The sequence below is a fragment of the Mustelus asterias genome, chromosome 14, assembly GCF_964213995.1.
Source record: "Mustelus asterias chromosome 14, sMusAst1.hap1.1, whole genome shotgun sequence".
Lineage (NCBI taxonomy): Eukaryota > Metazoa > Chordata > Chondrichthyes > Carcharhiniformes > Triakidae > Mustelus > Mustelus asterias.
In genome coordinates this window covers 61282317-61354405 of record NC_135814.1, presented here as the reverse complement: position 1 = coordinate 61354405, position 72089 = coordinate 61282317, and positions in this window count along the sequence as shown.

Genomic DNA, 72089 nt, shown 5'->3' with positions numbered 1-72089 from the left:
CTGCAGTGCAGAAGGAGGCCATTTTGTCTATTGAGTCTGCACCGACAACAATCCCACCCTGGCACGATCCCTATAACCCCACATATTTACCCTGTTAATCCCCCTGACACTAAGGGGCAAATTTATCATGGCCAATCAACCTAACCCGCACCTCTTTGGACAGGAATAAATGAAATGGTCTGGACTCCTGAAGATATTCAAAAGAAATCCAGCATTTAAGATCATATCTGGAAACTTTGGCACCATCTCCTCTGAGAGGCACTCCATGCCAGGATTTCAGCTTCCTCCTTGGTTCAGAGAAACCATCTTTCATTTGAACTTTTTACCACCATCACCAAATTCCACTATCTACACAATTTATGATGCACTCAGTTTATGGCCACTGTCATGAATAGAAATGTCTTGCCTGGAAGATTGAGAAGTACCACTGCTTCCAATAGCCTCCAGCTGCAACGAACCTGCTGTGATGAAATATATATTACCACCAGATGGATGCAGCTAAAATGTAATTGAAATGTGATTGTGTTAGACAATGTGAAAGCATGTCAACAATGCCAGGGGATGAGCAGATCATATATTTATCTTGTGCACTGAGGAACTGAAAAACATTACCAATTTTAATATAGAAGAAAATGGGAGTAAGTATTACAAGCTACATTTACTTATTTCTTTGTTGAATTTGATTTAGAATCTTTCATCATACCCAGCTATTTTCCTGAACATTAGCACTATGAAATTATTCCCAGGTTCTTTATATTAAACAAAGGTCAAATATAACCAAACTGGTTTTATAGGGCTTGTGCTTGATTGGCACCACATTCACAAACATCCACTCCCTCCACCACTGACGCTCAGTAGCAGCAGTGCGTACTATCTACAGATGCACTGCAGCAATTCACCAAAGATCCTTAGACAACACCTTCCAAACCCACGACCACTTCCATGTAAAAGGACAAGGGCAGCAGATACATGGGAACACCACCACTTGCAAGTTTCCCTCCAAGCCACTCACCATCCTGACTTGGAAATATATTGCTGTTCCTTCACAGTTGCTGGGTCAAATCCTGGAATTCCCTCCCTAATTACGTTGTGGGCCAACCCACAGCACGTGGACTGCAGTGTTTCAAGAAGGCAGCTCAACACCACCTTCTCAAGGGCAACTAGGGATGGGTAATAAATGCAGACCAGCCAGCAATGCCCATGTCCCACAAATGAATAAAAAATACTTCCACCCTCCCATTAGGAAAAGAGGTGTCTAGCAGAGGAAAAACAAAGTGGTGGAATAGAAGTCTGAGTGCAGTGGTCAAGAAGTGGTTGGATAGACTATGCCTGCCCTTGGATAGCCAAGATTCACCTCACGTAATTTTCAAAGTGGTCTGTAAATAGGCATACAGCACATCAATCTTAAACAGGAACTAGGCTGCCTACGAACACAAATCACCATCCAATGCCAGACCATGTTTTATTTACAGGAACTGCTAGAGACGGCTCCAAAAATTACCTGGAACTTTCCTCAGGGAAAATATTGTGGGGCCAGGAGATACCATGAATGTTCGCACATCCATTAGCACAGAAATAATGTGTCCTTCTATCACAATTAAGTACTCCCCTCCCCCGCACATGCATTTTTTACTAATGTTTCCTGGCCTGGTTCACGTGCGGAGCTGTTGTGTTTTCTACCCCTCAGTGTTAACTATCCGCTAACATTCACTGAGCACTTGGCTGCCTGCTCAGATGTTGCTGAAGAGCGGGTCCACTCTGGCAGACTGGACGGTCGCCGAGGCGACTCTGTATAAGGGGCGGCTAAAAGCTGTTGACTTTTTAAAAGAAAAAGTGGAACTGAAAGCTGATCGGATTCCAATTGAGGAGCAAATACAAAATCTGTTTCCACTTTCTAGCAGATGAGGTTATTTGTATTGAAAGGAAGGGATCCTATCCAACACTCTCGCTGTATTTTCTTTTTCAAAACAGTGGTGATACTGGCTGGGCCCCCTCGCGTGGTCATTGTGACAATGTACATATGCATCCACCGTCCCTCACTGAGCTGCCAGTCAAAGTGCTATTGAAAAGCAGTTAAAGTAATGCAGATTGTATACAGTACTCTGATAAATCAAAACTTAAACTATCCTGAATTGGCTTTTTCAGTGTCTCTGTTGTTAAACTCAATCGAACGTTTGTGTTTTTTTTCGGTTCCAAAATGAGGGTGAGGAAGAGTTGGGATAAATTCGCACAATAGTGGCAAATGCTACTATTTACAGACATACAGAAATTAAATGCAATTATGGTTAATTAAGTTTTTGACAAGAGTCTAGCAACTGGACAGCATTTTTTTAAAAATGTAACATTAAAGATAGCGTTTTAATTTCAAGTACAACTCTGTTGGGACTTGGCAATTCTGAGACAGCATCTTGAGATCTTGTATTAAATGGCAATAAAGCCTCTTTGCCATCATCTAGCTTAACCACCATATTAAAATGTGTGTTGTGCATTGCTGCCAATATGTACTCATTTGCTGGTCGATGATGCAGTGTAACATTCTTCTTTAAGGATATTCTAGCATCAAGATTCTTTGTTATCCCAGTTTCTGTACCAACATTTCAGGGCATTACTAAACTCATTACTTGAACTAAAATAATTGCTAATTTTCCATTTGGAGCTTTTGCATCATATGATCACAAAGGGGTTTGGGAATCCTGGCACAAGATACACATATTAAAAGAACAGCCAGGCTTCATTACTAGGAGTAAGGGAAACCCAACTGTTCTCATTTTTAACCACAAAATATATAGCTCCGAATTACAACTCAGAATTCACCACAAGGCAATAAATCAATCCTTAGGGTTGTTCAGATATTTTGAAAAGGCAGTACACAGCCAAGTAATGTTCCATATTACGGAAAAGTGGTTACAGGAAAGAAAAAACAGAACTGAACGTATTGGGGTAGTTTCAGATATGATAGATGTAATAGCCTTTTGCATGTTTAACTGCAATGATTGGGAATACCTCAGGGGATATTGCGTTTAACAACACCACTACATTAGTGTTGTGAAGCAAAAGTGAGAAGTCGTCGCTGCAGCAATTTGAATTGTCTCAAACACTGATTTAAAATGACCAGATATTTTCTTATGATATCAGCTCATCATCTCAGTTGCTCAGTGATAATAGTGTTTGTTACATGAATCATAAGGATTGTAAATCTCACCATGGCTTCTGGTACATCGGTGTCTCTGCCAAAGTCCAAATTGCTTCTATTTAAGTCATCATGTGATATGAATGCAATAAAGTGAATTTGACAGTGGTTTTTATTGTTTGTCTATCCAGTGATGGTGCAGAAAATTTGAGATTCTCTGCAGACTGACTGGGCAATGGATGATACTCCTTCATTGCCCACTTTTCCCATCAATCAGAAAGCTCCTGGGTGATCTGGTGGTGATCCGGGTGTGGAGATATCACCAGGGGTGTGAGAGCACTGGTGAGCAGGTGCAAGGGAATCTGGTGTAGATTGTGGAAGAGTAGGAGACTGAGGCTGGAGCCAGGGACAGGCTGCAGACAGGTGCCATGGTCGTAATGTCACTGAACTAGTCACTGTTTACTATGACTAGTAAGTCTTACTGTGCTTACCCCATTCCAACACCGGCATCTCCATATCACTGAACTAGTCATCCAGAGGCCCAAGCTAATGTTCTGGGGATATGGGTTTAAAGCCCACCATGGCAGCTGTTAGAATTTAAATTCATTCAATAAAATCCGGGATTGAAAGCTAGTCTCTGTAATGGTGATTTTGAAATGATCCTATAGTTCACTAATGCCGTGTAGGGAAGGAAATCTACCTTCCATATCCAATCTGGTCTGCATGTGACTCCAGACTCACAGCAACATGGTTGACTGTTAAATGCACTTTGGCATTGCCTTGTAAGCCAATCAGTTAAAGGGTAATTATGGATGGGAAACTATGCTAGCCTTGCCAGTGAGACTCACATCCTGTGAAAAATATTTTTTAAATTTTGGATACATGGAATGCGATAAGAACATTATTGCCGTATTTCGTACTATATTTTTCACTTCTCTTTCATGTGATGCAGCAAGAAGCAGCTCAGGCATTCAATCTCAATATCTCCACCTCCTGGGCAGTGTTCTTCACAATTGGCATCAATCAGAATCAAGACATACTTGTTATTTTCCAATTAACCTGGCTGGTGAGACTGGTGCATGATCATTTATAGGAGTCAAGTCTCTCATTTTAGCACGGAGGTGACCAAAAAGTTTTCCATCTAGGTGGTACTTAATACTCACACCAGATGGCAGTTGAACTTTGATGAAGTGGTTAGTCACTGTGAGATAGATTGTAACCAGTATGGGGGCTGTTACACAGCCTTGTTTGACACCAGTCCAGATTTTGAAAGTGTCTGTTTCAGATCTCCAACGCAGCCTCAGGAAGGAGGCAAGCAAGAGAATGCATGTCAAGATCTTCTCTGCTATCGACGAGACGGAAATCCCGGACGAGCCCAGAAACCTTTTGGGCGGCGCAGTGGTTAGCACTGTTGCCTCACAGCGCCAGGGACCCGGGTTCGAATTCCAGCTCGGGTCACTGTCCGCATGGAGTTTGCACGTTCTCCCCGTGTTTGCTTGGGTTTCCTCCGGGTGCTCTGGTTTCCTCCCACAGTCCAACAATGTGCGGGTTAGTGAATTGGCCATGCTAAATTGTCCCTTAGTGTCGGGGGGCTAGCTGGGGTAAATGCATAGGGTTTTGGGGATAGGGCTTGGGTGGGATTGTGGTTGGTGCAGACTCGATGGGCTGAATGGCCTCCTTCTGCACTGTAGGTTTCTATGATCTATGATAGTATCCACGGCATGATTTATCTCCCTTCTGGAAGATAATTACACCGTTGCATACCTGAAGTTGGGGCAGGGTGCGGGCAGTCGGGACAGGGTGGTGGTATGTGGTGTTCTTTTTCTTCAATCTCTAGGATGAGGGAATGGAGTCTTGATGTGAGCAGTAACCCAGCAACTTTGAAAACCATCACTGAAATATTGTCGGGGCCGCAGGCTTTGTTGTTTTTCAACCCTTTGATTGTTTGATGCAAACAATGTGATAATGACCCAAGACCCTTGTGATGTTGAATGAGGGATAAATAGTGATCAGGACATCAGAAATTTTAATTCCCCTGCTCTACTTGAAGGAATACCATTGGATCATTTACATTATTCTGAGCAGGCAGACGAGGCATTTGTTTAGACCATAAGACCATTAGATATAAGAGCAAAATTAGGCCATTCAGCCCATCAAGTCTGCTCTGCCATCTGATTGTGGTTGATATGTTCCTCAACCCCATTCTCCTGCCTTTTCCTATCAAGAACCTAACTATCTCTGTCTTAAATACAATCAATGACTTGGTATTCACAGCCTTTTGGGGCAATGAATTCCACAAATTCACCACCCTCTGGCTGAAAAATTCCTCTTCATCCCTTTACTCTAAGGCTGTAAATTCGGATCCGAGTGTCTCCTACTAATGGAAACATCTTCTCCACGACCACTCTCTCCAGGCCTTTCAAAATTCTGTAAGTTTCAATGAGATCCCCTCTCATTCACCTAAACTCCATTGAGTTCGGACCTAGAGTCCTCAAATGCTCCTCAAACGTCAAGCCTTTCATTCCTGAGATCATTCTCTTAAACCGCCTCTGGACCCTCTCCAAGGCCAGCACGTCCTTCCTTAGATACGGGCCCAAAATTGTTCACAATATTCCAAATGTTTAATGTCCGTTGTTTAATGTCTCATCTGAAACGATGGCACCTCTGACAATCCAGCTCTTCCTCAATGCTGTGCTATAGTTTGAGCTTTGATTTTTGTCCTAAAGACCTGGATTGGGATTTTGAGGTGTTATAATTATGAGGATTACAAGATTGTTATCTTTTGGAGCTGTGGATTTAATTTAAGGTAAAAATGAAAGGAGCCATGTGACCCAAAGTCTCCCTGACTATATTCCGAGTGATTTGATTTTTAAAGATCAAAGGAAGAATTGGGTTGTGTTGCTGGAGAGATGGTGTCACTGTGAGGTATTGTTATGACTGAGATGGGAAGAGTGAACAGTCTGCCTCTCGTTCCACTACTCCACAGGCCACAACATATGTTTATGTGATTTTGCCAGCCAGCTATTTGGCAAAATACATGTTTTACCTATTAATCACAGACTGTTCACTCAATGCCCAGGTTTCTTCAGTAAACAACAAAATTATTAGTTTATTATATTATAAAACCAAACTTGTCACATAAAATGACAAAGCTTATTAACAGACAGTGTGAAATAGGGAAGTATAATGATTACTCTTTCTAATTACCCTATCTCTCTCTCTCTCTCACACACACACACACGCACATCAAAAAAATCATTAAAATGAAACAGAAGGTTTCTGCCAAATAGTTAAAAGTCAATGGTTCAGTGGAACAGGATAGATATAGAATACTTTAAAATGGTATCCTGGTTATGTGGTTGATTGCAGTGTATCTATGTGCAAAACAAAAATTCTTCCAGAATGTTCTTAGTCCATGAAGATGAACCATTTTCTGTGATTAAAACATGTATGACAGTATTCACAACCTGGAGACAATGGCAACTGTCTCTGAGTTCATAATGGGTAGACCCTTACGCCAGAATTCTACTGCCCAGCCCGCCACGGCATTGGAACAGGCGAGAGGTGGACAATGGAAATATCCATTGACCTCGGGCAGGAATTTTCGGTCTTGGTTTGTGTGAGGCCGTAAAATCCCACCCTTGGTCTTGCACAGTCCTGGAATAGTTTTGAAATAAGTGGGTCATAAACAATTGTGCTGTAACCTATCAATTTACTTCTAAGGTGCAAGTGTGTTGGGGTCAATAATAGCTCATCAGCATTTCTACGAGAATGCAAATCAAATGTGTTGCCCTCTTACCCCTTGCCAGGGGTAAGAGTGCAGAGGAAGCCATTGTGTGATCAGGTTACAGGCTTCCCTACAAATCAATGAATATCACAGACAGAAAGCAGCTTTGTATGGTCAGCAGAAAGAAGAGGCGATTTGGCTTTGTGAGCTCCAACAACTGGATTTGGGAGAGAGACAGTCTCGAATCAAAGAGTTGCATTCTGCAGCCAATGTTGAATTTTGGGACATTTATTCTGACATGGCCTGAAGGAAAGAATCAAAATCACTCAAACTTCTGACTTGGTAAATGGGGAAATGGAAACCCATTAGAAGCTGGGGGTCGCTGGACTGTTTGGTTTTAGGACTATAATTCCTTAGGAAGCATTCCTTTCCATTCATAAAGTTGCTTATAAAAATAGTGTTTAGTTATAGTGTTTAGTCATTTATTACGGTAAAAGTTACAAAAAAACTTGAAATCTTGATGTGTCATTCTTTCCGCCATTAACTAGAAGTTTGAGGTTTTTTGTAAAACTTGTCGGTCTCTATAGGGGATTGTAACAGACAAGCGCTGCTATCTGAGCCACGCTGACAATTTACAGCAGTGACTGCGCACTTCAGAAGTGCTTTATTTGTTGGTTGTAAGGTGCTTTGAGCGGTGTAGTGGTCAGATATAAAGGCAAATCCTTTTCCTTTAATGTCGGAAATGCGGCAGGCGATTGACAGACAGCAATGACCTGCAAACAGCAACGTGATAATGAATCACTGCTGTCAGGAGAATGAAGGGCACACTTTTCACCAGCAGAAGGAGGAAGAAACCTGCTGTGCCCACCAAGAAGCATGGGTGGAGGTAGTGAGGAGGTGAGCAGCAGCAACGCTATGTGCAGGCTATGGAGGCAATGCAGACATCAGCGTAATGATTGCAGCAGATTAGGAAAAGTGAACATGCTTGCTACTTCAGCTATATCCTAGGCTTTAAACTTCACCCCAGCCTCCACACCACTTTCACCCTTTCTTGCCATGTGTTCTCGCATCACATCACTCCTCATACTCACTCAGCTTTCAGCAGCATCAGCCTTCACTTTCTATGCATTGTCACCTCCCCGCTTATCCATCTCCCATTGATACCTGCTTCAGTCTTCCTGCAACGTGAAGCATGTGTATCATCGTCACAGTCACCGATTGCACTGCGTTCATTGAGTAAATATCTGACCTTCACACGTTTGTCGATGATTTCTGCATCCCTTGTAGAAGGCGCAAGAGAGAGGCTGTGGGCTGGGGTTGAGCCATCACAAGTAGTCCAGCTCATAGATGTAGACCGGGCAACCCTGGAAATAAGTTGCCCAACTGCATCCATGTTGGAGCTGGAGAGACAGGCAGCTTGGAGATAGCTGGTGACAGAATTGTTCATATTTCTGACACACACACTGCCATTCTTTCACCAATGACTGAACTATGAGAAAGCTGAGTAGGATGATAGTCAAGACTATGGGCGCAACTTCCCATTTTTCGGCAGAGTGGTGCAGCGGGTGGGACAACGGGAAAGTTATCCTTCAGCTGATAGTTAAAGAAAGTGAAGAGTGGGCCCCACGATGTATCGCTGGGAATCAGAGCCTGCCCCACCAGCAACTTAGCCATTGGGACAAAACAAAATTTAAAAATAGAACCCCCCCCTTCTCCCTGAAAACCATCCCCTCAAACAATGCTCCTGTGTTAGGGGGCAGTGCCCAGGCATGACCCTCTTTCCCCCTGAGTGCTGCACTTGCCTGAACTCCTCTGGTGGGTTCTGCTCGCCAGATGCACACCATGTGAGGACATGCGGTGATACACATCGGCGTTAGGGAACACTGACGTTAATGGATTAATGGTGGGGGTGGGGGGGGGGATTATCAGGTGCAGAGGCTTGAATTTCAAATGTAAATTTATTGTAATTGGCTTCCCGACATTCAACGTCTGGATTCCCGTTATGTCATTGGCAGGGGTCTGGTACAATTGCCATGGGGATTTCCACCACCATACATAGCAGGTTATCTGAAGGTAAAGGAGGGTGATGTCGCAGTCGAGGATAGATAACTATTCCAAGATTAAATGAGGTTTGGGATGTAAAGTAGCTAAAGTAGGAAAAGAGCTTCCTAATACCAGGAAGCTCTTTCCCACAGAGAGACATATGCATGGAATGGGCTTTATACTCGGCTAGTGGTGGGAAAACTCTGGGATTATTTACCACTTTGATGTGATGATCGGCAGTATTTTCATGTGGATTAGCTAAAATGGACCAATAACCTTCCTCACCTGTATCTATGTGTACTGTGAGAATAACAAGGAATTCTAGTGTCAAAATAGAGACATTTCAACCTACTGTATCTGATAGGCCCAATAATCACCATGGTGATGGGACTGCTTAAATACCAGAAGACTATTCATGAAGGAGAAGATATTCTTGTGAAGTTATTTATATTTATTCAACAAGGGTTGGCAACTTCTCTTACTATCTTATATCTTCTCAGAAGATCAGGACCTAACTTGGACACGATCCTAAACTTGGGTTCATTCCTTTCTCTGTTAGTCACAGAATATCATCATCATCATCATAGAATACAGTGCAGGCCATTCGGCCCATCGAGCCTGCACCGACAACAATCCCATCCAGGCCCCATCCCCGTAGCCCCATGCATTTACCCTGCTAATCACCCTGACACTAAGGAGCAATTTAGCATGACTAATCCACCTAACCAGCACATTTTTAGAGTGTGGGAGGAAACCGGAGCACATGGAGGAAACTCACGCAGACACAGGGAGAACGTGCAAACTCCACACAGACAGTGACCCGTGGTCGGAATTGAACCTGGCTCCCTGGTGGTGTGAGGCAACAGAGCTAACCACTGTGCCACCGTGCGGCCCACAAATAGAGTCGTAAGCCACCCACCGTTAGAGTCCTGTTAATCTGTGAATTTTTATCTGGTCTGCCAGTCTAAATGACCCTGGAAGAAAGGTTAGGGAGAAAGGAATGCCCCCATTTGAAAAACAGCATTCACCAGGCAAGTATTGTACAGTCATGTGAAAGAAACGCTAAGTTCTGATCAGAGAGAGCACCTTATTTTTGGGGTCACTTTTACCACATGCAGCGAAAAAAGGGAGTGGGTTCTTTCGTAACATGAACCGGTATTATGAAAAGAAGTGAATGCTAGATTTAAGTCTTGGGTAGCCAGTTGTAAAAGATTTTAATGAACTCATTTTTATTATGCATCACACGAAGGGACCATCAAATGTTCAGAAGCCAATGTGGAAGGGTATCGACTTGTTACATTTTAGGCCACATTTAGTAAAATGGAAGCTAATGCAGCCACTGCTGAGAATTCATATTGTTGAGATAATATGCTCAGCATGGTGTATCTGAATGGATGAACTTCATTCTGTCTTATATTCAACAGCATACAAAAGATGTGCCTTTTTTGTGTTTGACGAACTGCTTCAACTTGTATCATGCTGTGTCTGGCTTCACAGTGAAACTGAAATGAAGATCGGCTGTGTAGCGAACTAAACCATCATTTTCATTCATTTTAAACATTGAGTAATTGGTACATTTTTGCATCTTCTCAACTATAGATGGTTTTATTAAGTTCACCACTGTGACCGATGTTACTGCTATTTTAAACTCTGAGTCGCCAGCTCTTCCTGGCCCTAAGCTAAGTTAATGGCATTCCTTTTTTTCAAAACATTCCCCAGATCTCAAATGGTAGCTTTCTCGACACAGTACTGCTCTTATTCTTGGCAATGAATGATATTCTGGTTGGTCTTTGACCAGTGGTGTATCAGTTGACAATGTGAGACCGTGAATGCAGGCTGTCTTACCTGCTGTGTAATAGATGTCTGCGCTAAACCTGGTCACAGTAACATTCAGGTACAGCCAGCATCGCATATGTTTTTGATTGATCGTTAGTTTAAGATTTAGAGTAAGAATAGTCTCTGACTGATTCTCCATCTATATTCTATAAACTTTTCTTCAGCTTTTTACACTTCTGACTGAATATTTCAAGCAATGAGATAAATTTTGCACTCCCCGATGGGTTCGAATGCGACGGGGATTGGGGGAGACAAGCATAGAAGAGCATGAATGGGATCCTACCCATCTCGGCCCAGGGGCAATTTTGCGGTGGGGTGGGCAGGGTCTCGGACATGAAGCCCACCCATGCCCCTATTAAGGCTCTTAAGTGGGCATTTAGGAATCTTCCTAAAAAAATTCTAACACCGGAATTCTACCGCCCCGTCTGCCATGGAATCAGAGTGGCGAGGGGCGCACAGCGGAAATGTCCGTTAACCTCAAGTGTGAATTTTTTGGGGTGAATTTGACACTGCAAACTTCCCACACTGTCAGTTTTTCAGACAGCTGGGAGCTTTATGCCGGTTTGGTGGGGGGGAGTGAAATGGAGTTTAAGTACTCCGGGGAAGCCGGCTTCAGAGCACTCGGGCACCATTGCACAGAGTGGGCCAAACTCCCAATCAACTGGGAGACCTCCTGACACCCCCACCCCCCTATCATCAGCGGCATGTTCTCCTCCCTGACCAACATGGGTTGCCAGCATTGGGTCATCAGGATCTTCTGATGAATAGCCTGGTGGTCCTCCTATACCCCACCCGCCCCGCACACCCCTCCCCTGCCAACCGCCTCCCCTGTAGAACCCCCCCTTGCAAAGCTACCCCTGCATAAGCCCCCGACTCGTCATTGTGCATACCCCTGTCATAGCTCCACCCCACGCAGGCCCCACCCCCACCACAACTCAGGCTCCACCACTTCAGCACTGCCCCAACCAAGCCTTGCCAGTGTACCAGGTGGTCACTGCCAGGCTGGCACTGCCCAAGGGCACTGCCAGCCTGGCCATGTCCCCAATCACCTGGGGGCTTCAATGGCCACCAATTCCCACCCCCACCACGCCGGCGTAGCCATGGCGTCTGCTCTCCACTGGTGGCTATCATTAGTGATTCTCACCTATGTGATGCCACGCTGGTGATGGGGGAAGATTTCAGGAGGTGGGAAGGAGCTGTGAGGACCAAGCTAAATCCTTTTAACTCTCATTAATTTCATGTGGGCACAAAACCAATCTCGCTGGCAAAACAGGGCTGGAAGGACAGCAAAGAGGCACGAATCAGATTTTTATCCTCATAAGAACATAAGAACATAAGAAATAGGAGCAGGAGTAGGCCATCTAACCCCTCAAGCCTGCCCCGCCATTCAATAAGATCATGGCTGATCTGAAGTGAATCAGTTCCACTTACCCGCCTGACCCCTATAACCCCATAATTCCCTTACCGATCAGGAATCCATCTATCCGTGACTTAAACATATTCAACGAGGTAGCCTCCACCACTTCAGTGGGCAGAGAATTCCAGAGATTCACCACCCTCTAAGAGAAGAAGTTCCTCCTCAACTCTGTCCTAAACCCCCCTTTATTTTGAGGCTGTGCCCTCTAGTTCTGGTTTCCTTTCTAAGTGGAAAGAATCTCTCCACTTCTACCCTATCCAACCCCTTCATTATCTTATATGCCTCTATAAGATCACCCCTTAGCCTTCTAAACTCCAACGAGAACAAACCTAATCTACCCAACTCTCTTCATAATCTACACCCCTCATCTTCGGTATCAACCTGGTGAACCTTCTCTGCACTCCCTCCAAGGCCAATATATCCTTTCGCAAGAAAGGGGACCAAAACTGCACACAGTATTCCAACTGCGGCCTCACCAATGCCTTGTACAGATGCAGCAAGACTTCTCTGCTTTTATATTCTATCCCCCTCACGATAAATGCCAACATCCCATTTGCCTTCTTGATCACCTGTTGTACTTGCAGACTGAGTTTTTGCGACTCATGCACAAGGACCCCCAGGTCCCTTTGCACAGTAGCATGTTGTAATTTTTCTCCATTTAAGTAATAATCCAATTTGCTATTATTTCTTCCAAAGTGATTAACCTCGCCTGCTATCTTTCCAGCATGCCACAGCGATCGACCAGCACGCCGAGCTGCTAAGATCGAGCCCTTAATAACGACCTTTTCTTGCCCTGCTTCAATTTTTAGGCTGGTGGGTGTCCAATGACTGAGGGTGAGAAACTGAAAAGATTTTCATCCTTGATCTCGGGTGGGAAAAGCAGTGTGTGCGCCTCAGTCAGAAGGCCTCTGCAAAATGGGGGCACCGTCCCCTCAGGGACCTGGGAGCTCCAGCCCCGCCTACCCCTCGACACCAAGATCACCGAGCCTCCTACCTTCCAAGGCATCGCCTGCCCTCTCCACACTGGGTTCCCTGATGTGGTACCAGGACGTAGGCCCAGGCATGTATTGCAGTACCTCTTCCAGCCCCTGCAGCGCTGTGCCTGGAGGAGCTGGAGAACTGTTGCCCGATCCCATTGGCCAATAGCTCTCCAAGGTGGGACATCCAGCCAAGTGGGGATAGAAGTCCTGTCTGCTGCCTGCCAACACTCAATTGAGCATGAAATGGTAGCTCGCCGGTCAGAGTCGGTGGGGATAACTTTCCCACTGACCCTCAGGATGACAGGGACTGAGCAATCACCATCCTGAAAGTTCAGGCCATCGGTATGAAGAATGTTATGGTTTACATTTCTATTGGTCATAAAATGCATCATGTTAAATGCAAGGTTAAGCTGCTAATGCTTAACACAAAGAGATGATGTAAATACTAAAACACAATACTGCTGACCTGGCAATCTAAAATAAAAATGGAAAATGCTGGAAAAGCTCAGCAAGTCTGGAAAGCATCTGTGGAGAGAGAAACAGAGTTAACGGGTGGAATTTTCCAGTCCCACCTTTTTGAAAGCTGCCATGTCTGAGGTGTTTGGGATGGAGGACTCGGTCAGCTTCTAACTGTAAGGGAGGGTGTAGGCTTGGAATGCCTGAAATGAGGGCAGCCCAAGAGCTTCACAGTGACTCCATAGCTTGGTGAGGAAGGTGATCATTACAGGGTTATGTTCAATCATGTCTCTGTTCAATTTTCAGTAGACACAAGGAGGAGTACAGAATGGAGGCAGCAAGCAACACTGCCTTTTTCATGGCTTTCCTTCAACTAAGGAGCAGATAAAGGGACCCAATCGCTATCAGGCAGAGCAAGAGGAAGAGCGTTGACCTGAGGAAGGTGGGCCAGTGGGGCCCCATGAAGACCCAGAAGCAAGGTGGAGAGACCAATTCCATTGGGGCATTTGGCACCACCCAAGTGCACTGAAAATGCTTCCCATGCTTGCAGATGAATGAGAGATATTGCTATCGAAACCTCTGCTTATCAAAGGATGTGGTGGCTCACGTCTGCCACATTCTTTGGGAGGATCTGATGCTGCAGGATCTGGGAGGCCATCCATTGCCAATAGCTCTAATGGTGACCGTCGCACTCCGCTATCTTGGGAATGGCTCGTTCCAGGGCTCCACCGGGAACATCTGCAAAAGATCACAATTTTCCACTCATAATACATCTGAGAGATTAATAATGCCATATTCAGCAAAACACAATTACACCTAGTTTTCTCTGATTGAAGTCAGTGTGACTGCCAGAGCAGTGGGGTTTGCAGTGACCTCTGGCTTTTCACAGGCACAGGGTGCCATCAACTGCACACATGTGGCTTTAAGAGCCACAGGGCAGCTTTCAAGAGGCAGGGGAGCATTGCAAACCTCGGTGCGCTCATGGCAGTCTGCCTGGAGCGTTGTAAGGTGCCTCAAGGAGGACCAACATCAGCCCAACGGTGGTTCCCGATCTCGCCGGACAGCGGTTCTCACATTAACTTATGAGGACCGATCTAAATGTGGGCTGTGGCATGTCTCCACAGGACATCCCTCAAGCAAGAACACTGTTTTGGCCTCAGTCCCCAGCATGAGACTGTTCTTTAGGACACAGCGATCTGTCACTCACAGTCATGGTTGCAGGTCGATGAGTCAGGTCACCTTTGTCTGCACACAGAGAGATTCAGCAGCATCATGGTCTGATCATTGACAAGCACTAATACCCAACCTTTGTACAGAGCTTCCCAAGTTCACGTCCAGCATTGCCTTGGCATCTGTGGCTCAAAACAAGTTGACACTGCATTTAGACATTACTCAGTAACTTTGTTGATAATAAAGTACCAACACCAGAGCCAATTGAGCTTCCTTTTGATGCAATTTGAGCTCTCCACATCTGCATGCCAGCAGTTTCAGATGTACACAGGAAATCTGGCACATCTGTTCAGATCTGATAACTAGGCTGATTGCACGACAGAGTAATCAGGGATTATGTCAAACCACGCTCGCCAGACCTTTGGGTCATCCTCCTATTTACTAGTCTGGCATCTGGGGTCCACACACTGATCTCACATAGTCATGGTCATCAAGCAGACATTTCAGGAGTCACCAAGCCCTAGCTAGGTCCGGAGCTCTGCATCAAAGAACAAAGAACAAAGAAAATTACAGCACAGGAACAGGCCCTTCAGCTCTCCAAGCCTGCACCAACCATACTGCCCAACTAAACTAAAACCCCCTACCCTTCCGCGGACCATATCCCTCTATTCCCATCCTATTCACGTATTTGTCCAGACGCCCCTTATAAGTCACTATCGTATCTGCTTCCACTACCTCCACCGGCAGCGAGTTCCAGGCACCCACCACCCTCAGTGTAAATAACTTACCTCGTCCATCTCCTTTAAACCTTGCCTCTCGCACCTTAAACCTGTGTCCCCTAGTAATTGACTCTTCCACCCTGGGGAAAAGCTTCTGACTATCCACTCTCTCCATGCCCCTCATAATCTTCTGTCAGGTCGCCCCTCAGCCTCTGTCGTTCCAGGGATCATGCAGCTGGAGATTGGGAACCACTGTTGGGTTGATGTCTCGCTGTACACATCAACATCACGCTACATGCCTAAGATTCCCAACTATTCCTGGCAATATAGAATTCAAGCCTGACAGACATGACATGGAGGCCATTGAAAGATGCATCGAGTTACATTGACCTTAATGCAGGTCACCATTAAAACCCATTAGGTTTTAAAACCCATTAGTAAACCAAAGTGCAAAATCTAAACCCACAAGGCCGCACACTAAGATCCTGTGATGCAAGTCTGAGATATGCATTGTCCAATCATCATGTTGATAGAGCAAAAGTCTTTGCCTATGTGGCTGCCGTGGACAGAAGGGCAACTCACTGTAATGAGATTGTGTGAAACACCATCGACCTGGGGCTGAGGATGGGAGTAAAGTGAGGGTGGAGAATCACTGACACAACCTCAGAATATTGCATCAGATAAAAGAACCATTCACTGGATAAGAATCTCAGATACAGAAAACATATTTACAGATGTGCAAAGTACACACAGTGAATGAACAGCCATGCCACCATTGCGCTCTCAACATTTCTTAATTTTTCTTGCCCCACCAATACATCTAGGTGCTTCCCTGGCATCTGCTGCAGAGGTGGAGGCAGCGTGCTGACTGCTTCGCCATGTTGTTCGTGATGAACCTGGCGGGCATCCTGTGGAGGGCACCAGCCCGCTTTTGGGTCTCCAGTTGTGGGGCAAGTGGACGCTCCTCGACCTGAGCAGCTGGAGTTACTAAGGTCACAGGCAGAGGGGACTTGGAGCAGTTGGACAGCCTTGGAGAGTCCTCGGTGGATTGTCCCAGAGTGTCTGGCTGATGTTCACCCTCTGTGGGTGCCTGAGCGCCTCTTCCTGACTGCTTGAGGAGAAGGGGCTCTTGGAGAGAGAGCGAGCCTCCACCCCGCTCTCAGATAGCGACAGATGCATCTCACTTATTGTGACAGTGATGGTGTGGAGTCCCACATGCATATCCCCACAAACTGCTGGATCGAGGTCTCCATGGCGATTATCACCCTTTCAATGGTAACCTCAATGTGGTGGCGTGTTGGTGCCATGACATCTGTGGAATCCTTCACCCTCCGTAGATTGGAACAGCCTCTGCCAACCCTGCGTGCTGTGTCCCTGTCCGTCCTTGGAGCTCCAACATCTCTCTCAGGACCAATTCCAGAGGCTCGCCAGGAGACCCGGACTCAGTAGAAGCCTGGCCTCCAGCAGTCCTCTGAGTGTTGGTGAGCTTGGCTTCACTGCCTCTGCCTGCTGTAGACCAGAATCTGTGCTGTGCTCACCAGATGGTGATCCCACAGTAAAACTAGTTCCCACCGAGGTATGTGTCACTCCGTTGGTGGAGGGTGTGGGTGAACATTCATCGGGAAAAAGATACAGAAGTCTGAGGTCACATACCAACCGACTCAAGAACAGCTCCTTCCCTGCTGCTGTCAGACTTTTGAATGGACTTACCTTGCATTAAGTTGATCTTTCTCTACATCCTAGCTATAACTGTAACACTACATTCTGCACTCTCATTTCCTTATCTATGAACGGTATGTTTTGTCTGTAGAGCGTGCAAGAAACAATACTTTTCACTGTATGCCAATACATGTGACAATTATAAATCAAATCAAAATTTAACAGATCTTCAGAATCCTCATCTGCAGTGGCCTGGGGTTGGGCGGGTGTGCTGGCTGGCGGTGTGCCTTCTCCTTTTCTTACTGGTGGCTATAATCGAGAGAAGAGATAATAAATGTTTGGCTGGATAGTCACCTACATTAAAGAGCACTCAGTAAATGGGTGGGCAATGACTAGTGGGCGGGGCATCAATGGCTTGTTGGAGGATGCCAAACTCGCCTTCGGCACAGGTGCGATCCTGCTCCTCACCAGCCAACTCTGTTGCCTGCTCTTCAGAGGGGTAAGTGGCCTGTACTCCAGCATCCCCCTTCCAGTATGGATCTCTCCCTGTTGTTTTGGGAGATCTTGTCCTGCATTAAGTCAGATGGACAGACTATGAGATGGATAAATGCCAAAGCATGCTTGCCTTTGTGTGTGCTGAGTGGACCTGGGTAAGAGCTGAAGCTGCGACTTGTGCAGTTATGACAAGGGTCGAAGATGTAACTTGTGTGCAAGCGAATCAGTACTCATGTCCCTTGTGCTTGTGAGATCCCTGTGGACCATAACCCTGTGAGTCCCTGATGGCCTTATGGGAGTGTGAGTTGAGAGTGAGGAGAAAGTTGACTTACCCTGGTGTGGTGAATGAGATCATTCATCCTCCTCCTGCACTGGCTAGCGGACCTCTTCACAAGTTAATGAACTGGTGAAATAGCGTTGTAACCCAATCTCCAATTTGCACTCCCATTGATTGTGGACCCCTGCTCTTTGTGCCATACTGGTGAATTTACACCAATTATTTAACAATTATTTAGCAGTTTCAATTGCAGACATAGGCCTGGATTTTTAGGCATGCCATACATCATACATCCCTACCGACTTGAACAGGCCCACTGCCATTTCTCACTCTAATATTGATTGGTAGAAGCCGATTTTTCTGTTTCCTCCAATCTGTCATTCACCCACCAGCCTAAAAATTGAAGCTAGCAGGGAAAGGCCCTTAAGTGGCAATAAAACGGCCAGGTTACAGCCCTAACTGGCACAACTCACCCACCCAGGCCCTGCCTTCAACATCGTAAAATTCCTTTCAGTTCAAGGCAGGTGGATCTCGGAGGGAATTCCACCCGTGTAATTTCACATTCTCCCCTCCCCCCACCTCAAAATCTGTGTGTCAAGGGGCATGGGGAGGGGGGGGGGGGGGGGTGCGGTGGGGGGTGCAAAATTCTGGCCTTAGTTCCAGTTCATCTTCCAAATGTTATAAACATTGATCAATCATTTGTCTGACAGACATGGCACTGCTGCATTAATTTCCCCTCCTGTCCTTATTCCAATACTAATAAATTTAAGATAATGGCATTGAAACAACTACTTTACACAGCCTGATTTATCTTCCAATGTCACTTTTATCTCATCGTTCCATTGGCTCTTTTGTCCACAATGACCAAGGATGTATGTACTTTGTTACTTATCATTTCAGTCAGTACAAACGATTACAGCTCTTGCTAAACTGGCAATGAAATCAGAATCTGCACTGTTCCAGGAGTAGTCATTGCTAAAATTGACTGATTATCTTACAGTGATTTTGTTGTGAAGTGATTCATCTGAGCATTCCTCAGAGGAAAATTATATCATATCGCAGTCAACTGCTGTTACTGTCACATCAGACTTATTTTTGGGCCGGCTTACACAAGTAAAAATAACACAAATCTATTTCACTGAGTGTGATGGATCTATTATTTCTGCATCATTGCAAGGTTAGCAGCAATATTTCAATTAGTAATAGCAGTTCAACATCTCAGTGCAATATGCCACTGATGTGTCTTGTGACTTAGTAATATCTCATAGCTGCTGAAGCAAGTCACAGCTGTTCACTCCATCACCAACTGCAATGTAAAAGTGCAGTCACAAGCCACTTCAAGCACACTATTGAGCAAACTTGACATTAGCAGGAAAAGCATAAATGTTTTAAACTACTGTAAGGGACTAAGGAAAATTTGTGGGGAAGACGTTTACCAGTGTTCTTTGTCCCTTGTGGGTTTCAGTGTCCTGTTTGCCGGGCGGGTGCTGTGAACAGGATGCTGTTGGTTGAGTGATGTGGGCTGGGCCAATGGGATTGCTCTGGGGGCGGGAGGAAAAAAAAGGCGCCAGGAAGTGAAGCAGCTGCAGAGCTGAGGAGGGAGTGTGCAGAAGAGGGACAGCCATGTTTTTGAAGAGAAGCTTTTCAGAGGCAGTAAAAAGTCAGTTCGAAGTGAATCTTTCTCAGGTAGAACTGCTTGGTTTTTCATGACTGCCGAGGAGGACAGCCTTCAGCGCACTGGATCTGCATTACTTCACAGATAGCTCGCGGCACCTCTGCCTCGTGTGCTTGCTCCATCATCTTTCCTCTCGTAAACCCGTCTGGACTGTGTGTGTGTCGGGGTTAAGTGAGTACTATCAGACAGGAACGGTAACAGAATGTGGTTTTCTTCAGATGTGCACCAACGGATGGGCCCCAACGTTTAAAATTCAAAGTGCTTGGTGATATTCTGAACATTTCTCAGGTTGAAACTGTTAATTGGAAAGTCTTCAGTTGGGATTCTTTACTTGTTTATATCTGCTAATTATATTTGTTATTAAATTTTTTTGTTATTCCGTTTACCTTGTTGTTCCAAACCTTTTCTCATTATAAGGTTTATCTCAATAACATTTTTGGAGGCACCGCGCTAAACATACTCAAATCCTTTCCATGCAAGCCTGTACTGGCATTTATGGGTAAACAGGAAATTTAGCCAGCTCACCATCAACTGCTAGGAATTCAGGATCCTGTAAATCGAACAGTTAAATAGTAGCCCCATATAGTGATCAGCAGGGGGTTACACTACTATAACACAGTAAACAATCCACTAGAACTTTAAAGTTATATTGTCCAAGAGAATCTCGGTACATTCATCATAAAGCAGTAAATCGTATTAGCTTCATGCTGTGTGTACAGTTTTGGTCACCCTGTTATAGGAAAGACATTGATAAACTGGGAAGAGTGCAAAGAAGATTTACGAGGATGTTGCCAGGACTTGTGGGCCTGAGTTATAGGGACAGGTGGCCAGGTTATGATTTTATTTCTTGGAACATAACAGAATGAGGGATGGGTGACCTGATTGAGGTGTATAAAATCATGAGGGACATAGATAGAAAGAATGCACATTGTCTTTTTCCCAGGGAAGGGGAATTGAAAACTCGAGGGCATAAGTTTAAGGTGAGAGGGGAAAGATTTAAAAAGGACCTGAGGGGCAACTTCTTCACGCAGAGGGTAGTGCGTATATGGAGTGAGCTGCAAGAGAAAGTGGTTGAGGCAGGTTCATTAGCAACATTTAGAAAGCGTTTGGATAAGTACATGGATGGGGAAGGATTAGAGGGGTATGGGCCAAACGCGGGCAATTGGGACTAGCTGGGAGGGCACCATGGTTGGCATGGACCGGCTGGGCCGAGGGTCCTGTTTCCTTGCTGTATTGCTCTATGACTCAATAGGCGGGACTTTATGGCCTCACTCAAACGAGATCAGAAATTCCTGCCTGAGGTCAACGGACATTTCCGTTGTGGGACCCTCGCCCGCTCCGATTCTGTGGCAGGCGAGGTGGTAGAATTCCAGCCTATGACTCTATTGAAAAATAAAATGTTATAAGTTAGATATTCTCTGTGTTACAGTGACATTGGTCACTGGTGCAAGTATCTAACATTCTTTGTGTGCCCACATTGTGCAATATCTGGTCACACGGTGACACATGATGTGAATAATAAGACTCTATTAAGTCAGAACTGGATGTCAGGCTTTTGGTGTCTGGTCTCGCGTGTGTTTGCCCAATCTTTGTGAAGTCAGACTGAAACATCTTATTAAGATGAGACAGATATGAATCATTAAGCAGCTTTAGTTGACAGAAAGCAAGTGACTGCACAGAGGAACTGATGTAGGCAAATCTCACTTTGATTCAACTGATTTGAGAGCCTGCTCAAAAACAAGGAAAATAATTTTTAAAATGCACCAGATTGACTAGTTTAACTTTTTCCAGTTTAGCCGTTCTGATTCTGACTGGATTAAAACAGAAAATGCTGGAAAAACTCAGTAGGGCTTGGCTGTGGAGAGGGAAACAGAGTTAACGTTTCCAGTCCATATGACTTTTCTTCTGACTGGACCTGGCTTGATATAGATAAGTTTCCCTAACTAAGTCAGGCTTACTCTCTTGACCTAACCAATTGCCTAACTATCCAGGTATCTCTTTCCTCTTTTTTCAGAAACTCCATTGCCCAAAGACTGGGCCGTGAGCACAAAAGGCTCAACAGCCGCAACAGTTTTTTAAAGTTTATTTCGTAGTGTCACAAGTATGCTTACATTAACACTGCAATGAAGTTACTGTGAAAATCCCCTAGTCACCGAGTGCCTGTTTGGGTACACTGAGGGAGAACTTAGCATGGCCAATGTGCCTAACCAGCACATCTTTCAGATTGTGGGAGGAAACCAGAGCACCCGGAGGAAACTCATGCAGACATGGGGGGGACCTTAAAATTCCACACAGTCACCCAAGCTGGGAATTAGACCTGGGTCCCTGGTGCTGTGAGGCAGCAGTGCTAACCACTATGCCACTGTGCCGCCCTGGAGAGATTTCCCTTCAGGTCTTGAGGACCTACAACCCACAGCCCCCTAAATTTTAATTTTTACTTAGCCTGTCCAACGTCCCATCCATCCTGAGGCACCGTTGAGGTCTCCTGTGTGTCTCAGCAGTGCCCTCCATTCTCCCAGTGAAACTGCTGAGGCTTCAGAACAGCCAGCCCTATGGTTGTGCCAGCAGCATCTAAAGCCATCTGATGTCCTTAACCGGGCAGCAAGTCCATTGGCAAGAGGTGGTCAACAGTACATCTTGTGGAGCCATTTTATGGAGCCCATGAGAGTGGGACATGGGGTGTGAGGAGTGATTTAGTTAAGCAGGATACAAAATTCCAATTTCTCAACGGCTGGTTGAGATGCAGGGATAAATTCAGCAGCGTCTTTGTGGCACATTGGAAATCATGCAGGCTTGTGGTGTGTTCTTACTTGGAATACATTTGCATGCCATGAAAAATATGCATTAACATGGAACAGTTTTCAATTAAGCCCTGCCTTCAAGATAATGTCAGTGCACACAAGAATCTCATAGCATTTGATTCATGATTGATTCACATTGGTGTGCTTCTGTCAGCTTTGTGTAGCTCGATGTAAGGTCAGTGCTTTTCCTTGTTTAACTCTATAGCGCGAGGGAGGGGAGCAGGAGAATGGACTCTTGTGTACTGTTTAGGACTGGCAAGGGTGAGTTAATGTGAGGGGGGGTTGTGAAGTGGGGTTGGGGCAGGACGGAGTGCTGTAGGAAGAGCCTTGTCCAGCATGTGGTGGAGAGGTGATGAGGGGACAGTCAAAGTAAGAAAATGTGGGGCCTAAATGCAGTATCAGCGCTGTCCACATGTTTGTCCATCTCAAGGTGTTGGCTGGCAGAGTCCTTACAGTTCACCGACCACATCTTATTGAGATTGCTCTCAATCAATACTTTAACAGTGCATGGAAGGCAAGGCCAGCTGAGCTAATCGAGCCCCTCCACAGAGAGTTAGATATAACACTGGACAACACATCAACATTCAATATAGAGTGGAGAAAAAAACACAACAATCTGTTTCTCCCACAGTAAAGGGAATGCCCTTAACTCCCCTATAGCTTAACATCAATGTATGCCAACCATGAGGTGTGCCAGGACATTTAGCTCTCTGACTAAGCTCATCTATACAAATAACGGTGATGCACACATGAATAAAGAGAAACCAATGTCATGTGAAATTTTAATTTGTAAAGATATCCATGCCACCTTTGCGCTCTCAAGTCTGATGCCAATGGCAATGTCGTTATACAGGGAAGTTGCATTTGTGTGCCCTGGATAGTTAAGCAATTAGTTAGGTCAAGAGGGTAAACCTGAGTTAGTTAGGGAAAATGCATCTATCTCAAGCCAGGCCGAGTCAGAAGAAAAATCATATGGACTGGAAACATTAACTCTGTTTCCCTCTCCACAGCCAAACCTGCTGAGTTTTCTCAGCATTTAATCCAGTCAGAATCAGAATGGTTAAACCGGATAAAGTTAAACTAGTCAATCTGGTGCATTTTAAAAATTATTTTCCTTGTTTTTGAGCAGGTTCTCAAGTCGGTTGAATCAAAGTGAGATTTGCCGACATCAGTTCCTCTGTGCAGTCACTTGCTTTCTGTCAACTAAAGCTGCTTAATGATTCATATCTGTCTCATCTTAATGAGATGTTTCAGTCTGACTTCACAGAAATTGGGCAAACACACGCGAGACCAGACACCAAAAGCCTGACATCCAGTTTTGGACTTAATAGAGTCTTATTATTCACATCATGTGTCACCGTGTGACCAGATATTGCACAATGTGGGCACACAAACCCTGTCCATTGAGTCATAGAGCAATACAGCAAGGAAACGGGCCCTTCGGCCCAGCCGGTCCACGCCAACCATGGTGCCCTCCCAGCTAGTCCCAATTGCCATGATGCAGAGCCTCCCTGTTTGACCAGGAAACTCTGCCCGCAGGTGCAGCATTGTCAGCTGACAGTGGGTTTCACCACCAATGAAAAACTTTCTTAGCCATTAAATCGAATATGTTTTACATGCATTCCGCTGGCACTTAGAATTTAAATGATAACTGCGTGGAAAAGAGGGAAAGTGGAAGTGCCGCACAGTTCCAGATAAGGCATCAGGAATGACATGTTGTTGACAAAACCTGAGCCAATCTGTCTACAGGCCGCACGGTGGCACAGTGGTTAGCACCGCTTCCTCACAGCGCCAGGGACCCGGGTTCAACTCCAGCCTTGGGTGACTGTCTGTGCGGAGTCTGCACATTCTCCCCGTGCCTGCGTGGGTTTCCTCCGGGTGCTCTGGTTTCCTCCCATAGCCCAAAGGTATATAGGTTAGGTGGATTAGCCATGGTAAGAGTACAGGGTTACGGGGATAGATTGTGGGGGGAGGTGTGGATGGGCCTGAGGTGGGGTGGGCCTCGGTAAGATACTCTGTCAGAGAGTTGGTGCAGAGTTGATGGGCTGAATGGCCTCCATCTGCACTATAAGGATTCTATTCTAAGGCCCTCACCTACTTCATTACTGAATCTTGGCTCTCCAGTACAGTAACATTTCTGTTATCCTCTATGTTCCAGAAATGGGTGCTGCCGGTTAATTAAAAATGCTGGTTAACGAAGATATAAGATGAATTTCACCTCTTCATCTGATCGGAAAGCTCTTGATGGGTGATCTTGCAGTGATGGTGGTGTTCAGGCCTGATGAGAGGTGCAGGAGCCCACGTACTGAGCAAGTGGCGGTGAGGGAACACAGAATAATGGGAGGTTGAGACCAGAGTGAGGCCAGGGCACCGATAGCAACTTCTCGTGAGCCTCACAGTTATTAGTGGTTGTGTAAGACAGGACTGATGAGGAGCAGTGAGCATAACTACACAGCAATAAGTGGTACTGCCTACTTCTGAGGAATGAGAGATATCTGTAGTCAAAAAATTTGACCCGATACAATTTTCGTTATTAGGCGGGTACCGGCCCAGATAACAGAATTTGTTTCATAATTTGTTTGTGGGATGTGGGTATCCCCCTGACCAGGGCAGATATTGCTGCCCATCCTAATTGCTCTTGAGAAAATGAGAAGCCTAAAGGGCAGTGTCAGTACTGTCCAAACGTGTATCCATCTTCCATGACTGGAAGAATTCTCGCCTACAACATTTCAAGTAGCCCTGCTGAGATTGTTCTCAATGTCCTTTACATAAGAACATAAGAACATAAGAAATAGGAGCAAGAGTAGGCCATCTAGCCCCTCGAGCCTGCCCCGCCATTCAATAAGATCATGGCTGATCTGACGTGGATCAGTACCACTTACCCGCCTGATCCCCATAACCCTTAATTCCCTTACCGATCAGGAATCCATCCATCCGCGCTTTAAACATATTCAGCGAGGTAGCCTCCACCACCTCAGTGGGCAGAGAATTCCAGAGATTCACCACCCTCTGGGAGAAGAAGTTCCTCCTCAACTCTGTCTTAAACCGACCCCCCTTTATTTTGAGGCTGTGTCCTCTAGTTTTAACTTCCTTACTAAGTGGAAAGAATCTCTCCGCCTCCACCCTATCCAGCCCCCGCATTATCTTATAAGTCTCCATAAGATCCCCCCTCATCCTTCTAAACTCCAACGAGTACAAACCCAATCTCCTCAGCCTCTCCTCATAATCCAAACCCCTCATCTCCGGTATCAACCTGGTGAACCTTCTCTGCACTCCCTCCAAGGCCAATATATCCTTCCTCATATAAGGGGACCAATACTGCACACAGTATTCCAGCTGCGGCCTCACCAATGCCCTGTACAGGTGCATCAAGACATCCCTGCTTTTATATTCTATCCCCTTCGCAATATAGGCCAACATCCCATTTGCCTTCTTGATCACCTGTTGTACCTGCAGACTGGGCTTTTGCGTCTCATGCACAAGGATCCCCAGGTCCCTTTGCACGGTAGCATGTTTTAATTTGTTTCCATTGAGATAATAATCCCATTTGTTATTATTTCCTCCAAAGTGTATAACCTCGCATTTCTCAACGTTATACTCCATTTGCCATATCCTCGCCCACTCACTCAGCCTGTCCAAATCTCTCTGCAGATCTTCTCCGTCCTCCACACGATTCACTTTTCCACTTATCTTTGTGTCGTCTGCAAACTTCGTTACCCTACACTCCGTCCCCTCCTCCAGATCATCTATATAAATGGTAAACAGTTGCGGCCCGAGTACCGATCCCTGCGGCACGCCACTAGTTACCTTCCTCCAACTGGAAAAACACCCATTTATTCCGACTCTTTGCTTTCTGTCGGATAGCCAGTTCCCAATCCACTTTAACACACTACCCCCAACTCCGTGTGCCCTAATCTTCTTCAGCAGCCTTTTATGGGGCACCTTATCAAACGCCTTTTGGAAATCCAAAAACACCGCATCCACCGGTTCTCCTCCATCAACCGCCCTAGTCACATCTTCATAAAAATCCAACATGTTCGTCAAGCACGACTTTCCCCTCATGAATCCATGCTGCGTCTGATTGATCGAACCATTTCTATCCAGATGCCCTGCTATCTCCTCTTTAATAATGGATTCCAGCATTTTCCCTACTACAGACGTTAAGCTGACCGGCCTATAGTTACCCGCCTTTTGTCTCCTTCCTTTTTTAAACAGCGGCGTAACATTAGCCGTTTTCCAATCAACCGGCACTACCCCAGAATGCAACGAGTTTTGATAAATAATCACTAACGCATCCACTATTACCTCTGACATTTCTTTCAATACCCTGGGATGCATTCCATCCGGACCCGGGGACTTGTCCACCTTCAGTCCCATTAGTCTACCCAGCACTGCCTCTCTGGTAACATTAATTGTATTAAGTATTTCTCCTGCTGCCAACCCTCTATCGTTAATATTTGGCAAACTATTTGTGTCCTCCACCGTGAAGACCGACACAAAAAACTTATTTAAAGACTCAGCCATATCCTCATTTCCCACTATTAACTCCCCCCTCTCGTCCTCCAAGGGTCCAACATTCACTCTAGCCACTCTATTCCTTTTTATATATTTATAAAAACTTTTACTATCATTTTTTATATTAATTGCTAGCCTAGCTTCATAGTCTATCCTTCCTTTCTTTATCGCTTTCTTAGTCTCTCTTTGTTGTTTCTTAAATTTTTCCCAATCACTTGTTTCTCCACTATTTTTGGCCACTCTGTACGCAGCTGTTTTTATTTTAATACTCTCCTTTATTTCCTTCGTTATCCACGGCTGGTTCTCCCTTTTCTTACAATCCTTGTTTTTTGCTGGAATATATTTTTGCTGAGAACTGAAAAGGATCTCCTTAAAAATCCTCCACTGTTCCTCAGCTATCCTACCTGCCAGCCTGCTCTCCCAGTCTACCTTAGCCAATTCATCCCTCATCCTATCATATTTCCCTCTGTTCAAACAGAGGACACTGGTTTGGGACCAAACTTTCTCCTCTTCCATCTGAATCAGAAATTCGACCATATTGTGGTCACTATAAGATCCTTAATTCTACCTACCTCGTTACACAATACCAGATCCAAAATAGCTCGTTCCCTCGTCGGTTCCGTAACATGCTGTTCAAGGAAACTATCCCGACAGCATTCTAAGAACTCTTCCTCCATTCCACCCTTACCGACTTGAGTCTGCCAGTCAATGTGCATGTTGAAGTCCCCCATGATTATTGCCGTTCCATTTTTACACGCATCCCTTATCTGCTTGTTTATAGCCCTCCCTACCTCAACATTATTATTTGGGGGCCTATATACCACACCTACTAGTGTCTTTCTCCCTCTACTATTCCTCATCTCTACCCATAATGATTCCACGTTTTGTTCCTCAGAGCCTATGTCATCCCTCAGTACTACCCTGATATTATCTCTTATTAATAGCGCGACCCCACCACCTTTTCCTTCCTGTCTATTCTTCCTAAACGCCTGATACCCCTGGATATTCATCTCCCAGTCCTGGTCACCTTTCAGCCACGTTTCTGTAATGGCCACCAGATCGTACCCACTTGTGCTGATTTGCACCATCAACTCATTTACCTTGTTCCGAATGCTTCGTGCATTCAGGCAAAGTGTCCTTATTCCAGCTTTTATCTGGACCTGCTTTGATGAGTCGCGAACACCCTCTCCCTCTACTCCCTTATCTAAATTACCGCCTTCATTCACTTGCACCCTCTCGTCTACCATTAATTTTGTAATTCCCCTTACCCCTGCATCCTCTCCCCCATCAATTAGTTCCTTGATCCTAGTCAACTCTTCTAGCTCCCCTCCCCCCAACCTATCTAGTTTAAATTCTCCCCAGTAGCTTTAGCCAACCTACCGGCCAGGATATTGGTCCCCGTGTGATTCAAGTTCCACCCGTTTTTTGTATACAGATCACCCCTGTCCCTAAAGAGGTCCCAATGGTCCAGGAACCTGAATCCCTGCCCCCTGCACCAGTCCCTCAGCCACACATTCATCCTCCACCTCACTCCATTCCTGCCCTCACCTTCCCGTGGCACAGGCAGTAATCCTGAGATTACTACCTTTGCTTTCCTCTTTCTCAGCTGTCTCCCTAATTCCCTGTACTCCCTTTTCATGACCCCTTCTCCCTTCCTACCCACATCAGCGGTACCAATATGTACCGCTACCTCAGGCTCCTCTCCCTCCCACCTCAGGATTTCCGGGACGCGACTAGCGACATCCTGGATCCCGGCCCCAGGGAGGCAGACCACCATGCGAGAATCCCGCCTACCTCCGCAGAAACGCCTGTCTGTCCCCTTCACCATCGAGTCCCCGATTAATACCGCCTTCCTCCTCTTTTCCTTAGCCCTCTGAGTTACAGGGCTGGACTCCACTGCGGAGACACGGCCACTGCTGCTTCCCCCAGGCGGGCTGTCCCCCCCAGCAGTACTCAAGCAGGAGTACTTGTTGTGCAGGGGCAAATCCACTGGGGCGCTCTCAACCACCCTAGCCTTACCCTTCCTGGCCGTCACCCACTTGGCCTCCTCCCGTGGCCCTGGTGTGACCACCTGATGATAGCTCTTGTCTATCACCTCCTCATTCTCCCTCATCAGCCTAAGATCCTCGAGCTGCAGTTCCAGCTCCCTAACACGGTCCCTCAGGAACCGCAGCTCGACACACCCCTCACAGATGTGGATGTCCGGGAGGCCAGATGCCTCCAGGACCTCCCACATCTTACACTGGGAACAACACACTGGTTTCACACTCGTACTGGACACTTTATGTCAAGTAAGACAGTGAAAAGTTAATGCAGAGAAGGCAAGGCCAGCTGCCCAAGACTGTCCAGAGAGATGGCTGCCTTCTTGAACAGCTACATTCAATGTATTGTAGAAACACCCACCGTGCTGTTAGGGAGGGAGTTTCAGGAATTTGACCCAGCGACAGTGAAGGAACGGCAATGTAGTTCCAAGTCAGGATGGTGAGTGACCTGTGGGGGAACTTGCAGGTGGTGGTGTTCCCTTGCATTTGCAATTAGGGATGGGCAACAATATCTGGTCAGGCCAACGATGCCCACATCCCACAAACAAATTGTAAAAAAATATTCTGTTATCTGGCACGGTACCCACCTAGTAATGAAAATGGTTATGTTGGGTCAATTTGTTGACTGGGGAGCATTTGCTATCCTTCTCCTTCTAGGTGGTACAGGCTGTCGGTTTGGAATGTACAGTTGAAGGAGTATTGGTGAGTTGCTGCAGTGTGCCTTGAAGGTGGTACACACTGCAGCCACTGCGTGTTGGTGATGGAGGGAGTGAATGTTTATTGTGGCGGATTGGTTGCCAATCAAACTCTCAGCTTTTTCCTCGATGGTGTCGAGCTTCATGAGTGTCTTTGGAGTTGCATTTATCCAGGCAAATGGAAAGCATTCCATCACACTTCTGACTTGTGCCTTGTCAGTGATAGGCAATGTTTGGGGAGTCAAGAGATGAATTTTTCACCGTGGAATTCCCCCCTCTGACCTGCTCTTGTAATTAAAATCTGCATCAGGTGATTGCTCCCAACGCAGTGTGTACTTGGGACTCAGATTTTCTCCCAGTTTTGGTGTTTGGACCCAAAAAGAAAAAATCCTGCCCATCCTCTGGCCATCAAAATGGCTTGTGCGTCCTGCTGATTACATCAGGAGGACAATCCAGTCACCTTGCTCACTGCCACACACCAAATTCACATTCTTTCAAACTCCTCAAGAAGCATGATGGAATTCTGAATTCTGAGAGTTTCGTGGATGTGTAGTAGGCTGTTCGGAAATGGTAAGAAGCAGAAGAAGATAAGCATAAAAACCTCTTTCAAAACTTGCGCAAAACCATTTGCTCATCTCACGGTGGCACAGTGGTTAGCACTGCTGCCTCACAGTGCCAGGGACCCGGGTTCGATTCCTGGCTTGGGTCACTGTCTGTGCGGAGTCTGCACGTTCTCCTCGTGTCTGCACGGGTTTCCTCCGGGTGCTCCGGTTTCCTCCCACAGTCCGAAAGATGTGTGGGTTAGGTGCATTGGCCATGCTGAATTCTTCCTCAGTGTACCCGAACAGGCACCAGAGTGTGGCGACCAGGGGATTTTCACAGTAACTTCATTGCAGTGTTAATGTAAGCCTACTTGTGACACTAATAAATAAGCTCTTAAACCCCTACCTCAAGTGTTTTGCTCCTTTGAACTGAATTCACCCATTTTCTTTCAGTTTGTTTTTAGTTTGATTTCTCTTCACTGAGCTGAGCAACAGTTTTTTAATGTAAAAGTGTGAAGAAGCTGTTCAACTTAGCTTTTCGTTTCCTTAGTTAGTAATTACAGGAAACGTTAGCAAATAAGGCAGCTTTTTGACTTGAGAAACCTGGTTATTTGATTTCAGATCTAACTTTTTAGTTTTTCTTGCCATATCTTTCTATTTGATTGTTGATTAAAAGCGCAACATGTTGCTGAAGCTTTTTATCTTGAACTCATCAGGACAAATGCAAGAATGTCAAATTTCAGATGATCGCAACAGTTTATACCACAGGAGAAAAGGGGTGGTGATTGGTGGGCAAATGAACCCTGATTAACTGAGCAGTTTCCATGGAGAAAGCAGCGGCAACCTAATAGGTTCCCCATGCCTTCGGATAATTCCAAAAACATGCAAGGCTTGAACATATTCCCTTTGTTTGCAGAGAACAGGAGCCTGCATATGAAGGTATGTCATTTCTAGCAAATGTAAATCAGCCACATTACAAGTTCAACTGATTATATTAAATTGGTTGTTAGTGTAGCTATTACCACGCTTAGGATTGTTCAGTAAGTGCTGCCCAATCACAGAATCACAGTCGACATTTTGTTTTGGGGTACTGCAAGCATGGGCGGATTGAGTAAAGTCTGTACTCTTCCCGTTACAAACAGCCAAAGGAACAGATTCAGCCAGTGGTGGAATTTCTGGCCTACATTCCTGGCATCACATTGGCACTGAAACTCACGTGCTATGTTGCTCAATTGGAAGGATGCCTTTTTGGGCTGATGGCAGCACCTGAGTAATGTAACAAATCATTCACTGCCACTGCATCCGAGCAATGTGAACCAGCTTTCTACTCCTTTTTGCCCAAGAAAAACATCCTCTTGTACGCAGTTTTACATAAATAACTTTGCAAGATAAAACAAATATAATGTGAATGATTTACAATAACAACTTCAGGTGCTAAAGCCAGAAAGACATAATCAAGGTGGGGCCATAAGTTGCAACACCAGTTTCATTCAGTTAGTGCAAGACACAACTTTTGTAAAGGACTTGAAGTGAGCACATGGAATGTTTGCCTTGATGAACGAATGATTACTAATTACAAAGCCTGCTATTGCTCCATAAGAAGACTGCACAGCATTTTGGTGGCTAGCACTTCAAATAATGCCCTTTTGTAATACTGGCAGCTGTTTCGGAGTTAACACGGCATCCATGGTGCTACTTAAATGAACTGTGCTTGAATTGATTGCTTGAAATGTGAAGAGGCCCTTTGAAGCACACTGGGAGACTTTCTAGGACAATTTGTCAAATTCAGAAATTCTCTGAGGACTTCATCTAAAAAGAATAAGTGCTGTCCACTCTACCTTATAAGATTCACCAGAAGAAAGGGAAAGATTGCTCATGGTCATTATACTAGTGGTTCACTTTGATCTGGATGTGGATAGAAGGAAGACATGAGGTTCGGCAAGGCAACAGCAACTGCTGCAGGAGAGAGGGACAGGAAGGAGAGGTGACAGCTTCCCCCGTGCGGGTACAGTACATCCTTCTTCCTCTGCAATTCCTCCATCAGGACCTGCAATGCGGCATCAGGGAACTTGGCTCCTGAGCCAATGTGCTGCTGTGTGCCAGCCAAAGCAATCTACACCTTTAGTGGAAGTGGGTGTGAGGAGCCCACATAGACTGCTCTGTGAAAATTGTGTCGACGCAGCACTGAAGTGCAAAATGTGCAGTTCTGCGTATAACAGTTCCAAGCAAGTTTAAACTATGGTGATCAGCAATTAGGACCAAATTGATGTGCTAAATATGGACTGTCAGACTTAATTTATTCACATTGCATCTATATTGCAACTATTGTCACCCTTTGACCAAAATAACCTGCACAGCCTTTCAATATGCTCATACACTTTCTTATTGTGGCTATTCTGCAATGTACCCAGAAACCTGAATGGTGTGGTTTATTAGCAGATTATCCTTTGACATGAGTGTAGAACCACATCTTGGAACTCTTCCCCAGTATGGTATATGTATCCTATTAAACACCTCTGTGTAGTCAACCTATTTAAGTAGTGGGACAATTAGAGGTCTTCCAGCACTGTTGCAACAATTTATATAATTTGATAGACTGCAGTCCATTGCACAGCTTAATATGAAAGTCTGAACTGCCAGGGTCCCAATGAGGTTAAATATTCACATTTTAATCAGTCAGGTGAAGAGAAGAGTTTATGGATGGAATTTTACAGTCCTTCATGCGAGTGGGATCTTCTATTCCCACCAAAGTCAATGAGGTTTTGAACGGCTTGTTGCATTTTACAGCTCTGCCTCAGCCATGGTGGAGCTGTAAAGCTTTGCCCAATGACTTCTCAATTTACATTAGAAATAAAAAGACTCTGTTACAAAGTGTACTTTCCGCTTTATGCGTGTCAGGGGTCGTACCTTGGAGGTACTCCAGAAGATGCACTGGGAAACCCCCCAAAGCATCCTAGTTTCAGTGTCTTCTTCTTCACAACCAGGATTGGGAACTCAACTGATACTGCCCCAATCTCCAACCACCCAATGCAAACCCTATCCCAACCCTCCAACCACCCACCCAACTCCACTGACTAATACCTCACCTCCTTGAACACTCGACTACACTCCCACCATCCGACTACCCCCAATCCATCCTACACTCACCCTCACCCGACCCCTTTCTCTGTCTCCCCCACTCCACCTTCCTACCTACTTACCAATCAATTACATCAAGGGTTCCCAAACTCTGGTACATGTACCTCTGGGGTATACAAGACATTTCTGGGGAATACACAATAAAAAATACCCAATGGTGGAGTTATTTTCCTAATTTTGTTTCATTGATTTGCATTTTTATAATAGGTTACTCAGATGAAGCTTTAAAACTCTGTGGGAATTTGTTATATAAAATAATTAATTTATTTCAGTATGTACCAATGAGAACCCAAGTACATAAAGATGATGACATAGTGAGCCTCACTGCAAATAACTGCACTACAATGTAGTTGTCCATTCAGTCTAATTGAGCTCAGAATTAAGTCAGTTTTTTTTCACCTGTATATATCACCAGGACATTACAGTGGACAAATCACCAAAATTAAGTAGTTGAGAAGAACACACAAAGTATCTGCCATGAACCACACTGAAGTTATCTGCAAGGATGTCTCAATGTGAGACATCGGTTTGTGGTGATGTAGAGTATTATTTTTGAAGTGGTGTGAGAAGTCACGTGAAACCATTCATGAGACTAAGCGGCCCAGGCGTAGTTTACCAATTACTAAGGACTATTTATTAAATTAAAGAAAAGACAAATACACACAAACAGGACTATAATTATATAAGACACATAAAAACCAGAGTAATTGTTTACAGTTTTATCTAGGAATTGCCCCTTGTTCCAAACTACATCCCTGATATCTGAACTAAATAAAACTTCCCCATTCCCCAAACAATGTTCACCTTAAACAAATCTGAAGTCAAATCCAGCCGATAGTTGTCACTCAATACCAGGAGGATAAACTGGCCTGTCTGCTTCTCCAGGAGTTGACAATTATATCCCTGGCTTTCCCTGAGTCTGTTCACTGTATATTGGGCCATCTGTCTTTCTTACATTCCTGACTCTCAAAAGGTAGCATCTGTAAGCCTCTCCTGATCTCTCAGTTATTTCGGTGAACAGCTTCCTGATGATAGGGCTATTTACATCTGATATTATCTAGATGTCTGCCAATCTCATTACTGAGAAAAGGACACCTCTCATCAGCTCCTTTTAATGTGGGCTACTGCTGTCGACAAGTAGACCCTCCCTTGTTGTGAGGTAGGTTACATCCCATCATTCCTTTTGCTAAGTCTGGGTCTTGTTGTTACCAGGCAATTCCATGACAGTATCAATGATAAGAAGCAAGGAAATGAAGTGTGTTTATTTGTACCAATGCTCAAACAAACAACTTCATCCATCACATTAATCGCAAGTAGTACCACTAAAGCATTGTTTAAAATATATATGTGTATTATTATTTGTACATTTTGAACAATGCTTGGTCATTAAAGGGGTTGAATGAAATATTAAACCTGTATGCTTGCCGAGCTACACGAGCAGCTGGTAGAATTAAAGTAAAATTTGGGAACCTCTGAATTAAATGATGGATGATCTGCATCTTAACTTCACCTACCCTCCCTAGTGCCATTACCTATAATACCCTTCTTTAACAAAGAATCATCAATTTCTGTTTTGAAGTTTTCAATGGACTAAGCCTCAAAAGCTTTTTGAAGCAGCAAGTTCCAGATTTCCTCTATCCTTTGTGTGAACCAAGTGCTTGGTGACAGCACCACTGAATAGGCTACTTTTAAAACTCTTTGTTATGAGATACACTATCAGTTCAGCAATGGTGCTATCTGAAAGCAAATAATAATGCTAAAATAGGCAGGGTGTATTGCTGAATCCAGACAGCATATTAGATTCTAATTCTACACATGTTTTCATTGTTATTTCACTCAGTGAGACATTCTAAAACTCTATCATTTCTGCTGGGAGATTTTGAGTCTATCTCCAAATCTTTAGTGTTTCTTTCCCTGTCAACTTTTTCTGAAGTGTATTCACAGTTGTTTAAATTGCTGTCATGCTCTTTTCATGTGTAACTAACAAATATTTTGTGACGCAAGCAAATAGTGACAGTCGCCCAATAAAACAGATGAATTTTAGGAACAAAAGACTCATTGATAATTTCATGGCAGCACAGCTTGTTAAAGGTCATAAATAGAAAGCACTTCTCATCATTAATAACATTTACATGATAAAACAATAAAGGCCCGAGTTGCTGGGCAGCATTTTAAATTGTTGAAGATTGGAATTTTTATGATTGCTCGGAAGCTGAAATACTGAACTTGTACAAATCCAAATATTTCCAGAAGTGAATTCTGTAGTTAACTTGTCTCAGTTTTCATAGAATTCTTGCAGCGCAGAAAGAGGCCATTTGACCCATCAAGTCTGCACTGCCAACAAACCAACCCAAGCCCAATCCCCATAACCTCATGCGTTTACCCTGCCATTCCCCCTGACACTAAGGGGTAATTTAGCATGGCCAATCCATCTAACCAGCACATCTTTGGACTGTGGGAGGAAATCGGAGCACCCGGAGGAAACCCACACAGACACGGGGAGAATGTGCAAACTCCACACGGACAGTGACCCAAGCCGGGAATTGAACCCAGGTCCCTGGCGCTGTGAGGCAGTAATGCTAACCACTGTGTCACTGCGCCGTTTTGTCTTTGAGATAGAAAGTAGTGGGTTCAGGTCCCACTATGGGCTTTAGCAGATATCCTCGGCTGATGTTTCAGTGAGGTTCTCAGGTAATGCTGCAGTGTGAGATGTACCATCTTTCATGTGAAACGTTTGACAGAGGCCTCGTTAGCCTGTTATAAAACAACCCAGTCATTATTTGAAGAGGGGAGATCACCCAATTCCTGGCCAAAATTCTTCTTTCAGCAATCACCATCAAAATATGTTGTTTGCAGGACATGTCTTTGTGAAATTTAGCTGCAATATTTGCTTATAAAATGACAGTGACCAAACTTCAGTCAGTAATCTGTCTGTTGTATTGTGTTTTAGGATGTCAGGACATCCATTTTAACAGTAATGTGGTGCTTGCTTCCTCCTTACTCTCCTTGACTAATCTGCAGCATTGTTGTTCATGCCATTCTCTGCTCCTTGGTTATCTATCTATTGAGGGATTTTCCTGGCGTGGTTTGACTTTTCCCTATCTGAAAATAGTCAGCACATTCGAAACAATAGCCTTCCTTCCCTCCCTTGCAACACCACCTCTGGAGTTCGCCAATGATCTAGTTTCAGCCTTCTTCTGTTCATTACCTTAGCAAACAACATGATATGAGATTAACTTTCATATGTGTTCACAATGATGGCACCAACACGTCCACATTGCTCCCTTTGAGCTCTTTACTGGTTCTGTACTGTCAAATTCGATATAAAACTTCAACTCCGAGATAAACCACAGCTTTCCCAGCTCAACGCCAAGAAGATTAATGTCATTTTCTTAGGACACTATAAGCACCCTTCCAGGAGAATCTTTCAGGTTGAATGAGACTGTACATTGTCTTGCATGATATTTCACCTTGGGCTGAGCTTTAAATGCTACACCCATTGGTTACCAAGGTAGCATTTTATAATGGTGGGGTGCAGGGCGGCGGTGGGGAGGGGGGAGGGACTGCTCAGTGGCCTGGAAAGAAAGCTGGCTGGAAGCCAACATGTTCCAAGGATGCCAGCCACCCCCTCCACCCCCCGCAAAATTGATTGCCATCATTATGAGCTTCAAGCCAATCTGATTAGCTTCCAACATCAGTAGACCTGGCAGTGCCAGAGCTCAGTAGTAGGTGATGCCAGGACAGCAAGGAGAAGCATGGAGGAGATCATAGCTGCAATAGAAGAGTAAGCCCCGGGACTCTCAGTGTGCTAGAGTTCAGGGAGGCGGGAAATAGGTTGGGGAGCTGGGTTCGGAGGGAGATGGGTTGGGGAGCTGGGTTCAGTGGGGGGGAGATGGGTTGGGGAGCTGCATTTGGGGGGGAGCTGGATTGGGGAGCTGGGTCCAGGGAGGCGGGAAATGGGTTGGGGAGCTGGGTTCAGTGGGGGGGAGATGGGTTGAGGAGCTGGGTTTGGGGGAGAGATGGGTTGGGGAGCTGGGTTAAGGTGGGGAGATGGGTTGGGAAGCTGGATTCGGGGGGGAGATGGGTTGGGGAGCTGGGTTGAGGGGGGGGGGAGATGGGTTGGGGAGCTGGGTTGAAGGGGGGGAGATGGGTTGGGGAGCTGGGTTTGGGGGGAGATGGGTTGGGGAGCTGGGTTAAGGGAAGCAGGAAATGGGTTGGGGAGCTGGGTTCGGGGGGAGATGGGTTGGGGAGCTGGGTTCGGGGGGAGATGGGTTGGGGAGTTGGGTTGAGGGGGAGTGGAGATGGGTTGGGGAGCTGGGTTCGGGGGGAGATGGGTTGGGGAGCTGGGTTCGGGGGGAGATGGGTTGGGGAGTTGGGTTGAGGGGGGGTGGAGATGGGTTGGGGAGCTGGGTTGAGGGGGGGGGAGATGGGTTGGGGAGCTGGGTTTGGGGGGAGATGGGTTGGGGAGCTGGGTTAAGGGAAGCAGGAAATGGGTTGGGGAGCTGGGTTCGGGGGGAGATGGGTTGGGGAGCTGGGTTCGGGGGGAGATGGGTTGGGGAGCTGGGTTGAGGGGGGGAGATGAGTTGGGGAGCTGAGTTCGGGGGAGATGGGTTGGGGGGGGGAGATGGGTTGGGGAGCTGGGTTGAGGGGGGAGATGGGTTGGGGAGCTGGGTTGAGGGGGGGGAGATGAGTTGGGGAGCTGGGTTGAGGGGGGAGATGGGTTGGGGAGCTGGGTTGAGGAGGGAGATGGGTTGGGGAGCTGGGTTGAGGGAGGGAGATGGGCTGGGGAGCTGGGTCCAGGGAGGGGAGACGAGTTGGGGATCAAGGTTTTGTAGGGCAGGTGGTAGTGGAAAAGAAAGGGGGAGTGACATCTAGAGGAGGTGCCCTCTCCCACCTTTCTTCACGTAGGTCATAAAAAATGGTCGGCCTACTGCTGCCCGCCTGCACATCCCAGCTCTGTTTGGCATGAGCACTGTATTATTCAGGTCAATAGGTTTGCTAACAGGCCAAATTGGCTTTTAATTTCTGATTTAAATGTGACACATGCTCTGCAGATTTTGCCGCTTGCCACTTAGTGTCAGCTGGCGTGTGGTTGGGAAGGTGGTGGGCTAGTATGCCCTGTACCTCCGCCCCAACAAATCCAGTCCCACCACTGCTTACTTCATTATACTCAATGTTGACCACCTTTGCCTCACTTTGCACTGCAGATTTTGCTTGTACATACCTTTGTAACTTCCAGATGACCATCAATGACCTTCTGGCTGGCATCCCATTGTCCTCCCTCCATAAATTTTAACTTGTCCAAAACTCCACTGTTCATGTCCTGTCCTGTGCTAAGTCTCATTCATCTATCATCCTATCCTTGCTGACCTCCACTAGATCTGTTCCTCAATTTATTTTATTTGAAACCTTATCTTTAATCCCTTTATCAGACCCTTCAATGTGCTGCTCCACCCTCTCCCTCTGCAGCCTCTCCTGGATACTTAAAGTTTATTTATTAGTCACAAGTAGGCTTACATTAACACTGCAATGAAGTCACTGTGAAAATCCCCTAGTCACCACACTCCAGCACCTGTTTGGGTACACTGAGGGAGAATGTAGCATGGCCAATACACCTAACCAGCACGTCTTTCGGACTGTGGAAGGAAACCGGAGCTTCCAGAGGAAACACACATAGACACGGGGAGAACGTGCAGACTCTGCACAGACAATGACCCACGCCAGGAATCGAATCCAGGTCTCTGGCACTGTGAGGCAGCAGTGCTAACCACTGTGCCACCATGTCGCCCCATTACTACTCATCCGTTTCAGATCCACCATTAATCTCTACTTCCCTTTGCTCCACCTTTGGCGGTGGACCTTCAGTCACTTTGGTTCTATTCTTTGCATCTTTCTTTTTAAACCTGCTTACCTCTCCACCTCCATTTCCATCTACTTCTCCAAAGTATCTGCACAGTTTAACTTTTGGTTTGATTTCATAAACTCTGTCCCAGGCTTAACGACCGTTCCCAATACTCTTAACTGGAGTGCCTTGGCATATTCTTATTTAGAGGCACTAAATAAATTCAAGTTGTTTATATAAATTCTTTCTTCGAATATTTTAACAGGCTCAACCATTACCTCCAGGGAAACACATAATTCAATTCCATACAATGGCCAATTTTACTTTTTGTTTTCATAAGTTCTGTAATTATTATTTCAGATATAAACTTCATGCATCATTACAAGAATTTACATTAATTATGGATTCATGTTTCCTCAATTGACCTCCAAATACTATAAAAATAATTCTCAGGAGCAGGTGATATTGTTATTGACATAAAAAAAGACAAAGCATTTCAGTGTCTCTTTTCAGTGAAGGTGTTAATATGTGTGGAAATCTATACATTAGCCTGTGTGTTGCTGTGTCCCTCCTTCCAAATTTGTACACACAGGGCAGGATTTTATGGCCCCACTCATCCCAAAACCGTAAAATCCCGCCTGAAGTCAACGGACCTTTCCATGGTCTGCCCCTCGCCCACTCCAATTCCCGTGGCGGGCGGGGTGGCAATATTCCAGCCACAATCTCCCTGTACACAGAGTGAACTACATCAAATTCTTCTTTAACAGGAAAAATTAATTTATACGTGGCAAAAAATAAAAATTTGGACAAAATTGTGGACTGGAAATAATAAAAAGTGAAAGCTGTGGTGAAAGAAATAAAGATTCCTGATGGTAAAATTAAACAGTTAGTCACAGATGATCAAATAGGTCGTTACTGAAAGTTGGATTTATTAAAATGAGCTCAGAAGATCAGCAGGAAATGGATGTTTGTTCTCTTTGAGATTATTGTGATTAGACTTGTTGATTAAGAAATGCAGCTAACATTTAAAAAATAATAAAAACTGTAGTGTTTCTCTGAAAAAAGTAAGCCAATTGTTGAATGTGCAACTGTAATTCTATGCTCATGAAAAAGTATTAAAACATGACTGTATTGGAAAAACCTATCACCTGAAGGAGAGTGTCAGCTCAGTGGAGGAAGGTCATTTATGCATTGCAGGGTTGATATCATTTTCATTTTCCCCTGTGTATTCTGCATACATGTATTAACCTAATTTGCATCTTATGACAGGAGTATTTGTATGCGATTTTGATTTGGTGTGTACTTAGGAGTACTGTTAAGGACTGTTAAGAGAGGGAAAATAAATTAATTACAGGAAGATAACTCCTTATTGGGGTTCAGTTTATGAACTTGAAATGTTAAAAATAGATAAAGCAAAATTGCAGAAGGAGGGACGGTTCATGTTGCAGGAAATGAAACTGGAGAGGTATTAAGTAGTTGGAGGAGTAGACAAGGAGAAAGGTTCCAACTGACGAGATAGAAATAGTGACTCATAATAATTGCAGTAGGGAATCTATAAAGAAGTATTTGGTTAGAATTGTACATGGAGGTGACGGAAACATTGTACCTCAGAACATAGTGGATGATCCATGTAGAGTCATTGGCTGGAATTTTACCGCCCTGCCCGCCACAGGAATCGGGGCAGACAATGGGAAAGTCCATTGACCTCGGGCGGGATTTTACGGTTTTGGGACGAGCGAGTTCGTAAAATCCCACCCATAGTGACACAGAGATATACAGCACAGAAACAGGCCACTCAGCCCAAATCGTCCATGCTGACCAGGTTTCCTAAACTGAACTAGTCCCATTTGCCTGCGTTTGGCCCATATCCCTCTAAACCTTTCCCATCCATGTACCTGTCCAAATGTCTTTCAAATGTTGTAATTGTACCCACCTCCACCACCTCCTCTGGCAGCTCATTCCATATACACATCACCCTCTGTGTAAAAGGTTGCCCTTCAGGTTCCTTTTAAATCCTTCTCCTCTCACCTTAAACCTATGCCCTCTCGTTTTGGACTCCTCTACCTTGGGGAAAAGATTTGGACTATTCACCTTATCTATGCCCCTCATGATTTGGGTTTTTAGTTGAGTTTATTTATTCGTGTCGCAAGTAGGCTTACAATTTATTAACTGCAATTTATTAACCTCTATGTTCCAGATAAAAAAGTCCCAGCCTATCCAGCCTCTCCTTATAATTCAAACCTTCTAGTCCCGGTAACATCCTTGTAAATCCTTTTTGCACCTAATGGGACATAGCAACAGGACATGGCAACAGGACATGGCAGGCAGTAGCCAACCAGCACTGGCAGCATCCAAATGTCACCCGCATCACAAGTGTTCACTCACCATATTCTTTCCTTACACAGGACAACCCAGCACACAATAGGTGCGAGAGAGAGAAGACGGGAGAGGGCATGCATGATCTCTGCCCCTTCTCAGAGTATGAGGAGTGTGGGCTGCCAAACTAGAACGGGAAGGCCGTGAATCTTCCGAAGATGATGGGGAGGCTGGCTTCCCCAACCATCCAGTGAGGAAGCATATTTAATCTCTGAGGGTGATGCTCGATGCAACGTCGGAGGCAGTCCATCCACTCACTCATTCTCTCCTCTGTCTATTTAAGGTGCCAGCAGGGAGAGGGTAAGGCCAGACCCTGAACCTGAGTCCAGCTCGCAGAGGAGTGAAGTGGATGATGATGACAAATTCTCACCTGTACAGCCATCACCTGCACCCTCCACCAGTAAGAAGTTTAACAACACCAGGTTAAAGTCCAACAGGTTTATTTGGTAGCAAAAGCCACACAAGCTTTCGGAGCTGCAAGCCCCTTCTTCAGGTGAGTGGGAATTCTGTTCACAAACAGAGCATATAAAGACACAAACTCAATTTACATGAATAATGGTTGGAATGCGAATACTTACAACTAATCAAGTCTTTAAGAAACAAAACAATGTGAGTGGAGAGAGCATCAAGACAGGCTAAAAAGATATGTATTGTCTCCAGACAAGACAGCCAGTGAAACTCTGTGGGGGTTACAAATAGTGGGACATGAACCCAATATCCCGGTTGAGGCCGTCCTCGTGTGTGCGGAACTTGGCTATCAGTTTCTGCTCAGCGACTCTGCGCCGTCGTGTGTCGCGAAGGCCGCCTTGGAGAACGCTTACCCGAATATCAGAGGCCGAATGCCCGTGACCGCTGAGGGAGGTGGTTGGGGGAGAGGTGGTTTGAGGGGTAGGGGCTAGATGGCCTAATGTTATGAAACCAAGTGGGATAAAGTCCCAGAGAACCAACACAGGCCTTTCAACCCTTCAGCATTAGCACTTGACAACTTCTGTGGCCACCCCGGATCTGTGTCCGGGGACAGCGGGCTAACTCCATCCCATAAGCCAGCCCAGGGAGACACATCTTGGTGGGCACTAGATCTAGTTTAAGCTGAGCCTCACACTCTGGTGGTCACTACATGGACATGTGTCCACAGCAGGAGGAGACAGGGAAAGCCTAGATCACCTGCACCCCAAGGGCAGCAGGGGAAGAGTTTTTGCTCAATGTGAGTCATCTGACAAGCCTCTGGAGGCAGGGTAACATCAGGCAGAGGTGTCAGAAGCTCTCAATAGCATAGCAAGAGAGGCAGTAGAGGCTGTCTGCCTGCTTACTGATGTCGTACATGGGCAACATGGTGGCACACTTATGGGATGGAGTTAGCCCGCTGTCCCCGGACACAGATCCGGGGTGGCCACAGAAGTTGTCAAGTGCCAATGCTGAAGGGTTGAAAGACCTGTGTTGGTTCTCTGGGACTTTATCCCACTTGGTTTCTTAACATTAGGCCATCTAGCCCCTACCCCTCAAACCACCTCTCCCCCAACCACCTCCCATGCCCATACCTGCGTGGCACGGTGGCACAGTGGTTAGCACTGCTGCCTCACAGCATCAGGGACCCGGGTTCAATTCCCGGCTTGGGTCACTGTCTGTGTGGAGTCTGCACGTTCTCCCTGTGTCCCTGTAAGTTTCCTCCGGGTGTTCTGACTTCCTCCCACAGTCTGAAACACGTGCTGCAAGATGCATTGGCCATGCTGAATTCCTTCTCAGCGCACTGTTGTGCCTGCCGCACAGTCTGTTTTAACCCTTACACGATGGACAAAGAATTGCGAGTAGATTTCTTGTTAGTACAACCGATATTTATTTAAAACACACAATCAATAATCAAGCACCCAACCAACAATAAGTTATCCTACAGAAAATACTAAAGTTCAAGTCCAATACTAGATCTTGACCTAACTTTGCATGACTGGCAAGTACCCAAGCAGATATTGGTCTTTATCTGTGTGCTGGGCTCTATAGTCCTCTGCGTAGTCTGGTCCTTTGGTCTGGTCTGGCACTCTGGCTCTATGTCTGGTAAACAACCCAGTTTGACCAGAAAGTCCCTTTTGTCCTGGAGATGGCCCATATCCTGTGTATTCAGTTGTCTGAGCTGCAGTCTGTTTATCTCTGTCTTTTAGGCGGCAGCCTGCTGTTTTAGTTCTTGCCCAATTGTCCGAGAGTGCTTCACAAATCACCATTTTAGGTGGCCCATTTGGCCACAGTACCCAAACAGGCGCTGGAGTGTGGTGACTAGGGGATTTTCACAGTAACTTTATTGCAGTGTGAATAACTTGTGACTGATAAATAAACTTTCCCTTTCTAATAATACTGACATGTGCATATGCTGAGGTCTCCGTGGGGAAGATGACGGATGCTATGGAGAACATGCTCCAGGATCCCCACAAGACTTCTTTCTTCCCCTGCCCCTTTTGGCCTTCTCACCCACCCTGTCTCTTTGTGCCTCTCCTCCCTTTATCTGTACCATAACCACCCTCCCTCCAAACCCAGTCAGCACACATCATCCACCTGCTCCAGCTGCCCACCTATTGCTTCATCCATCCATCCCGGCAAGTCCTGGCATGTGGACGTCATGTTAGTTCAGTCACATTCTGGACCAGTGTGAAATTCTGCTGGTGAGGCAGTTGATCAGAATAAGGAGGACAATTCTAATTGGGTGTTACTTTTAATCTCAACAATGAGATGCAAAAATGGCTTCCCAATGGCAGTTGGTGGGAATTGAGATCTGCCATCTAGCCCGCCACGATGGTCGGGACCACAAGTTCCTGACATCGGGAAACCAATTTTTCACCCTTATTGTTTTGTTCCCCCCCCCCACACCCACCGCCGCCCACCATGAACACCGCCAATGATGGGAGGGAACAATTCTGTCCATAGTGACTCCCTAGCCTGGATTTACGCTCCTGAGACAGTTGCACCAAGCTGGGAGATCTCCTACCTCACTATGCTGACCTTGGCAAAAAGGGCCCTGAATGGTGGCATTTTCAATGTGGGGCAAGGTTTTGAGACGGAGTCAACTTGCTGTCCCCGGACACAGATCAGGGGTGACCACAGGAGCTGTCACGTGCCAAGATTGAAGGATTAAAAGGCCTGTGTTGGTTCTCTAGGACTTTGTCCCACTTGGTTTCTTACAATTAGGCCTTCTCGCCCTTACCCCTCAAACTACCTCTTCCCCAATCACCTCCCATGCTCCCCACCCATCCCCATGGCTTATTATAGCTCTTATGCCAACTCAATGCCAACCCATGTCAATTAAGGTCCCACCACTTTTTTCCCTTACACCCTCCTTACCAATTCATCCAATATCCTCAATGGTCAGACCTTAGGAGCCATGTTGTGATGAATAAAATAAAGTTCTTGGTACCTATTACTGACTTAACTGTATAAACCATTCATAAAAACAAACATTTGTATTCAGAACCTCACATCAGAGACAACTAATCTCTTTGAGCTGTCAATCAAACTTTGTGCTTGCAACCCCCACTATGATAATGATACGTTGCAGAAAGCAGTTGAGTATTAGTAGTTCTATAATGGTTGCACTTAGGGTTATGTCAACAAACAACTATTAAAACTGATAGAGCAGATTTTTTTCAACTCTCAGAGGCATGCAGGCAGTTTTTTTTACAATTATTTAAAAGAATGGCCATTTAAATGACTTAACAGCTAAAAGTCCTACAGACCATATTTACCCTTCATGAACATCCAGGAGTTCTCTAAAAAGTTGTAACTCCCACACTGCAGTAAAATTTAGTTCTTTGGGGGAAGGGGGAAATGCAGAGTAGTTAGCACTGCTGCCTCACAGCATTAGGGACTCGGGTTCTTTTCTGGCCACGGGTGACTGTGTGAAGTTGTGAATGTTCTTCCTGTTTCCACCCACAGTCAAAAGATGTGCAGGTTAAGTGGATTGGCTATGCTAAATTGTCTCTTTGTGTCCAAGCGTCCAATGGCAAGTACAGGGAAGTGCATTTGCATGCATCTGCATGTCATGCATGCTCAATAAAAGGCTTTCTGCATCTAAAAACTAACTGTGCTTCCTGTATCCAGATCAAAACACATCTCATATATCCAATATTAATTAAAGTTAAAGTTAAAGTTTATTTATTAGTCACAAGTAGGGTTTACATTAACACTTCAATGAAGTTACTGTGAAATTTCCCCTAATCTCATGGCATGAAGTCTAGCATATTCCTCTTAGGATATTCACTGATGAACCACTCATGATAGATAACAAGCACACAATGGCAAACCGCACAACACACCATCTGACATATTCACCAAACAATCTTGACCTTTATTTCAACAGAGATTGCGAATGTTTCCTTTGAAATAATTGTGAAATCCATTCAGTGTTTGTGTTGATTCAACTTCGGCACCCATTTTTTTAGACTTCAGCAAGAACATCACACACGTACAACACTTGGTCAAGCTCAGATTTCATACAAAATTGCAATATTTGAATATTTAAATGGTGAAAATTCTATCATTATGACTTTAAAATCTGCAGAAGTAACAGGGTAAATAAGTTAATGGCTGATCATTTTTGCTGATAAGATGGGAGGGGTTGAGTATAATAAAATGTTGATGTAACTTTGGACGATTTGAAATAATTTGGATGTAAACTTGTAACAACAAGGGAAGGAAATTAACAAGTGAGGATGGCTAAAGACTCATGAAGCAAAAGGAGAAAATAGATTGTATGCAAGAATTGCAACTTAATGTTCAGTCATTAAAATTATTGGTACGGGGAACGGCACAGTGGCAGAGTGGTTAGCACTGCTGGCTCACAGCTCCAGGAATCTGGGTTCGGTTCCAGCCTTAGGTGACTGTGTGGAGTTTGCATGTTTGCATCCCTTTGTCTGCGTGGATTTCCTCCGGGTGCTCTGGTTGCCTCCCACAGTGCAAAGATGTGCAGGTTATATGGATGCTAAATTAGTGTCCCAAGATGTGTAGGTTAGATGGATTAGCCATCGTATATTTGTGGGATTACAGGGTGAGATACTCTGTCAGAGAGTTGGTGCGGACTCGTTGGGCCAAATGGCTTCTTCTGCACTGTCGGGATTCTATGATTGTGGGAAAGGAGGATGTGAATTATTAATAAATATATAGGAATGAATTGAGGGTTCGAGGATTAGGTGCAGCCTAATGATAAAATGTCCTGTGTTGCTGAATTATGGTGTTTTCATTTAGAGGGGCAGTCATTGAACTGATCGGGAACCCCTTGTCACAGGTGAAAGTGTAATGAAATGTTGCTGTAACTTTGGACGATTTGAATTAATTGGGACGCAGCTATATTCAATTTAATATTGTTCATAGAGATAACAATCAATAATGACATTACATCGAATATTGTGGTTAGGATAAAACTAATGAGTACTTAGTTTGGCTGCATCTGAGTTCATTCGAAAGCAGAAGTCAAAATTGCAATGTTTCAATAATCTTAGAATGAGGACGGAATCTATGACAGCAAAGAATAAGTATATAAAAACGAGTCACCGTGGCAGAATTTTAGTAGCACTGCATTGAGCACAGAAACGTTGCAAAATAATCCATGATCAATCCCACCATAAACATTGAGAAACTTGTGGCCAAGTCCTCAAGAACTCAAGTCTGTTATCTGAATATCCTGCGTGGACAAAGCAGTAAATTGAGCAATCAGACCCACTTAATGCGAATTGAAGGTTGCTGCAAATTGGATAATAAATTAGCTTGTTAATAGAAAACAGGATAGATGTTAATGGGATAATTGCACAGCTATCACCCGCAGCATTGTCCAGAGATCAATCCTGTAATTCCCTTCATAATATTTATAAACTACACAGCTACCACCTCAGACTCAGCAGAGAACCGTAGTCTCTTTGTGTACTGCATGAGATCAAGTCTACCCTCCCGACCACCAATCCACAATGAAGACTACCTTTTTAAAAAAAGTTTATTTATTAGTCACAAGTAGGCTTACATTAACACTGCAATGAAGTTACTGTGAAATGATCGCCACACTCTGGCGCCTGTTTGGGTGCACTGAGGGTGAATTTAGCATGGCCAATTCACCTAACCTGCACATCTTTGGACTGTGGGAGGAAACCAGATCACCCGGAGGAAACCCATGCAGACACAGGGAGAATGTACAAACTCCACACAGACAGTGACCCAAGCCGAGAATCGAACCGGGTCCCTGGCGCTGTGAGGCAGCAGTGCTAACCACTGTGCCACCGTGCCATCCCACCTACTCTAACGCAAATCTACACCCCACCCTTCCACTACCACTAAAACCCTGCTCCATAACTTCATTATTTTGTGACTTGGGGTGGCATTTTCCATTTTGGAGATTAAGTGCGGTGGCGGGCAGGAAGTTTGGTGTGAATGCTGGGCAGGGGGTTGGAATAATCTGCTTTTCAGCTCATTAACTATACATCAATGAAAAGCTCATTGAATCTCTTGGTGGTTGAACAGGGATTGGTCCACCCCACTGTTATCTCATGGGGTCAAAGGCCCTGGCACCATATTTACGCGGCACCCTCTCAAGATAGCACTCGCTACAGGTCAGCTCTGCTGTTTTGTTCTGCTTCTCAGTGGCACCCAAAAGAAGCAAACTTTCTGCTCTGCTGTTCAGCGAGGCCTCGCTCGGGATTTGCCTTCAAGCTGTCCAGGAAAGGAGGGAGGTCCTCTTTTCCCTCTTTGCAATGGGAGCAGGAACTCCACCCACCTGACCATGCCAGCCGCCAGGGAAGTCACCGCCTGTGGCCAGCAACTAAAGGACTGCCCTGAAGTGCGCGCGCCTCCAAATTCTCAGTGTTAGTCAGATACCTGAGGGTTAGAGTCCACAGGGATGCAAGGTATGACTGTCAGATAGGACATCAGCACTGAATGTCTGTCAACATCTTTAAGATCATCATCTCATGTAAGATCCTGCACAAATGGCATCTTATTCCCTCACTGGGGAGGCTCAACAGATTCAAAAGGCATATGTGCTTCTGAACTGTTCTTTCATCTGTAGTATTAAAAATCAATCCATCTGTCTTTGTGTAGGACAAGGTCACCCACAACAGAAGGGAGAGAGCAAAGGCTGGAGGGTAGAGTACTGAGGACACTCTCCTCCCACAAGTGGCAGACGGCAGAGCTCACTGCAGAGGAGAGAAAATTTTCCAGTGTGAAAGGTGTGATGAGCCTCCACCAACAAGCCAGTGAGGCTCCATGCTGCATACATCGACCACATGGGGACAATGACTGTGTGTGACCTATAATGCTGGAGCCTGCCTAGTCAATCATTAATTATCTCTTCTCTCTATCCCATTGCTGACAAGAAAAGGTGGAGGAAGACCATGAGCTAGCGTCCCTACCCAAGCCATCAGATCACCTCGGATGAGGATGCGAAGGAACCATCAGATGAAACCCTGACACTGCATTCATCTGCGCACTCCACCAGCGCATATACACGCACCACATTCTTGAGTAGGCTCGGGGTAACAATCTATTGATCACTGCATAGGCACAGGCCCACTGCAGGTGGAGGCAGTGACAGCCTCGGTCTCTGACACTCAGAAAACTGCTGGAGACCAGGCCCTGATGAGGTCGATGACAAGCCTCTGGAATTGGCCCTGAGGGAAATGTTGGAGATGCAGAGATAGGCAGGAGAACATTAGGCAGGGTTGTTAGAGGTTGTCAGCAGACTGGATCGAAGGATGGAGGACTCTGTTCATGTTTTGTCTAATGCCATGGGTCCAGCATGTAAGCACACCAAAGTCTTCATGGGACAGGCAGTGGCTGCCTTGGCGATCCAGGTCCATCAGTAGCTGTCAGATTTGCACTCAGGCGCGCACACCATCACTCAAGCCATTGGTACATTCCAGCAGTGGCTCAGTGAGAGAGTGATGGAACACCTTGACTCTCCTCCAGATGCCCTTCTCCTCAAGGAGTCTAGGAGGGAGCCCGGGCATTCAAAGAAAGGAGGAGCACCAGCCAGGCACACCGGGGCAAACACCCAGGACAGACAACAGTGCACAGCAGTCAGCAGGTTGACTCCATCTCTGTGGATTTTGGACCTGTGCTGTAACATAGCAATGGGGTTAGAAAAATTTAATTTTTTTGAATTGTGATGACACTGTGCCTTTAAGAAATGTATTTATATTATGTTTCATGTGAGGGGTATATTTAAAGTTCAGCTCTGATTTACCTGGTGCCGATCTGTCTGCAAACCAGGCAGCTCCATGCTAAGAATGCAAGAGAATAATTGACCCGAGATAATGAGGTGTTTGCTTTAATCTGAGCGAATGTATTTTTGTTTATTTTTGGTTTTTCCCCTGGGGTTTCAGTGTGGGGTTTGATTAGGTTGATTGACAAGAGAGAGAGAGAGTCACATGAATGGGTGGTGCTAAGCTTACAGGAAAAAACAGTTTAGTTTCTGCTTGATCCTGAAAGAAGCAAGAGGTGTTTTTTTCTCTCTGTCTCTGGAGGCTGCTGTTTGAGTGTCAGAAGATAGATGTCTTTCTGTATCTCGCTCCAGAAGTGTTCAAAGACTTGAGGGTTGGCAGTACATGTACCAGCATGTAAGCCTCTGTTGTTTGCGAACTGATTTTTGAAGAGGAGTTTAAATCTATGAGGAATATTGCTTAAATTGGAACAAATAGAGATAGATTAGCTGTTAAGAATTGTATTTTGTCATGTTTAAGAATTTCAATTAGTAAAAATTAAGGTAATTAATTTGTCACATTTAAACTGTTTTGTTAAAATGAAGTTGTTTTGATAAAAGCTTTCTAATGGGTCAATATAATCATACCTGGAGTGAAACACACATGCCAAATATTAAAAAAAAGTTGGGGTCTAGTCTAATTTCATAATATACCTTGGTGTTTCTGTTCTGGTCCCTAACAGAATGTACAATGGTGGCGCAGGTGTTCATTCACAACATATACTATTGTAAATCTATTTCACATTCATCTATCTCCATATCTCAGATATTCAATGCCTGCATTCATTCTAAGATCCATTATGAATCCCCCTCCCCTCTATTATCTCCCATCTGGATCCTCATTCCAATTAATTCTCACTCAATCTCATCACAGCAAATCATCTTTAGTTTTACATTTGCATCTACAGAGACACTTTACATGTGAAAATGATGGCTGGACAATGCACATGTAACCCTTTGATGTCATGTGGACATTATTTGACCCCAGGAGAGTTGTTCATCAAGGCTAGTGATTATCCGAATACTGTCACACTGAAGTCTGCACTCTGTAGGAAATAACAAGTGTATGTCACAACTAATGTTAGAATCTTTTCTCCCAAGTGTACATTAATGGCATTTATTTTCTAGTTGTGAGTTTTTGTGAAAATTTGTATTCATCATCAAGTACTCGAGCCTATCACGTCTCTCTGCAGTGTGTTTTTGTCTGCATGTTTAAGATTGAATGTTATTAGTTATTAGCTCCCCGTGGATGATGCTGAGCGATGAACGTTATTTCTTCTCTGTGACATTCGAAATGTCTGTTGGACAAGAATGAGTGTGTCTGTCAGAGGTGAGTGCTCATCCTGATGAAGCCATCTACTTACCTGTGAGGGCCTAACTTTGCTCCTGAATGGCTGCCTTGCAATGCTTTTGGCATCCTTCTATAAAGGTACAGAACGCAAATTGATGTGGAATTCATTGCGTGACTGTACACTCATTGACTTAGGTTAGATAGAAATGATTGTCCACCTCACAAAGGCCAATGTTGAGGACTGAAATGGGGTGAAAGCTATGCTCCAGCACATATCCTGAGTGCTCAGCAGGATTGATGACTGGGCCACGTCTCTCCAAGGTACTGAGGCAATGTAGGGTGTAGACTTGGCAGGTCTCCCATGAATGCCGGGTCATGAGTGTTTGTAAGTAATCAAACCATGGGCCTACTGAACCACGGTCTGTGAGGACAATGCAAACAGAGCTTACTTGGATGCATGCTGTACCCTAACACTTCATTGCATCCTGATGTCCAAAGGCATACTGAGGCTCAGTAGCAAGGTGAAGCCTCTCCATTATTCATCTTTCAGAGCCGGTATTTGGAGAGATGGTGCTGTCCGGATGTTCCTCCCTCTTGAGCCAATCAAGTGCTAGCCATCGATGAATGGTTTTGCTGTGAGCATTACCTTGCTGTCATCCTGGCATCCATGTTTGCAATGGCATTTCAGCCACTTGAAGGCTGCCATGGTCACTGACTTGTTGATATCATGGTTGAATGGACTGCACGATGTGTACTTGCTTCAGGATGTGTACCAGTGGGTTACTAAGCCCATTCCACAATGGCCACATATCCTCAAGGATACCGTGCCATCCAAGAATAGCGACATCATTCAGGATGAAGGTGATTTATGCTGCTTCCATGATCATTATGAAATTGATGATCATTCCTGATATGTTGGCGCTGGCAATGAAAATATTGTTGTACTCCCCACATGGAAATCTGAAGAGAATTTTAATCGTGGAAATTTGCCTTTGCCTTGTTCCTCCTGGATTCTTGTAGCTATGAGGTTGTCTCGGGCATCTCTGCTGCATCAAGCCCATGCAACGGCATCCTCATGTGGTTCGTCTGAATCCTTGCCCTCTATAGAGTCATCTCCTCCCAATACCTCCTCATTCGAGAAAGTATCTAGGTCTTCAATGTCTCCCGCTTGCAATGCAATGCCATGTTGCGCTCTTTTGCAGTTCAACTACCTGGTTGATCCTGCCAGTAGTATATGCTTGTCTCAAAGATTAAGCCATGCGTGTCTAAGTACACACGGTCGGTACAATGAAACTGTGAATGGCTCATTAAATCAGTTATAGTTGCTTTGATCACTCCAACCGTTACTTGGATAACTGTGGTAATTCTAGTGTGGGACACTCTCTGTGGTGAGTATTGTTGAGCTTCGCCTGACCTGTCCAAACATCAAAAAACTATCTTTCAGAGGCCAATAGTCTGCTCTGTTCTGGACCTTGTGGCAGGATGTGCAACATTGGACTTTTCCTCAGATGCACTCTGCAAATGACAAATAGTCGTCATTAACCATGTCTTATCACCAAGGAGATGTGGAGATGCCGGCGTTGGACTGGGGTAAACACAGTAAGAAGTTTAACAACACCAGGTTAAAGTCCAACAGATTTATTTGGTTGCAAAAGCCACAAGCTTTCGGAGCCTTAAGCTCCTTCTTCAGGTGAGTGGGAATTCTGTTCACAAACAGGGCATATAAAGACAGAGACTCAATTTACAGAATAATGGTTGGAATGCGAATACTTACAGCTAATCAAGTCTTAAAGGTACAAACAATGTGTGTGGAGAGAGCATTAAGACAGGTTAAAGAGATGTGTATTGTCTCCAGACAGGACAGCCAGTGAGACTCTGCAGGTCCAGGCAAGCTGTGGGGATTACAGATACTGTGACATGAACCCAATATCCCGGTTGAGGCCGTCCTCATGTGTGCGGAACTTGGCTATCAGTTTCTGCTCAGCGACTCTGCACCGTCGTGTGTCGTGAAGGCCGCCTTGGAGAACGCTTACCTGAATATCAGAGGCCGAATGCCCGTGACCGCTGAAGTGCTCCCCAACAGGAAGAGAACAGTCTTGCCTGGTGATTGTCGAGCGGTGTTCATTCATCCGTTGTCGCAGCGTCTGCATGGTTTCCCCAATGTACCATGCCTCGGGACATCCTTTCCTGCAGCATATCAGGTAGACAACGTTGGCCGAGTTGCAAGAGTATGTACTGTGTACCTGGTGGATGGTGTTCTCACGTGAGATGATGGCATCTGTGTCGATGATCCGGCACGTCTTCCAGTACTTCGTCGTCCAGTACTTCCCTGGAGCGGAGAAGCTACGGCATCTCCTCCGGAGCCTTCAACATGTCATTGATGAAGACGAACATCTCGCCAAGGCCATCCCCATACCCCCACTTCTTGCCTTCAAACAACCGCACAACCTCAAACAGACCATTGTCTGCAGCAAACTACCCAGCCTTCAGGAGAACAGTGACCACGACACCACACAACCCTGCCACAGCAACCTCTGCAAGACGTGCCGGATCATCGACACGGATGCCATCATCTCACGTGAGAACACCATCCACCAGGTACACGGTACATACTCTTGCAACTCGGCCAACGTTGTCTACCTGATACGCTGCAAGAAAGGATGTCCCGAGGCATGGTACATTGGGGAAACCATGCAGACGCTGCGACAACGGATGAATGAACACCGCTCGACAATCACCAGGCAAGACTGTTCTCTTTCTGTTGGGGAGCACTTCAGCGGTCACGGGCATTCGGCCTCTGATATTCGGGTAAGCGTTCTCCAAGGCGGCCTTCATGACACACGATGGCGCAGAGTCGCTGAGCAGAAACTGATAGCCAAGTTCCGCACACATGAGTACGGCCTCAACCGGGATATTGGGTTCATGTCACACTATCTGTAATCCCCATAGCTTGTCTGGACCTGCAGAGTCTCACTGGCTGTCCTGTCTGGAGACAATACACACAAAGAACAAAGAACAAAGAACAGTACAGCACAGGAAACAGGCCCTTCGGCCCTCCAAGCCTGCGCCGCTCCTTGGTCCAACTAGACCAATCGTTTGTATCCCTCCATTCCCAGGCTGCTCATGTGACTATCCAGGTAAGTCTTAAACGATGTCAGCGTGCCTGCCTCCACCACCCTACTTGGCAGTGCATTCCAGGCCCCCACCACCCTCTGTGTAAAAAACGTCCCTCTGATATCTGAGTTATACTTCGCCCCTCTCACCTTGAGCCCGTGACCCCTCGTGATCGTCACCTCCGACCTGGGAAAAACACCTCTTTAACCCTCTCTTAATGCTCTCTCCACACACATTATTTGTACCTTTAAGACTTGATCAGCTGTAAGTATTCGCATTCCAACCATTATTCTGTAAATTGAGTTTGTGTCTTTATATGCCCTGTTTGTGAACAGAACTCCCACTTACCTGAAGAAGGAGCTTAAGGCTCTGAAAGCTTGTGGCTTTTGCAACCAAATAAACCTGTTGGACTTTAACCTGGTGTTGTTAAACTTCTTACTGTTATCACCAAGGAGCCAACCCACTAAGCTCCAAACTCCTTCAAATATTTCTGATACCTGGGGTGACTCAGAATATATAAGTTGTGTGAGCTCCCTGGGTACAAACATGCCGGTTCTGAGAGAATTCCTTTTCTATTGATGAATCTCACAGGCTGTGCCAGGGAGATCTCAAGGCCACACGGGTACAGTCAATGGCACCCTGCACTTGCAGGAAGCCTGAAATCATAGCAAATTCGACAGCTCTGGCAATTTGGCTTGCTTTATCCATGCAGAACTGCACATGATGGGGTTCGCTTTACTGAAAAGGACATTTGCCACGACCCTTATGTGTGATTGATTGTGTGATCCTGCAAAAGTCTCCAACGAGCCCTGGAAGGATCTGCAGGCAAAAAACTTCAATGCAGCAGTAGCCTTCAGAGCAACCAGCATTGAATGCCCTCCAATCAATGCCATGTGCGTTCCTCATGGAGAATGTGATAATTGTGAGCTACCACATCCCGAGACAATCAAAGACATCCACAGCACTGTCTTTTACTTATCTTGATGTATGCACTATATCTTTGTGGTGTTTTTCACTTCTCGCCAGCACCTGAGTCTTCTTAGGGACCCGCTGGCCATGGTTCCTCAGGATAATGGTCTTCCCTCACTGTGTCAATTTGTAATAAGCCCTTCTCCTCCTGATTCTAATCAAATCTATCAAGCCAGCAGTGCTGCATGCTGCCTGCATTCTCCATTCCTGCTTGTATCTGTGAACTGAGAACTGCGAACAATTGAGCAATCAATGGTAGTTCTCGTTAAATGGTCTCTCTCCATATACAAGGCAGGAATCCAGTCTCTAACACTTGACTTGCCCTCAGGCTGTACATTGGCATACTAAGGCCACTCCTTTGCAGGATGAGATTGTCCTGGACGATGACTGGTGGCTGAGCCAATCCCTCAGATGTAACTATGTATTCATAAAAAGGGTCTTACTTAGGTTCAAAGACCCTAAGTCCCCGACTCACTTGTCCTTCAACGGCCTTGATGATAACTATGGATACCCAGTCCTTGTGGCAATGTCCTGACTGCGAGCATGGTGCCTTGAATGTCATGACCAGTACACTGGGGACATGGAGGCTTCTGGGCCCATACTGCCTCTCCACAACAGCCATGGCTCTTGATTGTTTGTCCGTCTAGCTATTCTCACAGCCTCTGTAAGGATCAGATCCCAATTAAGACCTTATGCATCGCAGATCTAAATTTAATGGATTCTCACTGAAATGTGCAACATTAAGAAAAGCCAAGTTCACTCATTGTGTATTAGACCCTCAATTCCAGCACTTTCTTCTTTTCCTGTCCATTACCACCCCTCTCCTACTTCAGCCCTCCCCGCTTTTACTGTTTCCTCCTCTGCTTAGTGACTGCTGTTTGCTTGACAATGTCCAACTATTTGAGATATAGTTCCCCATGTGAAGGCTAATGTAGAAACGCTGTATGAATGCATTAAGCTGGGTTAACTCACTGAGAATCTGAATTTTTTTAAGGAAACGCATGCAATAAAAATGATGATAATTTGAATATTTCAATCCTTATTCCTGCACTTGAGAAAAGATCACTAATGATGTTTGGGAAGACATTGGACCATACTTTGCTGCAGCTGAATGACACCTGCCATGAATTAGGCTTGCCCTGCACCCCATAGTTCAAAATGATTTTGCTTACTAAGTCGCCGAATGTTGAGGCCATAACAGTGCAGAAACATGACATCCAGAGCCTGAGTGAGCAGAGTAATCAGCAGGATATCCCCTTGGTGAGATTTAAGAACTGAGAAGTAAATGGTGATAGGGCTCTGCCCTTCCACCCACTCTCTACAAACTCCCATTGTGCAATGCCAAACTCTGCCCTTCCAACAATCTCTCATGCCCCCCCCGCATGCCATGTTAAGGCATTTCCATACTTATTGACCATTCTATGCTGTAGTACCAATGAATCCTGCAGTAACTGTAGTATGTCAAAAAAGATTTTTAAATAATCATTCATAATAGAAATTAAAAATAATCATTTCATGATAAGCCAATAAAAGTGTCAATCATGCAGAGCCTTGAAAGTATCAAAAGCAAAAATCACTCCTGAAACCATTTCATGTTGTGCAAACAAATATTGTGAAATTGACAGCAGAGATCAATGAGCCTGAGCTGTCAAATCAAGTAATATTTTCCCTGGGGTGCAGGTGTTTCAACAAGCATAATGGATGTCTGGGCTCTTCACCGAGCCCTATGATGTATTCTTGGCTGAGAGCCCAGACAACCATTACTATTGTTGAAACCACTGTGCCCCAAAGAAAGCATTGCAGATGGGAATGGGGGTGCGAGGGGCCATTGGGGGAGTGGGAGGTATGAGGTGGCATAGATGGGGCATGAGGAATGTTTGGGCAGTGAGAGCTGGTGGGCATTTGTGTTCAGTGACAAAGTCCTCAGCATCGAGGTATGCCTTTTAAACAGACCACCCCCACACCCAGCAGGCCTGTGGCTGCCTCCAAACTTATTCACAGATTGGCTGGCCCTGGCAAAAGATCCCAGCTTTGCAAACATTGTCTCCCAAGGCAGGCAGACAAAGCCCGGAATTTTTCCGACTTCCGCCACCCGCCTCAGGTATGAAAATCCACGGCAAAAAGAGGAGCGGGGGAAGGTAATGGAAAAGAGGCAGAAAGACAAAGTAATAAAATAAGCTTATCATTTATATTTGACAATGTTTAAATCTCCGAAAGCAATTTATTATCTGAATGAATGAGAAAGACTCTACAATTAAAATGTTGTGTCAAAAATGTTGACTGGCAGCAGTTAACACATATCACATCATTAAAAAGGGACATATATATGGAATTATATAGTCTGAAATACCTGTGGCAGGTTTAGTTCATATCCAGCACACAGGAATTGTGCTATTGAGCCCATGTCAGTGGTGAGGCAGAGAGTGAAATGTTGGCCGTGATTCTCCCAAAAGTGCTGAATTGGCGGGAAAACTTTTCTAGACCCGATTGTTCTGTCAGTTCAGCTTCTCACCTGAATCTCCGCACTCTGTGCACTGCAGAGGTCCCAGTCAGGAATCTCATTAAAAACCTTGGGGGGCGGGGCCTATTTGCGCCGGAGGCTGAAAGCTCCAGAGCTCTGCGCATGCGCAGTGGCCCTGATCTGTCAGTCTCCCCGTTTGCTGGCCAGCTCAATCACTGGCCAGCCCGGGACCCCCTCAGTGCTGCCCCTCCAACCTCCCCCCATGGCCCGATAGCGGTCCCCACAACAATTCCCGGGCCAGCCCTGAGCCCCCCGCCCCTGAGCGCCCCGATGTCCAGCCCACTCCCCCAGCAGAGGCGATCCTCCGACCTCCATCACCCCGGCCCCCCCCCCCGTGAACTCCGCCCCCCCCCCCCCCCCCCCCCCCGGGGGTCATACTCCCCTGGGAGGTAGGCCCACCCCCAGCAGACCAGCTCACCCAATCGCTGCCCTCCCACCATCCCAGACCGATCCCGATGCAGAGTGGCAGTGGGACCCCCACCAATTGCCCCGAGGCCCTGCCCACAATAGACCCTGCCTCCAATGGTCGTTGCCAAGGTGCCCCCTGGGCATGGGCACTTTTCCCCTTGGGCAGTGCCAGGGAGCACAGGCTGGCATTGCCAGGATGCCCATGCCTAGGGGCACCGCCCCCCCCTCGCTGCCCGACCCCCTGGTGAGGCCCCAATTGCCCCCTTTCATTCCGGCAGGGTCTCCCATTAGTTTCCTGAACGTGGGGAGCTACTCTAAACCCACCCGGAATGAAGTACTCCTGGCGGGGTGGGAGATTCGATCGGGACCAGTAAGTTCCCAATAATTACATTTAAAATACATTTAAAACCTATTAAAAAAATATTCAAATGACATACCAGTCTTCCCGCCGGTTTCCAGCCTGGTCTGGTCTCTGATTATTCTCCGACTCTGGGAGATGCGCATGCGTTCCTGGCGCATGCACAAATCCCAGAACAAGGTCAGCGGTGCACTTCTCCCACTCCGACCTGCCAGAGAAGTTGCGGATCAGGATGGGAGAATCGCGGCCGTTATTTCTAAAGCTAACAATCGAGCTGGACAACTCAGACAGCAACTGTTGAATATTGACATTTAACCACTCACCCTTCCTTGCCTGAATCCCCTGTACCAGTTACACATAACTACCTTTAAGTGCCTTTAGTCTTAGTCTGACCCAATGTTTTTCCTTGGGGGCAATGCAGTGCAATGTACCATGTCATGTTTAAAAAAAACACAGCTCCATCTGTGAAATTGTTTATTGATTTTTTTGGAGGAAACACGCCAAACCTAATGACAACTCCTAGTTTTGTTGCATTTTGAAACAAAAGTCTAAAGTGGATGGTATTAAGTGCTTGTCATATGGTCCTTTCTCTGAGGCTGCAGAAGCATTACCAATTGCTGCTTTGATACCAAGAGAATTTCAATCAGTCTTGGAAGATCAGGACAAATTAAAAACTCCCAGCAGTTTTCTTTATAACCCCTAAAAGGCTGCTCTGAGCGATCAGCATTTGCACCCTTATGGGGTTTTTAAGTAATTAGTTTCCTGTTAAACAAGAAGAGATTGAATTCAGGATTGCAGAACCTCTAACAAGCTGAGGACCTGAAATGACTGGAGATTCCTTTCGGAAAGAATAACTGATTTCAGTAAACTTAGATCTTTCTGATACATCAAAAGGACAGAAAACAGTAACGACTGGAATTCACCGGGCCTGCTAACCCCAGGCAAGAATCCTGACAGCCCACAGAATCGGGCGTTGGGACTAAAGGGGGATTCCCGCTGGGTGGCAACTCTGTCGCGATGTTCCTGGCCCGCTGGCCTCAATCACAATCAGTATAATTCCAAATAATTATGTAATTAGTAGGCTGGAAGTCTGATTCAGTGGCCTCCTATGATGCACACCTCCCCTCTCCCCTCCGCCCCCTCACCAGGAAGCCCACCAGACAGGCTTTGGAGCATTTCGAGACAAACGTGGACCTGGTGCTTTGTGCTCCAGCGCGGGGGGCAAGGAGGCAAGTGGTGTTCCCATGTGCCCCTCTGTCACTGCCAGGCTGCAGAGGGAGGCTCGCCCTCAGGATCCCATCAGGATTCACAATGCCAACATTGCACTGCCCCAGGCACCCTGGCCTAACTGCAATATTTATCAACATGAGGCCTTTAATTGGCTGGATATCTTACGAGGTTTAACTTCCTCTTTTCTAACCACAATGTTTATGTAGAACTTGAGATGCATTCAAGTGTCAAGCAAGAGAAAAACATGCAAGGCTCTTTGCTAGTGGGTAAGTAATCCATATCTGTCCATCAAACCACTTCAAAGGATGCAGACACCAGATGCTAACCTTCCAATGTTAAAAGGGTACTCCCCAGTGAAACTGACCATAAAGCATTTCAAAGGGGTTCCACAACGGCTGTGGGCTATGAGAGAAAACTAGAGGGATGGAGTTTAAAAACAGCGAGATTATGTTGCAGCTGTATAAGGTGCTGGTGAGGCCACACCTGGAGTACTGTGTACAGTTTTGGTCTCCTTACTTGAGAAAGGATATACTGGCACTGGAGGGGGTGCAGAGGAGATTCACGAGGTTGATTCCGGAGTTGAGAGGGTTGGCTTATGAGGGGAGACTGAGTAGACTGGGGCTATACTCATTGGAATTCAGAAGAATGAGGGGAGATCTTATAGAAACATATAAGATTATGAAGGGAATAGATAAGATAGAAGAAGGGAAGTTGTTTCCACTGGCAGGTGAAACTAGAACTATGGGGCATGGCCTCAAAATAAGGGGAAGCAGATTTAGGACTGAGTTGAGGAGGAACTTCTTCACACAAAGGGTTGTGAATCTGTGGAATTCCCTGCCCAGTGAAGCAGTTGAGGCTACCTCATTGAATGTTTTTAAGGCAAGGATAGATAAATTTTTGAACAGTAAAGGAATTAAGGGTTATGGTGAGCGGGCGGGTAAGTGGAGCTGAGTCCACAAAGATCAGCCATGATCTTATTGAATGGCGGAGCAGGCTCGAGGGGCCAGATGGCCTACTCCTACTCCTAGTTCTTATGTTCTTATGTTAAGGAGTTCTCCTAGGAAATCCTGACAGACTATTTCTATAAAAGCACTTTAAAGAGGGCTTTTAACACCTTAGCCAATCCCTATTGTACAATGGAGTGTTTCAATGATTTCCAAGTGTCCAAAGGACATGGATGTCAAAGTGACCAGGGCTCTTCAAAAGTTTCAGAGGATAGAGGCAATAATAGTCAATATCTTACCCTAGAATGGTATCAGAATTCACCTTCCTGAAACTGAACAACACCTTTCCCAGGGCAACAAGGACAAGTGCAACCACTAGACCCCAATCCTGGCGTCAACGTCCTGAGGTCAGGCCCTAACCCCCAGGTCCCTCCCTGGGAGAAGCCTCCCTCTGCAGCCTGGCAGTGGCAGAGAGGCATATGGACAAACCACTTACCTCCTTGCCCCCTCCCCCAGTTGTAGTACAAGGCACCAGGTCAGGGTGACACTGCCAGGGTACCAGGGGCAGTGCATGGTTGACACTGGGGGTCCTGAGGGGGACTGAGGGGACCCCATCTGGGAGTGTCTCTCTTGTAGAGGGAGGCTTGAGGCCGAATATGGCTTCCAAGCTAATCCCCTTACATGCTCTAGTATGGAAATATCACAGATCGTCTTGAGAAGCTCCGCAGGCAGAGGCTTATTCTAAGAATAAACATCAGTTCCTGTTATCCAACTTACCCATTTTGACCTTGAGAAAGAACTTATTTTAACTTGTGACGCTTCCCCACATGGGGTTGGTGCGGTGCTGTCAAATAGCTGGAAAGACAGGACCCTTGCAGATGCAGATTGACGATATTCTCAAATTGAGAAGGAAGGGTTGGCAGTCATATTGGCTGTGAAGATGTTCCATCAGTACACCTAGGTTCTTTATAGTTACAGACCATAAACTCTTACTGGGCCTCAGTGAATCATAGAAACCCTACAGTGAGGAAAGAGGCCATTCAACCTTCAAGCCTGCATCAACAAAAATCTCACCCAGGCCCGTTCTCTGTAACCCCACCTATTTACTCTGTTAATTTCCCTGACACTAAGGGGCAATTTAGCATGGCCAATCCACCTAACCTGCACATCTTTGGACTATGGGAGGAAACCAGAGCACCCGGAGGAAGCCCACGCAGACATGGGGAGAAATTGCAAACTCCATGCAGAGAGTTACCCACGGCCAGAATTGAAACCCAGTCCCTGGCGCTGTGAGGCAGCAGTGTTAACCATTCTGCCACCGTGCCACCTCTTCAAAGAGGACAAAGCAATTCCTCCCATTGCCTCAGCTTGGATACAGTGCTGGGCCTTGTTGTTTGCAGCCTATGAATATATTCTGGAACACCGCCCTAGGACACAAATAACTGATGCATACATACTGAGTTGTCTCCTGTTGCCCACATGCCTGGCTCCTTCACCAGCACTGGAAAAGGTTGTGATGACTCTGAACTTTCTGGAGACTTTGCCAGTGTCGGCAAGGCAGATTAAAGCCTGGACCAAAAAGACCCAATCTTATCCAAAATTAGGCACATGATTTTACATGGGGAAATTCCAAAGACAGCTCTCTGAAGAAATTAAACCCTACCTCGTTAAGAAGTCCAAACTTGGTGTCGAAGGTGGGATCATTCTTTGGAGATCCTGAGTAATTATTCCATCCCCAGGACGATGGTCAACACTCACAAAACTATATAATGGCCACCAGGAGTACCAAAAAAGAAGATGCTGGCCAGGAGTTACATCTGGTGGCCCCGGACTTGATTGTGAAATCAGAGACTTAGTAAAGCCAATGTGACCAGTGTCAGGAAAATAAAAAACTTCTTCCCTCAGCCTCTCTGCACCATGGGAGTAGCCTTCCAGGCCATTAGTGCTTGCACATGTGGACCTTGTAGGTCCCTTTATGGGTTCCATGTTTGTAATCATGGTGGACGCACACTCCAAGTGGTTGGAGGTGAACCGCATGGGCTCCATGACTACCCAGGCCACGATTGAGAAACTGTGGCAAAGCTTCAGTATGTACTGAATACCGGACGTCCTGGTTAACGACAATGGGCATAAGCGGTGATTTCCAGAATGTTGTGCTCTCCAATGGTATCTGATACGTCCAAACAGCACCTTATCACCAGTCATCAAATGGACAGGCAGAACCAGCGGTTCAAACCTTCAAAAATGGTTTGAAGAAACAACTGGTGGCATCCATGGAGACTAAACCGGCACGATTTTTGTTCAATTACAGGACCACACCATACACCACAACAGATGTTGCTGCAGTGCAGCTGTTAATGAGCCTATTATTCCCAAACGTGGCAGGAAGTGTTTGAGTCCCAAAGGGAAAACCAAAAAAGAAACTTCGACAGAAAGGACAGAAAGGACTTTTGCAATGGATGATCTGGTTCATGTGAGGAACTTCGTGGATGGTTCCAGATGTGTCCCTGGGATCATTATGGAGAAAACAGGACCAGTATCTACCAAGGTCAAAGCTCAGGGTAAAACCCTAAAGAAGCACTTAGACCACCTCAGGGCCTGGGAATCCTTGCCCGAGCCACCCCCACCACTGGCCATTGAAATGGCCACTGTCACTGACAGCTCACAGCTCGAAGCTAACTCAGCATTAGCCCCTCCAGATAGCAAAAGTACGGACTCTGAGATGGAGGGTGAAGAAGTGGGCCTTTGGGCTGAAGTGGAACTTGAGGAGGAACCTGCTTTGGTATCTCTGTGACACTCCCTTTGAAAAAGAAGGTCCACTGTGTAGTTTACACTACCTGACCCAGCTCCGCTTTCAATGGACCTCCGCCCGAGTGCCAAGCACCGAAAAGGGCCTCCTCGCAGTGGGTACGCTGGGAGAGAGCTGGACCTAAGCAGGGAGGGATGTTATAGAGATTTACAGCATGGAAACAGGCCCTTCGGCCCAACTTCTCCTTGCTGCCCAGTTTTGACCATGAAGCTAGTCCCAATTGCCCGCATTTGGCCCATATCCCTCTATACCAATCTTACCCATGCTTTTTAAAAGACAAAATTGTACCCCCTCTACTACTACCTCTGGCAGCTTGTTCCACATGCTCACCATCCTCTGAATGAAAAAATTGCCCCTCTGGAACCTTTTGTATCTCTCCCCTCTCACCTTAAACCTATGCCTTCTGTTTTAGACTTCCACACCTTTGGGAAAAGATGTTGACTATCTAGCTGATCAGTGCCCCTCATTATTTTATAGACCTCTATAAGATCACCCCTAAGCCTCCTACACTCCAAGGAAAAAAGTCCCTGTCTATCCAGCCTCTCCATACAACTCAAATGATCAAGTCCCGGTAGCATCCTAGTAAATCTTTTCTGCACTCTTTCTGGTTTAATAATATCCTTTCTATAATAGGGTGACCAGAACTGTACACAGTATTCCAAGTGTGGCATTACCAATGTCTTGTACAACTTCAACAAGACATCCCAACTCCTGTATTCAATGTTCTAACCAATGAAACCAAGCATGCCGAAACCAAAAGAGAAAATGCTGGAAAATCTCAGCAGATCTGGCAGCATCTGTCAGGAGAGAAAAGAGCTGACATTTCGAGTCCAGCTGACCCTTTGTCAAAAATTGGCCCTTTGTCAAAACATTGCCAAATGCCTTCTTCACCACTCTGTCCACCTGTGAATCCACTTTCAAGGAGCTATGAACCTGTACTCCTAGATCTCTTTGTTCTATACCTCTCCCCAGCGCCCTACATTAACTGAGTAGGTCCTGCCCCGATTCGATCTACCAAAATGCATCACCTCACATTTATCTAAATTAAACTCCATCTGCCATTCATTGGTCCAATGGCCTAATCGATCAAGATCCCGTTGCAATCCTAGATAACCTTCTTCACTGTCCACTATACCACCAATCTTGGTGTCATCTGCAAACTTATTAACCATGCTCCATAAATTCTCATCCAAATTATTAATATAAATAACAAGTAACAGTGGACCCAGCACCAATCCCTGAGGCACACCACTGATCACAGGCCTCCAGTTTGAAAAACAACCCTCTATAACCACTCTCTGTCTTCTGTCGTCAAGTCAATTTTGTATCCAATTGGCTGTCTCATCCTGGATCCTCTGAGATTTAACCCGATGCAACAACCTACAATGCGGTACCTTGTCAAAGGCCTTGCTAAAGTCCATGTAGACACCGTCGACTACACTGCCCTCATCTACCTTCTTTGTTACCCCTTCAAAAAACTCAATCAAATTTGTGAGACATGATTTTCCACTCACGTCTAATCAGTCCTTGCCTCTCTAAATGCCTGCAGATCCTGACTCTTAGAATACTTTCTAACAACTTACCCACTACAGATGTGAGGCTCACCGGTCTGTAGTTCCCAGGCTTTTTCCTCCAGTCCTTCTTAAACAAAGGCACAACAATTGCTACCCTCCAATCTTCAGGCACCTTACCTGTGGCTGTCGATGATTCAAGTATCTCTGCTAGGGGACCCGTAATTTCTTCCCTAGCCTCCCACAGCTACCTGGAATACATTTCATCAGGTTCCGGGGATGTATCTACCTTGATCTGCTTTAAGACTTCCAGCACCTCCTTCTCTGTAATATTTACACTCGTCAAAACATCACTATTTATTTCCCCAAGATTCCTAACATCCATGACTTTCTCAACAGTAAATACCAATGAGAAATATTCATTTAGGATCTCACCCATCTCTTGTGGATCGACGCATGTTATGATGTTATGATGATCACAAAGGCTACAGGGGATCATCAATAAATCTCACCAAGGGCTATGTGGAGTACAAGTTGCCTAATCGAGCGAGTGGAGGCTCGTGCAATGGGAAGTAGCCATTGAGGAATGCCTGGAAGTAGGTCCCGGGCTGGAGCCTACCTGACTGGAAGCTGAAGGAACGGTCCTTTCCTTTGGTGCACAATAAAGGGTGTTGATGGCAGGAAACTGGTGTTTGGCTGAATGACTACAGTTTTACAAGACAACAAGACAGCAAATGTAACATCACTCCACTGTCATCTTCAACTTCTCTCTCCATCTTACTTTCCCTCTCCCCTTTGCCTCCCCTTGTCCTGCACCTCCCTTACTTGATTCAAAGCTGTTCAATGCCTCCTGTGGCAAATTGAGAATTAATAATTTGATCGCAATCAACATTCTGCCAATGTTTTATCAAATTTGTGGATTATAGAATCCATAGAACCCTTACAGTGCCGAAGAAGGCCATTTGGCCCATCGAGTCTGCACCGACCACAATCCCACTCAGGCCATATTTCCGTAACCCCACATATTTACCCTGCTAATCCCCTGACACTAGGGTCAATTTAACACGACCAATCCACCGAACCCGCACATCTTTGGACGGTTGGAGGAAATTGGAGAATCTGGAGGAAACCCACGCAGACATGAGAAGAACATGCAAACTTCACATAGACAGTCACCCAAGGCCAAATTGAACCGAGTTCCCTGGTGCTGTGAGGCAGCAGTGCCTCAGAAACAGATTGGATGTAACACCATCTGAATGCTCCTCTATTCTACATCTCCCTTTTTTTTCACCCTTCCACTGACTGCTGGGCCTTCAAAAGCCTCGAGCCAATTCTTTGGCATCCCCTCCCTTAAATCACTCACATTTCCACATCCGTCTCTTCCTTTAGGCTCATTTTCACATCCAATTCTTCCACCCAAGGATTGTTTTTTTTCCAGAAATAAAATATACCTTGGATCTAATTTCAGAAAAGTAACTAAGTTAATATATGCAAATTTTAAAGAACATGGAGAGATCATTTCAGTTGAATAATGAACTCAGGTATAATGTAATCAGGCTGAATACAATACAATTAAATCATGTGTCCCGTATAATTTAACTTTGGGTTAAAATGTGTGGTACCTGGCCCTACTACTTGATCTCACTGTAAATTCGTGAAAATATTTTTTTGAATATAGAATCAAAGACAAACTGCTAATTATCTGAATATTCCAAATTCAAAAGAAAAATTCTCCAGATCCCAATTTTGTTTTGCATATAATTCATGACATGTCAAAATGTGAAGGATACAAATGCAAAGGGTGACACAATAGTTCTCCTCCCACACACTCCGTCTCCCAGCTATCCCGTATTTATACTCTTTTAATGAAAAAACCATTATCAATAAATTAAACAAAATGACAGGGATGACAGCACCTGATGGAGCTCTTTAATTAAAATAAAACGTCAAATGGAAACTTAACTAATTAAATTAAAATGACATTCCCAGGGGCAATGATGCTTCCCTGCCCAGTCACGGAGGTATGCGGAGTGTACCGGAAGATTCCACATGACAGGGTTGAGTGTGTATCCATACAATCAACAAGTAGACATAGAATCCCTACAGTACAGAAAGAGGCCATTCGGCCCATCAAGTCTGCACCGACCACAATCCCACCCAGGCCCTACCCCCATATTCCTACATATTTACCAACTAATCCCTCTAACCTACGCATCTCAGGACACTAAGGGCAATTTTTTTTTTAGCATGGCCAATCAACCTAACCCGCACATCTTTGGACTGTGGGAGGAAACTGGAGTACCCGGAGGAAACCCATGCAGACACGAGGAGAATGTGCAAACTCCACACAGACAGTGACCCAAGCCGGGAATTGAACCCAGGACCCTGGAGCTGTGAAGCAGCAGTGCTAACCACTGTGCTACCGTGCCGCCCATAAGCTACATGAGCTGAACAATTACTATCGCTGATATTACCAAACAAGTACTTAATGCATTTGTACGACATTCATCTGTCCTCTATTTAAATGGGCTAATGGTTCCACTCAACTTGAAGATAAGAACAATATCACAGGAACCTAACTTTTACCCATTAACTCCACCGAAAGTAATTTCCAGGTTGTAAAAAAATTTAATACTTTGCATTAAAACTATTACACTTATCAAAAATAAATTCACATCAGAAGCCCCTTGGAATGTTTCCCTGTGAATGCTGAGCCCTGTCTTTGTACCCAGATAGTCTGTTCCACTTCCCCTTCTTCTAATCTCATCTGTTGCCTCAAATTGCCCTTGGTGTCAGGGGGACTAGCTGGGGTAAATGCATGGGGTTGTGGGTATAGGGTCTGGGTGGGATTGTGGTTGGTGCAGACTCGATGGGCCTAATGGCCTTCTTCTGCACTGTAGGATTCTATGATTCTATGAATTCACTTCACCCTCTGAACTTCCTCCCCACCTCTGACACTGAACAATCCGTGCTCAGCAAAGGTCCCCTGACCCCCTCACATCAAGTAATTTTGAGCTCTGCATAATGTTGAACTCTTTTGTCACCTTCGCCTCTGTGCTTACTTCTTTTGGCAGGAATCCTCCCTGCTTGATGGACCCTTTCATCCATCTCTAATACTCTCCCTCCACTTGGACTGCACCCTCTGACCTCCAACCCACTCTTGACGTTTTCATTGAGAGCTGCTGGCATGACTTCAGTCATCTTAATTTCTCTGCTTGCTTCACCCACTTCAAACTGTCTCCCTCTGAACTTGCTGCACTCTGTTCTCTTACATCTAAGCCTGACCTTGTTATCAAACCTACTGACCAGAGTGGTGCTATGGTGTTCTGATGTACCAACCTCTACCATGCAGAGGCTCAGTGCCAACACTCTCACACTTCTTCTGACCTCCCCTGAACATCAATTCAGTGGTTCTAGGACCAGCATTGACCTAATCTCCTCTGGAAATCTTCCCTCAACAAATTCCAACCTTATAGCCCACAAACAGCTGGCTTCGACCTCCTTCCCAAAATCCACAAGGACTGACTGGTAGACTCATTGTTTTAGCCTGTTCATGCTGCACTGAGGTTATTTCTTTCTATTGTGCTTTATTTTTTCTCTCCTTCTCCAGTCTACTCTCACCTACATTTGGGATTTTTTCTGATGCCTGATGTCATTTCAATAATTTCCAGTTTCCTAGCCCTAACCATCAAAATACCATTGGAAGGTATTTTGAGAGACAGGATCTACAGGCATTTAGAGACGCAAGTACTGATTAGGGACAGTCAGCATGGCTTTGTGAGTGGAAAATCATGTCTCACAAATTTGATTAAGTTTTTTGAAGGAGTAAGCAAGAAGGTAGATGAGGGCAGTGCAGTTGATGTTGTCTACATGGACTTTAGCAAGGCCTTTGACTAGGTACTGCATGGTAGGTTGTTGCATAAGGTTAAATCTCATGAGATCCAGGCTGAGGTATCTAAATGGATACAAAATTGGCTTCTTGACAGAAGCTAGAGGGTGGTTGTAGAGGGTTGTTTTTCAAACTGGAAGCCTGTGACCAGCGGTGTGCCTCAGGGATCAGTGCTGGGCCCTCTGTTATTTGTCATTTATATTAATGATTTGGATGAGAATATAGGAGGCATGGTTAGTAAGTTTGCAGATGACACAAAGATTGGTGGCATAGTGGACAGTGAAGAAAGTTATCTCTCATTGCAACGGGATCTTGATCAATTGGGCCAATGGGCTGACGAATGGCAGATGGAGTTTAATTTAGACAAATGCGAGGTGATGCATTTTGGTAGATTGAACCAGGGCAGGACTTACTCAATTAATGGTAGGGCGTTGGGGAGAGTTACAGAACAAAGAGATCTAGGGGTACATGTTCATAGCTCCTTGAAAGTGGAATCACAGGTGGACTGAGTGGTGAAGAAGGCATTCGGCATGCTTGGTTTCATCGGTCAGAACATTGAAAACAGGAGTTGGAAAGTCTTGTTGAAGTTGTACAAGACATTGGTAAGGCCACATTTGGAATACTGTGTGCAATTCTGGTCATCCTATTATAGAAAGGATGTTATTAAATTAGAAAGAGTGCAGAAAAGATTTACTAGGATGCTACCGGGACTTGATGGATTGAGTTATAAGGAGAGGTTGTATAGACAGGGACTTTTTTCTCTGGAGCGTAGGAGACTGAGGGGTGATCTTATAGAGGTCTATAAAATAATGAGGGACACAGATCAGCTGGATAGTCAATATCTTTTCCCAAAAGTAGGGGAGTCTAAAACTGGGGGGCATAGGTTTAAGGCAAGAGGGAAGAGATACAAAAGTGTCCAGAGAGGCAATTTTTTCACACAGAGGGTGGTGAGTGTCTGGAACAAGCTGCCGGAGGTAGTAGTAGAGGCGGGTACAATTTTGTCTTTTAAAAAGCATTTAGATAGTTACATGGGTACGATGGGTATAGAGGGATATGGGCCAAATGTGGGCAATTGGGATTAGCTTCGGGGTTTTTAAAAAAAAGGGCAGCATGGACAAGTTGGGCCGAAGGGCCTGTTTCCATGCTGTAAACCTCTATGACTCTATGACTCTATCTCCTCTTCACTTTAGACGTCCAATCCCTCCACATGTCCATGCCCAACCAGGACGTTCTGAGGGCCCTCCACTTTGCCCTTGAATGGAGACCCGAGCAGTCCTTCACTGCCCGCTTCCGCCTGGCTGAACCCATTGAAAGATTTTGCCTTTAACGAGTCTTACTTTCTCCATATAAAAGCTGTGGCTATGGGTACCCATGTGGGTCCTAGTTATGCCTGTCTTTAGAACATTTCCATGTTCTAGTCCAACTCATGTCCCCCACCCACAACTCTTTTTCAGGTACATTGATAACTGTATCAAAGTCCCTTCCTGCTCTCACCTAGAACTGGAAAAAACCCATCAATTTTGCTTCCAATTTCCAATTTTTTGTGGCATTGCTTATTGTGTGTGAAAGGATACTGGACTCACAATATGGTGTAGCTTTGAGGTCACTACTTGTCAGCATAATTTAGGCAGATTCTGTTGACAGAAGATATTCTCATTCTAACTAACAACATAAGTATTGTCTACGAGGTACTGCTATCAAATGGCATGATGGCACAGTGGTTAGCACTGTTGCTTCACAGTTTCAGGGACCTAGGTTCAATTCCCGACTTGGATCACTGTCTGTGTGGAGTTTGCACATTCTCCCCCTGTCTGTGTAGGAAACGGGTGCTCTGGTTTCCTCCCACAGTCCAAAGATGTGCGAGTTATGTTGACTAGCCATGCTAAATTGCCCCTTAGTACCCTGGTGTAAGTTCGAGGGATTAGCGGGGTAAATGTGTAGGGTTGTGGGGATAGGGCCTGGGGTGGGATTGTTGTTGGGTTGTATGGCCTCCTTCTGCACTGTGAGGTTTCTATGAAAGTCAAATAAGACTGGAGAGAAATATATAAAATTGAAGGTGCAAGAAGAATTTGTTTCATCTTTTTTTAAAAACCTGCAATAACAAGTTGTTTTGCTCAGTGCTACATTCATGCACACCAGATTCCACATATCAGTGGAACCAAAATAACATTGCGGATGCAGTTAATCTTGAAGTCAGCAGCAGAAAAGGGATTTCAGTGAATCATACTCACCTTTATCATAGAATCACAATATCCCTACAGTGCAGAAGGAGGCCATTTGGCCCATTGAGTCTGCACCAACCACAATCCCAACCAGGCCCTATCCCCATAATCCCATGCATTTACCCTAGTTAGTCACCCTGACAGTAAGGAGCAATTTAGCATGGCCAATCCACCTAGCGTGCACATCTTTGGACTGTGGATCTTTATAATGTAAGTAAGATGCAAAATAATGCAGATGATGGGAACCTGAAATAAAAACATAAAAATGGCCAACGGAAGGGTTTTAGGCAAGAATTGTCAACCAACTTTCTGTTTCTCCACAGAAGCTGACTGTCCAATTGGGTGTTTCCCACTTCCTCTGTGCTGATAGGGGGACTTAAAATTAGTGGGTCCTATTTTTTTGGCAGCTTTACAAGATTAACATTGACAGCTCAAGTCTGAGGAAGAATTTAGCATGGTCAATGCATCTAACCAGCACGTCTTTCGGACATTGGGAGGAAACCGGAGCACCAGAGGAAACTCACGCAGACACGGGGAGAACATGAGACTCCGCAAAGACAGTGACCCAAGCCGGGAGTCACTGCTGTGAGGCAGCAGTGCTAACCACTGTGCCACCGTGTGGCCCCAGGGACAGAGGGCACTTTAGTTGGACAGAAAGGCTGGTGTGATTTCAAAAGAGGAGGACTTGACATTTTTTTACAGCTCACTTGAACAGGACTTGAGAAGCAGTCCCACCAACAGGACTTTTCTTTTTATTTGGAGCTCCACAGGAACCAACTGGGAATCAGTAGAGAAGTAAAGCAGGTCGTGTCAAAGTTACAGGAAATTTTAGAAGAAATAAAGATTGTAAAGATAAACTGTAAAAGCCTGAAGAATCGCTTATCTATGAGCTTGCATGAAAGCAAAAAATAATCTTGTGTGACAAAGATTGAGGAAATGGTTCAGAAATAGTTCTTAGAGCCACCCAGTGACCAAACTGTGTAATTAAATGTTATGATAATATTACTTGGGCAAAACATATTGGCTGAAAATCTCTGGCATAGTGCCAGTGGAGACAGGGCTGCAGA